Source organism: Heptranchias perlo, unplaced genomic scaffold (assembly GCF_035084215.1).
Source record: "Heptranchias perlo isolate sHepPer1 unplaced genomic scaffold, sHepPer1.hap1 HAP1_SCAFFOLD_122, whole genome shotgun sequence".
NCBI classification, from domain to species: Eukaryota; Metazoa; Chordata; class Chondrichthyes; order Hexanchiformes; family Hexanchidae; genus Heptranchias; species Heptranchias perlo.
Window position 1 is genome coordinate 113,167 of NW_027138451.1, and position 72,089 is coordinate 185,255.

At 43.2% G+C, this 72,089-nt stretch overlaps 2 non-coding genes across 2 annotated transcripts; both read left to right on the forward strand.

Annotated features, from left to right (window-relative positions):
• Nucleotides 1-17,157: 17,157 nt before the first annotated feature.
• trnar-ucg (transfer RNA arginine (anticodon UCG)) lies at nt 17,158-17,247 on the forward strand. Its single transcript is given in 2 exon segments — nt 17,158-17,194; nt 17,212-17,247. It is a non-coding gene; the product is annotated as a tRNA-Arg (tRNA).
• Nucleotides 17,248-21,599: 4,352 nt separating this feature from the next.
• On the forward strand, nt 21,600-21,672 carry trnat-ugu (transfer RNA threonine (anticodon UGU)). Its single transcript has one exon. It is a non-coding gene; the product is annotated as a tRNA-Thr (tRNA).
• The last annotated feature ends 50,417 nt before the right edge of the window (nt 21,673-72,089 follow it).

Genomic DNA, 72,089 nt, shown 5'->3' on the forward strand with positions numbered 1-72,089 from the left:
CTCTGGAACATCCTGTAAATACTGACACTCACTCAGTAACACCTGTAAATACTGACACTCACTCAGGAACATCCTGTAAATACTGACACTCACTCAGTAACACCTGTAAATACTAACACTCACTCGGGAACACCTGTAAATACTGACACTCACTCAGGAACATCCTGTCAATACTGACACTCACTCAGGAACAGCTGTAAATACTAACACTCACTCAGGAACACCTGTAAATACTAACACTCACTCAGGAACACCTGTAAATACTGACACTCACTCAGGAACATCCTGTCAATACTGATACTCACGCAGAAACAGTCAGTAAATACCAACATTCACCCAGGATCATCCTATAAATACTGACACTCATACAAGTGCATTCATTTAATACTGACACTCTCTCGGGAACAAAAAAAACCCTGTAAATTCTGACACTCACCCAGGAACAACCTGTAAATCCTGACACTCACCCTCGAACAAACTATAAATACTGACACTCACCCAGGAACATCCTGTAAATACTGACACTCACCCAGGAACATCGACTAGATACTGACACTCACCTAGGAACATCCTGTAAATACTGACACTAATTCAGGAACATCCTGTAAATACTGACACTCATTCAGGAACATCCTGTAAATACTGACACTCATTCAGGAACATCCTGTAAATACTGATACTCAAGCAGAAACATTCTGTAAATACCAACATTCACCCAGGAACATCCTGTAAATGCTGAAACTTGTACAAGTAAATTCAGTTAATACTGACACTCTCTCGGGAAATAAAAACCTGGAAATTCTGACACTCACCCAGGAACAACCTGTAAATACTGACAATAACACAGGAATGATCTGTAAATACTGACACTCACACAGGTACATCCTGTCAATACTGACAGTCACCCCGGAACATCATGTAAATACTGACACACACTCAGGAAACTCCTTCAAATCCTCACACTCACACAGCAACACTCTGTACTGTTGGCACTTACCCAGGAACATTCTCTAAATACTGATGCTCACTCAGGAACATGCTGTAAATATTGACACTCACTCAGGAATATCCTCTAAATATGGACATCCTCATAGCTACATCCTGTGAATAGTAATAATCCATACGGTACTTCCTGTAATCACTGAGACTCATGCAGCAAAATCTAGTGAATAACATGAATCGCATACCGACATGTATTAATTACTGGCACTCATGCAGGAACATTCTTCAAATACTGAACTTTACGATAGAACATCCTGTAAATACTGATACTCACTGAGAAACATCCTATAAATCCGTGAACTCGCCTGCGAACATCCTACGAATAATGTGACGCAACTCGCAACATGTTGTATACAATGACATACTGCCAGACATTGTGTATATAGTGACATATTCCCAGACCCTGTCTATATAGTGACATAATCCCAGACCCTGTGCATATACTGACATACTCCAAGACCCCGTGTATATACTGACATACTCCCAGACCCGGGCTGCATAGTGACATTCTCCTAGACCCGGTCTATATAGTGACATACTCCCAGACCCGGTCTATATAGTGACATACTCCCAGACCCGGTCTATATAGTGACATACTCCCAGACCCTGTGTATATACTGACATACTCCCAGACACTGTGTATATAGTGACATACTTCCAGACCCTGTGTATATAGTGACATACTCCCAGACCCTTTGTATATAGCGACATACTCCCAGACCCGGTGTATATAGTGACATACTCCCAGACCCGGTGTATATAGTGACATACTCCCAGACCGAGTGTATATAGTGACATACTCCCAGACCGAGTGTATATAGTGACATACTCCCTGACCCGGTGTATATAGTGACATACTTCCAGTACTATTTATTAATAATGACATTCTCCGAGGATTCTATGGCATCTCTGAGAGACTCCAAGGTTCAGAACTTGATTGTAAACATTCCCGGGGATTCCCTGTGAATCCTGTCTTACTGTACGAACCCCTGTAAACGCTCAACCACTCCCAAACATTCTGTAAATACTGACAACTAAAATTACACTTCCTGTGAATATTGACACAATACCAGGGATTATATATCAATATTGACATTCTGTCCGGGACCCACTTTAAATACGAACACTCCCCAACTGCCCGCTTAAAACAACATCACACTCAGGCTCCCGATCATACAGCTAAACTCCCAGGGACCCATGTTGCATTAAATCTCACACCCAGAAGACCTGCGGAAACACATCTCCCATCCTCGAAACCCTATATAGTAATAGAGGCGATGCAGGAGACCCTGCAATTATATCTTCCATCACGGAAAACCCCATATCGATCTAACGACTTACCAGGAGACTCCGTAATTATATCTTCCATCCCGGAAACACCATATCTCTATCGAGACTTACCAAGAGACCCTCTGATTAAAAATTCCATCCCGAAAAAACCCATATAGATTTAGAGACTTACCAGGAGATCCTGTAATTATATTTTCTATCCCGGAAACCCCATATGGGTATAAATTCTTACCGGGAGACCCCGCAATTATGTCGCCCTTCCCAGAAACCCCATATCGATATGGGGACTTACCAGGAGACCCAGTAATTTCTCTTCTATCCCAGAAACCCTATATCGATATAGAAACTTACCAGGAGACCATGTAATTACATTTACCATCCCAGAAGATCCATATAAATTACAGAGAATTAGCAGGAGTTCCCGTAATTACATCTCCCATCCAAGAAAACCCATATAGATAAAGGGACATGCCAGTAGATATCGGAATTACATCTCCCATTCTGGAACCCTACATAGATATATAGACTTAGCAGGAAACCTCCGCAATTACATCAACCATCCCAGAGACCGCTTAAAGATATAAAGACTTAAGAAGAGTGCCCGTAATTAGATCACCCATCCCGGAAACCCCACATCGATATCAAGACTTATCAGGAGACGCCTGTAATTGCATCTAACACCCCAGAAACCCCACATAGATATTCAGAATTAGCAGCAGAATCCAGTCATTTTATCTCGCATTCCAGAAACCCCATAGAGGTGCAGAGTCTTACGAGGTGACCCAAAAATTAGATCGCCCGTCCCGGAAAACCCATATTGATATAGAGACTTACGTGGAGCCCCCGTAATTACATCTCCCATCAGGGAAAACCCATACAGATATAGGGACAGACCACTAAATCCTGTAATTATAACTCCCATTCCTGATACCCCATACAGATTTAGAGACATCCAAGGAGACCTAGTTTCCATCCTGGAAACCATATACAGATATAATTTCTCAGCAGAAGACCTCCGTAATTATATCTCCCATCGGAGGAACCCCAGATAGATATCGAGACTGAAGGGGAAAGCCCAGAATTACATCTCCCATCCCGGAAAAATCATTTAGCGATGGAGACTGAGAAGGAAAACCCGTAATTACCTCACACCCTGAAACCGATATAGATATAGAGGTTTACGAGGAAACCCCGTAATTACATCTCCGATGGCGACAACCCCATCTGGATATAGAGACTTACCAGGAGAACCCGTATTACATCTCGCATCCTGGAAACACATGTAGATATAGAGACTTACCACGAGACCTCGTAATTACATCTCGCATCCTGGAAGCACATGCAGATATCGGACTTACCAAGAGACCCCGTAATTAAATCTCGCATCCTGGAAACACATGAAAAATAGAAACTGACCAGGAGACACCGTAATTACATCTCGCATCCCGGAAACACATGTAGATATCGAGACTTACCAGGAGACACCGTAATTACATCTCGCATCCTGGAAACACATGAAGATATGAAGATTTACCAGGAGACCCCGTAATTACATCTCCTTCCCAGAGATCGCATATAGATATAGAAACTTACCAGCAAACATCGTCGTTACACCTTGCGTCCCGAATCCCCAATATATATATACATGCTTAGCAGGAGCTCCAGGAGAAGTGAAGATGAGGCAGTAAATTACGAGAACAGTAATGCAGTGAAAGGTAGTTTACAAAACTAACAGCTGGACATAGAGGCTTATCAACAATAGCATCATCAGCGGGTAGTAGACAGGAAACGGCAAGAGCAGTATCACAGTGAAACACGTGTTATAGAATTAATAGATGATATGGAAGTTAACAGGGACACCAACAGCAGCGAGGAGGGGATTGTAATTTACAAGAACAGTAATACAGTGAAACATGGCTTGGAGAATTAATAAGCTGGATATTGGATATAGAGGATTACCAGGGACACCAATGGAAGCGAGGAGGGAATTATTAATGACATGAATAATAAAACAGTGAAACCTGTTTTATCGAGTTAATGGGTGAATATGGAGATTAACCAGGAACACTAACTGCAGAAAGGACGGGATGGTAACTCACAAGAAATGTAATACAGTGAAACGTGGGACATATAATTAATAGTTCGATATAGAACTCACCAGGAACACCAAAATCAGCGAATTTGAAGGAATAAATGAGAGGAACAGGCGTACAGTTAATCGTGGATTATAGAATCGATAGTTTGATATAGAGACTTACCAGGCGCAGCAACAACCGCAAGTAAGGGGAAATAAATGAGAAGAACAGTAATAAAGTTAAACATGGTTTAGGGAATTAATAATAAAGAATATTACCAGGGACACCTGCAACAGCGAGGATGGGATAGTAAATCTTTTGAATAATCCGAAGTGCCAAATATATCCGAACAGCTAATCTTAGTCTATCATAATTTGCAGAAAGATAATCAAACTCCCAGGAGAAACTCCTGCCCATTGTTGTAACATTCCAATCGATTGTAACCAGATTATGACCCATTGTTGTAACATTCCAATCTATTGTCCTCAGATTATGGCCCATTCTTGTCACTTTCCAATTTATTGTTCTCAGATTCAGACGCTTTCTCCCACTCTCTGTCGAGCCGCTGATCCCTGTTAAGGCCGGAGTTGGTCCTTTACCTGACAATATGGGATAACACATTGCAAGGAGCACCTTATTTATAGCAAAGGGAAACTCTCCAGTGAAACAATTAGGGCCCGTGGAGGCTGATTGAAGTACAGTCACTGAATAAACAGGTTCAGTTAACGCCTTTCAACCCAATACATTTTATATCACAACATATATTTATCCAAATATTTCACAGTTGTAAATCTAAAAGCTCAGCACATTATTTAAATTAACATTTGGAAGAACAGAAACTATGAGACCCGCAATCTGATAGCATCGGTGTGAAGCGAGAGCAGCTTCAATTAAAGATTGCAGATTATTTCTGAACGTGATTTATTAATTAATTTCAGTTAGTTTCTAACCATTTCTAAAGGGTTGGGTTTACACTCAGAGACAGAAACTGAATCATTTACCAGGTAGCTTGAAGACCACCCTGCCAATATTGGTGTAATCTCTGGATAACCCGTCAATATTGTTAAGTCAATGGATTATCTTGGAAATATTGGTACAGTCTCTGAGTTTACCTTTAAGTAACGGTACAATTTTTGGATTGTACTGAATATATTCGCACAGTCTATGGGTTTCCCTGCAAATATTCCTACATACAACGATAAAGGCTCTGGAAAATTCTAAAATTATTGGGCCATCTCATGATTTCCCATTATTATTGAAACATCTTTGGATGCTCCCCATGAATATTGGCACAAACTCTGCATCATTCTCCAAATACTAACAGTTTCTGGATCACATGTAAATATTACTCCAGTCTCTTCACGTCCAGTAACGTTTAGTGCAGTCTATGGATCGACTTGTAAATATTGGAATATTGTCTGGATCGCTTTGCAACCGTTGTAGTGTGTGAATCCCCTTAAATAAGAGTTTTGCCTTACCCTCTCATAAGTTAGGAGCAAGAACACGTAGCCTTTGTAAATATTGGTAGAGTTTCTAAGTTTTCTAGTGTTATATTTAAACACTAACTACTCCCGTTCTCAATATTTGTGCGTTCCCTGAGACTGACTATCACATTATAGGGACTGACCGAAAGTGTACTCTCCACGGTACATCTATACATAAGAACATAAGACGTAGGAGCAGCATGAAGCCATACGGCCCCTCGAGCCTGCTCCACCATTCAATCAGATCACGGCAAATCTTCAACCTCAACTCCACTTTCCCGCCCGATCCCCATATCACTTGATTCGCTTCGTGTCCAAAAATCTATCGACCTCAGTTTTAACTGTACTCAACGACTGAGCTTCCACAGCGCTCTGGGGTCGAGAATTCCAAAAATTCACGATCCTGTGGGTGAAGATTTTTTTTCTCATCTCAATCCTAAATGAACGACCCCGTAATCTGAGGCCATGACCACTTGTTCCAGACTCTCCAGTCTGGGGAAACCACCCCTCAGCATCTGCCCGGTCAAGCCCTCGAAGAATTTTGTTTGCGTTTCAATGAGATCACCTCTCATTCTTCATAACTCCAGAGAAAAAAGGCCCAATCAACACAATTTCTCCTCAAAGGACAACCCTCTCATCCCACTAATCAATCTAGTGAAACCTCGCTGCACTGAATCTAAAACAAGTATGTCCTTCCTTAGGTAAGGAGGCCCAAACCGCACACAGTAAAACAGGCGTGGTCGAACTGAAGAGCTTTTTAATTGCAGCAAGATATCCTTACACTTATACTCCAACCACATGCCATAAAGCATAACATATCATTTGCTTTCCTTATTGCTTGCTGTCCCTGCATTTTAACTTTCTATGATTCGTGTATAAGGACACCCATATCCCTCTGAATATCAACATTTACCAGTCTCTCAAATTTTAAAGAATATTCTGCCTTTCTATTCTTCCTACAAAGTGGATGATTTCACATTTCCTCACATTATACTTCATTTGCTGCCGATTTGCCCAATCACTTCAACTGTCTTTAACCCTTTGCATCCTCCATGTGTCAATCTCACAGCTTACTTTCCCACCTAGCTTTGTCCCGTCAGCAAACCTGGCTACATTGCACGAGGTCGCCTCATCTAAGTCATTAATATAGATTGTAAATAGAGGAGGGCCATGGACTGATCCTTGTGGCACCCCACTAGTTAAAACCGGCCAACCCGAAAATGAACCGTTTATTCTTATTCTGTGTTTTGTGTCTGTCAGCCGATCCTCAAACCATGCTAATATATTACCCACAACACCACGGGTCCTTATCTTGTATGACAACCTCAACTGATGCACCTTATCAAACGCCTTCATAAAATCCAAACATGCTGCATCCACTGGTTCCCCCTTATCTGCCCTGCTGGTTAGACCCTCGCGAACCTTTAATAGATTTGTCAAATACGATTTCCCTTTTATAAAACCGTGTTGACTCCGGCTAATCACATTATGAGTTTCTATGTGTCCTTTCATCACAGCCCAATAATAGATTCTATCATTTTCGCTGCCACTGATGTCAGGCTAACTGGCCTGTCGTTCCCTGTTTTCTCTCTCCTTCCTTTCTTGAAAAGCGGGATTACATTTGCTGCCTTTGAATCGAGGGAATTCTGGAAGATGAAAACAAATGCATCCACTATCTCTGTAGCCATCTCTTTTAAAACCCTAGGATGTAAGCCATCATATCAAGGCGATTTGTCCGCTTTTAGTCCAATTAATTTATCCAGTACCTGTTCTTTTATAATCTTAATTACTTTAAGTTCCTCACTCTCATTGGACCCTTGGTTCACCACTATTTCCGGTACCTTTTGTGCCTTCTACTGTGAAGACAGATAAAACATATTTGTTCAACGTCTCTGCAGATGAAGTTCAACGCAGAAAAGTGTGGAATGATATATTTGGTTGGAAGCACGAGGAGAGGCAATATAAACTAAAGGGTATGAACTGAAAGGGGTGCAGGTACAGAGAGATCTCGGAGTATATGTGCACAAATCGTTGAATGTGGCAGGGCAGTTTGAGAAAGCGGTTAAGAAAGCATATGGGATCCTGGGCTTGATAAAAAGAGGCACACAGTACAAAAGCAAGGGTGTTATGATGAAGTTTTGTAAAACACTGGTTCGGCCACAACTGGAGTATTGTTTCCAGTTCTGGGCACCGGACTTCAGGAAGGATGTGAAGGCCTTATGGAGGGTACAGAAGAGATTCACTGGGATGATGCCAGGGATATGAGACATCAGAGACGTGCATAGACTGGAGAAGCTGGGGTTGTTCTCCTTATAGGAGAGAAGTTTGAGAGGAGATTTGATCGAAGTGTTCCAAATCATGACGGGTCTGGACAGAGTAGATAGACAGAAAGTGTTCTAGTGGAGGAGGGGTCATGAACCAGAGGACATAGATTTAAGGTGACTGGTAAAATAACCAAAGGTGACATGAGGAAGAACTTTTTGCACAGCGAGGCTTCACATCCTTCATAAAGTGCGGTGCTGAGACCAAGGCAGAATATTCCTGTTGTGGCCGAAGCAGTGTTTTATAAAAGTTCATCAGAACTTCTTTGCATTACTACTCTATGCCTGTATTTATAAAGCCCAGGATCCCGTACGCTTTCTTAAAATATCTTTAGACAGCGAATGGTTGTGATCTGGAATGCACTGCCTGAGGGGGTGGTGGAGGCAGATTTAATAGCGCCTTTCAAAAGGGCATTGGATAAGTACGGGAATGGAAAATAATTGCAATGCTACGGGGATAGGGCGGGGGAGTGGGACGAGTTGGATTGCTCTTGCTGAGAGACGGCACTGACTCGATGCGCTGAATGGCCTCCTCCCGTGCTGTTACCATTCTATGATTGTATGCTGAAGTACTGAACATCACGACCAGAATTCGAACCCACGCAATCTGAACACATGGCCTTAGACCATGCGGCCATCCTCGCTCCCGGGTGCATCATTCAAATCCATTGATCAACCGGTAACTTTCTGTATCAGATTGCCGGAAATCCAAACATGGTTAGCGAGTCGCCGTCAAAAATGTAATATGTTTTTTTGTTTTGCCCATGTTGATTGTCATCCATTCTAATTATACAGGCGGTATTTTGGGACTTGGTTAAAAATGTTCCGTGCTTATGTCAACAGGAATCTAGAAAGAATTTAAATTCTCCACCTCACGAAACACAACGGTAACTATTGCCCCCATTCTATCTTGCAACCACACCAAGTGCCGCCTCAATTGAAAAACCTTAACTAATACGATCCCCCTCTCCGCCACTATTGTACAACCTCAGGTGTGTATAAACAAAGTGTGAGTGTGTTTGTTTGACTGTGATATTTTTGAAATAGCAGCCTCCAATCCCTCCATGTCTCTGGAAAGTTTGTTAGTGACGAAAGTCGAATCGTGCCCTGACAATACTGGAGCATCAATGTCCGGGCTCAGGCAACTCCACCGCGCTCTCGTCCAGTGTTGTCCAATGGAAAATGCTGACTAACCGCAGGTGTGACTGTGGAGACACCGTTTTATCCACATGAACGGATTTAGTGGAAACATCCCCCACACACAATACAAGGAAATGGACTTCACATGTGTGTATTTCATAACATCTTTCACCATTCAGTAACCAAGGAAGTAAAACACTCTCAACGACGAAACAACACTCGCACACTCTGCTTTTCATCTTATCGTTTTACCAACAACACAAAAAGGATAAAGTTCACATGCAAATCGCATGCGAATATGAGTATTGAGATCACAGGCCCAAAGACTGTGTTCATTACTCATTTTTCAATTTAATAATTTCAATTGTAATTAACCACATCTGAATTCCCATTTGGCCATTAGAGCCCAGTTGCAACGGTATTGAACGACACGGAGGGATTGGAGGCTACTATTACTTAAATATCACAGTCAAAAAAACACACTCACACTTTGTATATGCACACTTGAGTTTAAAAATAGTGGCAGAGAGCAGGGATGGTATTAGTTAAGGTTTTTTTTAAATTGAGGCGGCACATGGTGTGGTTGCAGGATAAATAGACACACTCACACCTTGTATATACACACTTGAGGTTGTACAATAGTGGGGGACACAAGTTAAGGTTCTTTAATGAGGCGGCACTATTTAGGGTTATATGATAGAGTGGAGCAGTAATTACCGTTGTGTTTTAGTGAGGTGGGCAATTTAACAATTCAACACATGCAAAACACAAAAACTTATTTGAGCTTTGACTGACTCGGTAAACATGTTCGGATTCCCTTCAGACTGAAGCACAAAGTTATCGGTTGATTAATGGCGAATTGAATAATTATTCATCGTCTTTGAAGAGTTTGCTGTGGTTCTCGTAATTAATACAGTAAACTGTTTTGTAAAAAGTGAATTCTCTGAAACGAGAATCGAATCCGCCTCCCGCACTGAAAACATTTGTTGACCGCTGTCCTCTTCTCAGTTGTTCCGATAGTAATTTACAGAGCTGAGTTTCCGTAGTGTAATGTTTAGCACTCTCGCCTAATGCACGAAAAGGCCCTGGTTTGAAATTGCGTTGCATTATTTTGAAAACATTCCTCATTAAAGGCGCAAAATTTCAAAAGTAAAAGAATTCATGTTGAGGTTAAATATGAATAAAATAGAATATCTCACAGCCCCGGTGTATTCTTTCTTTCTCTGCACAGTTCTACTCAGACAAACATCACACAGATACCGGCAGTGTATCTCCCTCACTCCCAATCCTTGCCCTGACGATGTCGAAAACCCCTCTCAAAGCTGCACATTCAGTTGATTTGTTAGAGATCATTAATGGAACCTGCAGCGATGCCTCTGTTAATAACAATAGGTTTTAACCGCATTTCATCAGCGGCAACAAAGCCATCAGATTTTCGCTGTTCCCCAGCTCCCGGAGTGAGTGAAGCCGCGACAAGCAGCAACATTGAGGCCGCCTGTCCGGCCCCGCTCTCTTCAATCACCCACTGCCGGTAGAAAGCAGCCAATGCAGCCTCGCATTCCTGCCCCTCCCTGGGAAACAAGATGCCACGGTCCGGTCAAACCTCCCCATGCACCGAGCACATGGGCAGGAAATTTTGGGGAGACTGTATCCCAGTCACTCAGCCTACCGGAAACATTTAACGAAGTCCGGAATGAGTGAAAATGTATTTGGGTTTTAATCTAGAAATGAGAGAATGTGACCACTGCAGCCAGGAGTCGGGAGTCTGAGGCGCTGCGTTCACGTCACGTGGAGCCGTTGGTTCCAATCCCAGTCCTGACGTTCAGTCCTTTACAAAGACGGAACTATTTTTGATGCATTCGGCTGGATGGGTTTTACGGCGTTGTTGATTTGTTCCTTCCAGAAAACGAACCTGACCAGCATTCGAATCCTAACCAGGGAAACTGCTGCAATTTTCCTTCAATCAAGCCGACCAACGCTGCCCTTCCTGCTTTTCCCTTTGAAATTTAGGTCACTTTCGCCGCAGACAAGCTGCACAAACAAAATTACATTTACTGCAAGAACACGAAAGACTTGTTCAGAGAATGAAAGCACCAAGTGCGGGGAGGCATGAACATGGAATGTACAGTGAGGGGAAATACTATCACAAGCTGCTGGTGTAACTGTGTCCATTTCAAAAACCCACCCAGCTGATCAATGCATCTCCTTGGAAAGGTGCAAGGCAACGCCGGCCTCTCAGGCCTCATTTGAAGGAAGTGACACTCACATTTTCTGCCAGTTTCACCTGCCATCTCCTTCTGTTTCTCTCTGTTATTTTCCTCCAGCTTCCTCTTTTCCTCGAGATGCCGGGGAATTAGATGTTCGAAGCAAATACTGCGGCTGAAAAATAAACCTTTACCAGGAAAGCAGGGAGAGGGGAAGAAAGATGTTGGGCATTGACAGACGATGGATTTTGCAGATGCCAGGATAAATAGACACATAGATCTCATCTCCCTGCCTCTCTCAGCTGCTGAAAATCTTAATGCTAAAGAGATGTTCTCACTGCCCCAGGCCCATTCTCCCGAGTCACACTGTACCTCCAATCCTGCACACGTTACTTAGCTTTGAAACTGTCCATCACCCCTGTGCTCGCTCATCTACATTGGCTTCCGGTCCGCCAATGCCTCGATTTTAAAATTCTCATCGTTATGTTCAGATCCCTTCGTGGCCTCGCCTCTCGCTATCGCTGTAACGTCCCACAGCCCTACAACCCTCCAAGATCACTGAGTTCCTCAAATTATGGCCTCTTGTGCATTCCTGATTTTAATCGCTCCACCATTGGCAGTCTTGCCTTCAGCTCCCTGGGCCCATATTCTGGAATACCCGACTTAAACCCCTCCGCCTCTCTCTCCTCCTTTCTGACGCTCCTTAAAACCGACCTTTTTTGACAACGTTTTCGGTCAACCTGTCCGAATATCTCCTTTTTTGGATCTGTGTCAAATTTACCTGATTACGCTCCTGTCAAGCGCCTTGGGACATTTTATTTTGTTAAAGGCGCGATATAAATGCAAGTTGTTGTTAATTGTAAGCTCTCCCACCATTTCAAGAAGTCAGGGTATGTCAGTCACCTTGGTAACTCCGAAGCATCTATTGCTGCACCTGGTTCACCGTTTCCATCACCAGCCCAGGTGCACCCTCTCGAGAGGATGTTTATCGTGAGACTGAGGGTATCTCACAGGGTGAAGCACCGAGCACCAGTGAGCAGGAGGAGCTGGAAATAATTATGATAATTATTATTACATAAACTTTGAACAGCCCATACCTTAAACAATGACCCAATATAAAACCAATCGCCAGTCCGTGAGTCGATATACTCAAGTCGTGATTTGCACACGGCCGAATGGCAGTTGGCGACATGTGTCCTCTTGGAAACCGATCTGAAAGATCATACATATCACCGGTCGGAAATGAGAGTATTTGATGGCAGCTTCAATTGTGCGCAGCTCCAGTGGCGCGCGGTACTTATATAACAGTATCAAGCTCGGGAAATGCCGAGGTTGTGAGTTCGAACCTCACCTGGAGCAGTTCAACTTTTTGCTTCATGAACATTTCCACCGGAGTTCAAGGGACAGCTGCTTTGTTCCATGAAGTATCTCCTTCTTATTGTTCTCATGTGGGCACTTCGGGTCCTCTGGCCGGCCGTATTGCAATAGCAGGTGTGAGTTTATTTGTTAATAGGCGGGAGAGGGGGCGATTGGCGACAGCATGAAATGGCAAAGGAGGCGGCACGAGATCTTCAAATCTAAAGATCCGAACACACGATTCTTCTTTTCGTGAAACAGACATTCTTCTGTTTGAAGTGTCGTGTAGGAAAATTCGGAAGGTAAATGTGTTTCCCGGTGTCACTGAGTAACGGGTGGAATTATTCCGCTTTCAGTCGTTGATCCGCTGACAGGTCGAGAGACCTTTTCCAGCTCCGGTGTGGGACAAGTTTAGCTTTTGAGCCACTGGGTAAAGTTTTTATTTAATTGGTGTTAACGAATGACAGGACATTTGGCACAAACAAGAAAAATTGTAAACTCACGAGTTTTCTCTCCATGTTTCTTACATCAGGTTCAACACAAACAAGGATTCTCCTCAAAACGTTACTGAGAATTTTATAAAACGGACCCTCACCCGAGTTCGACGTCCACAATGGAAAATTCAGAGACCGACCATGAATCTGTATGATGCAAACTCACGAATAGCGACCCTGGATAGTTCAGTCGGTAGAGCATCAGAATTTTAAGCGAAAGAGTGAACTGAGGATCGAGGATTTAAGTCCCGACTCAGGTTGTCAGTTTTACAACAGTTGGCAAGTTCTGCCTTTCCAGCGGAACAACAACTGCGGGAGAGACGATGCCTGCCATGTGTTGTCAATATGTTGACCTTTGGTGAGCATTCTCAGAAAAGGGCTTTGTTCTTCTCTGATCAACATTTTTACCAGAAACATTTGGCCAGTAGATGATCAGTTAGAAAGACCACAGATTGCCCGTTCACACCACCCGTCCCTTGTTTGTACAGATATTGCTTAATGTCTAAACTGCTTCAAGTAAGTCTCTTCCATAATTATCTGGAAATGTTTGGATTGGTGCAGTTATCTGTAGCTTGTCAATTGGATGGTGAACACTGAGTTTAGTTGGGCTGATCTGATTTCTTTGTTCCAATAAATTAGATACCTTTTAACCGCCACCCACTCCTTGCAGACACTTCCAGCATCATCTCCGTGTGCGGTAGAATGCAGAGACATTCAGCGCTACAAATCAATCCGTGCTGCCTCTTACCGAATCTCGGGAACAATGTGAACCCTTTCAGCCTCTCAGATGCCGATGTCTCCAATTTCATCTTGTGAGCCAGAACCCCTGGTGATATTACAGTCACTGAAGTTCGCTTCACTTTCCCAAAGGTTTGCTCCAAGAGAAAACAACGAAAAATAAGGAAAAAGTGAGCATTTCGTCATTGGTGGCGAAGCAACATCGCTGCTTTCATTCCTTCCAACGTTTGTCTTCCTGCGGGCTCTGAACCTTCTGCACTCCGCTATTTTTATCACATGACCAGGAAGTGAAACAAGTTGAATGTGAAAGTTGGAACAACAAACTGGATCAAGCTATAGGCGGGGCGGGATATTGGAAAACAAACAGCCAAGCAACGAAAAGCGGGTCAGCTGTTATATAAGAACATAAGAAATAGGAGCAGGAGTCGGCCTTACGGCCCCTCGAACTTGCTCCACCATTCAATAAGATCATGGCTGATCTTCGAACTCGAATCGATTTTCCCGCCCGATCCCCATATTCCGACACGACACTTCAAACAGAAGAATGTTTGTTTCACGAAGAGAAGAATTGTGTGTTCGGTTCTTTGGATTGAAAGATCTCGTGCCGCCTCCTTTGTCATTTCACGCTGTCGCCAATCGCCCCCTCTCCTGCCGATTAACATCTAAACTCACATCTGCTTTGCAATACGGCGGGCCAGAGGACACCAAGTGCACACATGAAAACACGAAGAAGGAGATGCTTCAAGGAACAGACCAGCTGTGCCTTGAACTCGGGTGGAAATATTCAGAAGCAAAAGTTCAAACTGCTCCAGTTGAGGCTCAAACTCACAACCTCGACATTTCTCAAGCCTCATACTATCATTTCAATACCGCGCGTTGACGGATTGCGCCACTGGAGCCACGTATGACAAGCAGTCTCATCAAACACTCTCATTTCCGGCCTGTGAGACTGTATGTTCTTTCCACCATGTTTCCAATTGGACAAATGCAGCCAACTGCAGTTCGACCATGGATGTTTTGGTGGTCGAATTCTTGCCTGCCACACAGGAAGCGAGCGTTCCATTACCGACCAGTGCAGGAGCATTTTCATTCTGCATTCATGACATCGCTGAATTGGGATCAATTCATATTCAGCTTCAATCTGCAAAACATCTTGAGACATTTTCTTTTCTCCAGGTGTGTTGCGTCCACGGAACCTCGGATTCTGCACGCAATGGATGGCAGACGTTTTGAACGCTCTTCTGCTGACCGTCGTTGATGCAAGCTCACTTGTGAATGTTAAATCTGAGATTAATAGATTACTGTGAACGAAGGGTATGAAGCGATATGTGGCAAAGGCGGGTATATGGAGTTAAGTCGCAGGTTCACCATGATCTAATTGAATGGCGGAACAGGCTCGACTGGCTAAATGCCACTGCCACTTGCTGATATGCGCCACCTTCTCCTGCAAGAAAACGGGACGTGTGTCTGTGTGATTTGCCTGTCATGCTTGGATAGCTGCCAGTGTGTATGACCTGCGAGATGTGGGTGGGCGGCTCACAACAGTGGTCATGTGTAAGGGTGAAAGGAAGCCTCTGGTTAGAAGAGTTGAGTACCGATGGAAAGGGTTTGTTGATATGTGGGGGATGGGGGATGTTGTGCGTGGTGCAGTTGGTAGGCGAGGCCACTTGAGAGCTCACCTCACTCGCCTTAACGACTCATGTAAGAGCATTGAACTTCTTCCCGCACTGCATCCAAGTCCATTCTCCTGTGCGCCTGGCATCGACTTCCGCTCCCGCTGCCTCCCGCTGCCTTTGGATGTATGTCTGGAGGGCCTCTTTCCCACCCCCTCCATCACCCCTCACTCTGCGGTTATTGGATGTTCCTCCATCTATCCAAATCTTGCACCATGGTCTCTCAGCGTCAACAGAGACCCTTGGCGCATGCCCTCTCCAGGCCTGGTACCAACTCAGATTCATGACCAAACAATGCATTATATTGATGTTGCTGAAGGGATAAATATTGAACTGGTCTCCGGGGAGAACGAATCACCTTTTAAGACGGAGACAAGGTGTTTGTATCAGTTCGAGTTTTGACCTTTGTAATGTTTTTCTTTCCTTATTTTTCTTTTCTTCAGATTCCAACTGATCAGAAAACTGACAACTGAACTCTCAAAGAGTTTTAGAAAAATCTGTCACTCAAAATAAACAATGTTATAAATAAAGAAATAAACCGGATTGAGACGGTTCACTTCACTTCACTGAAACGTCTAATTCCGGTTAAACCGGCGCGGCGGAGTCACAGCAGCTCATCGCTGATCTGCACCTCAACTCCATTCAACGAAATAGAAACTGGAAATCTCATGTTTCGAGACGAGTTTACTAATTCCCTGAAAAATGATTATCACGAAAACAGCAAAACATTCCCTGCCCTGATTAAACACACAGCAAGGGGATGTGTCGAATATATGGCAAGAAACGCGCGATTTTATTATTACACGGATAGAATCCCGTGCTCAATATTAACATTAACACTGAGCGCCAGGTCTGGATCTGACCCGTTTACCCCGTGGTGCGGGACCCCGTCCGCGTTTATATTTACCAAACACAGAAAATCAGAATATAATAATCGCACCCAGCAGAATTGGGGATTGTTCGTATTTTACAGGACGAGATGAGACCACTCGGCCCGTCGGGCTTGGATATTAAATTCTGTTCACATTCTCCGCTCGGTGTTGTTCTCCGTGTACATTTTTAGTTAACCGATTTGTCTTGTTATTTTATTTCCCCTCTCTCTGTTTTGCAGGCTGAGTGCGAAAGAGATTCGATTTGGAGGCTAAACACTTTGATCAAAGATTTGAACATTGTTTATTCTGATTGTAGGTTTCTCGGAGACCCAGCGGGAGTTCAGTTCTCAGTTTCCTGATTAGTCGGAAACAGTAGAGCCAACTTGCTCCAAGAAAGAAAACAATAAATGAACAACATCAACAAAGTGAAAGTCAGTGAAAGATCCAAGCAGAGTCTTAACCACCCCTGCCCCTGGTTTAAGATCTTTTGCTGAAACTTTGCAGTAGAGGCCGCGTAGCCTAATGGATAAGGCGTCTGACTTCGGTATTAATCGTCGATCTTATCAGAAGATTGCAGGTTCGAGTCCTGCCGCGGTCATTTTTACATTCCTTCCAACGTGCGCCGTTACTGTTTGACACCGGGCCGTTTCGAACAGTGACTGACCTCATTGAACGGAATCCATAAATTCCTTTGCTGACAGAAGTTGGCCCGACACATTCAACATTGTCGGTCTGGGTGCTCGGGCAGGACATAGTGTAAAAGTGACTTTGTTTCTATTGTTTGGATTCAGAAATGGTCGAATAATCCATTCTGCTCTGTCCGTGTGGGTCGGAATCCCATCCGTGTCGTTATTGTATTGAAATTTTGTTGCGGCCCTACGTAAGTTTTGTACAATTAAAATGGTCTTGAATGATATTACCATCAATTCGAAACCGGTGTTTTAAGTCTATGTCCATGGATTGTTTATATTTTGTTTAAATGGAGAGGGACAATTGGAATTTTACACCTGCTGTAATGAGATAATGGTCGAGTGGAGAGGACGGATCGGAGATCAACCTTTCTGTCCTTCCTTGCTGCCTCTGGGGTTTACAGCGAATGAAAGATTAACGGGAAAAGCAAATGAAAAGGGAGCTGGAACATAAAGGGTTAACTTTATCCATCAGGATGAAATCGAATTTCAAAACTTTTTAACAATCTTGAACCTGTCCAGTTATTAGATTTGCACCAAGTCTGTACATTTTTTCTGTTAAATTTAATTCCTCCGCCCGCTCTTCATGACGAAAAATTAAATTTGGTGGGAGGTCGGGTCCAGATTTGAGTCCACGATCTCTCTCATTGTTAAGAGTCTCCCGTTTTGAACTAGAATCCCACCCATGGCTCGGTTCCCAGTAACTGCTGCAGAGATTGAAGGACTTCGGTCCCTCCTAAATCTCCTGCATTTCACCATCTCCCGATTATTCGATCGCTATTTGGGAACATGGGAGAAAGTCTGGGTTTAAATCCCGAACATTTAAATCCCCAACAATTCTTCTGTTTAACCCATTCCACGGTGTCTTTAGTTAACAATAACCTCCCGAGCGCAATTGGAATCCAGTCCGCAGTTTGTTTCCTTCTCTGTTCCTGTTCTCCCTCGGTGTCTCCAAAAGACCATTCACTGTTTGGATCAGGAGACTGGGTTTAAATCAGCATTCTTGTAATTATCTGCTGCACCCTCTCTAAAGCCTTGATATCCTTCCGAGAGTGTGGGGCCAATAATTGAATACAATATTTCAGCTGAGGCCTAACCAGTGTTTTATAAAGGTTTAGCATAACTTCCTTTCTTTTGTACTCTATGGCTCTAAGCCAATGATCCCATATGCTGATTTAACAGCCTTCTCAACTTGTCCTGCCACATTCAAAGATTTATTTACATAGATCTCCATATCTCGATGTTCCTGCACCCGATTTAAAATTGTACCATTCGATTTATATTGTCTCTCCTCATTCTTCAGGCCAAAACTTATCACTTCACACTTCTTTGCGTTAAATTCGATCTGCCATGTGTCTGGCCATTTCATCACTCTGCCTATGTCGTCCTGAAGTCTTTACTATCCTTTAAATTGTTTATCACATTGCCGAGTTTCGTGTCATCTGCACACTTTGAAATTCTGCCCTGTCCATCCAAGTCCATGTTGAACACTATCTATTTCAAGACGACGCGATCAGGCCTTCTTTGCCAAAATCGTTTTCAATGCGTGACATTCATTATCAAGTAAGACTTTGCAGAATGTATGAGGTAAGAAACGACATTGCCGTCTGTATGTGCAACGTAATAAAGTGCTTCCTGATTTCACCGTGAAAATCCGAGCTCTGATTTTATGTCCCGCCCCATCCCCATCACCGGAGGAAATAACTTCTCTGTATCTACTCTTCCGAATCGTTTTATCGTCTGACCAAGGCTCCATGCAACTGAAGCATAACTTCCTCCTCTTTATATTCCAGTCCCCTTAAGATAAAGGTCAACATCCCTTTAACCTTTTTGATTACCTTTTTTTATTGTCAAATAGTTTTTAGTGATTTGTGTACATGGACACACAAATCCCTTTGCTCCTCCACTGTTCCTAATCTCTCGACATTGAGAACATTTTCCGATTGATTGGATCCAAAGTGAATTACCTCACACTTCCCCACATTAAACTCCATTTAACACAGTTTTGCGAGTCACTTAATCTGTCTCTGTCCCTTTGTAACTTCCTGATCCCACCCACACAGGTAACTGTGCCTCCGATCTTACTGTCATTTGCAAACTTGGATATACAACTCTCTATTCCTTCATCCAAGTCACTCAGAAATATTGGGAGCACATTCCCGAGTGTTCACTGAAATCAGGTACCTTAATATTTTGAGGAATCCTTGAAATCCCACGGTCTTTCCCCACAGGTTTCAGTTAGCGCTGCAGTAAATCTCGTCCTCGGGTCTTTATTGAAAACCGTCAGTTTTTGCTGTTCAATCAGAATTGTCTTTGCACCCCGTGCTGGCGAGTCAGGGATTAGTGTTCGAAGAATCAGGAATAGGATCTGGAACCAGATCTTGCCGACGGCGCCACTGGAGAAATATGAGTTCGATTTTTATGTTTGATCCGCTCGATCAGATTGAATTTGACCAAGAAACAGGAAGCGGTTTTGGTGAAACTGATCCGAGGGGGAAGCGCGAAGGTGGTTGAAGCGATGAGCTGCTCAGTGATTGGATCCAGCCCGTGTGGCTCAGGATCCCGGTCTGGTCTCGTTCGCCGACACTGTTTTCTCCCTGATTGTTTTCCCTCTGCTTTCAGCAATTGCCTCAGGAACTATCTTTTATATCTGGATTCAGCACCAGGCAGAGAGATAGAAACAATTGTCTGGTGTTTATTGACCTGATCGGGAGGTTAAAATCACCGACGGCTGATTCACTGAGATCTCCAGGCCTGTGCTCTGCCGCCATTTGCTTTGGTTCCCTCTTCGACGCTTGTTCTCTCCGGGTGAAGAAGACAGATTTTCTCTTTCACCAGTTTTTTACAATAGTGGACCGGTCTCATTTTCTTTGTGGATAACTGGGATAAGTGGACAGAGCAGGGACAGAGAAAGGCTGTTGGAACCCGGAGCGGAACAAGGTCTCACTGTTATCGGACCAGAATTATTTCATTATCATTCTAATCCTGCAATTGCTGGGACCTCGAGCCACAATGATGAATTCACAGCGTGCGCCATTATCGATAGGTAAATGTTGCAGAAAGTGAGATACGGGAATTTGTGATTTGCCCATAATTTCTGGAACATTTCCGCCGCTCCTCCGAAAGGCTCGATTAAACGATAAAAGTTGTTTTCGTCGCTCAGCCCACTGTTGCCGTCAACGGCGATCGCCAATTCGCTGTATTTACACCATTAATCGTGCCGCAGCCAATTACGATTGGACAATGAAGGTAAATAAATTATGAGGCAGCAAGAAGTGACTGAGAAAAGTCACAGACTTCAGCCTCTCAGCTTCTCTCCTGCCATCTACTCTCAGGCTCAGTCTTTTGTTCCTTTTCAGTCGAGTTTATTTCTGCTCCCTCCCATCTTCCTTCCTTCTATCCATCACTGCCATCTTTCTTGGAAAAAGACGTTCCTGCCGTCTGCAGCTATGAAAAAATCTGAGACGCCAATTGGTGATTTTTCACTTAAAATGGAAGCGTAGTGGGACTTAACTGGGATTCGATCTCCGGACTTCTCATTTATCAATCATTGAAAACCTCAAAGTGAAAATAAGACCCGAAGTTCACCGAAACGCTGGCAATTGACCATGCAGCAATGTAAAACTTCGCTGCCACCCACAGCCGATCAGCCATCCTTTCAGACGGTTCCTGTTCATTCAATCTCGCTTTCTATTCCGATGTACAGCATCATCGAGTTGTACACTAATTATTTCAAGTAAACAATCTCAACGTCTTTTCACCAAATTTTGAATGTCCAACTTGTCTTATCCAGTAAGACTTTCTAAAATTGAAATGATCTGAAGCAAAATTGCCGTTTGTGTGAGAATAGAGTACACCGGGTAGACTAGCGCTAACACACATTTCATAATGTAAAACAAACACACGTTAAACTATTGTGCAGCAGTTGTCGGAGGTCACCCACAGGAGGAGGTCAGGGCCGGGTGTATCACACACAGTACTCATCAACATTTCGTGGGAAGAGATCAGAAATGCAATAGGGTAAGACCAGATAGTGTGGAGAGAGTGTGGGAATAAATCAGGATGAATAGGACTAGATATAAGATGTACTGACAGGGGATAAGGAAGAGAAGGTCATGACTGATATCCATGGTTTCTCAGGCTGAGACCGTTGAACAAAAGATTGAGGTTATTACGCAGACGCACTGAAGGGGAAGACTCAACAAAGTCGCTTGACAAAGGTATCAATACCATAACGTTGGGAAAGGTTGGCACGAATGTGAGCGCCGTGGCTCAGTGGTTAAACCACCTGTCTTGTAAACAGGAGATCCCGGGTTCAAATCCCAGCGGTGCTTTAAGCTCAGGTTGTTAGCTTCTTTGCTCCCATTTTCCACCCGTTGTGCTTCAGAGAGCAGCAAGAACAATCTTTCCTTCTCCTCATTGGCAGCCTCCAGAAGGCCTTGGTTTTTGCTTCCCAGCCTCTCTGTGTTGACTGCCGAGTTAAATTAGTTCCAGAGATTCCCATCCACGGGTTTACAATTGCAACGAATCATCTCCGTGAGGTTAAAGTGCCCCCTGCTCCTTTATATTTCGATTAAATAATATCAATCAATTGCGGAATAAAAATTCAGCTGTTCGCTGATATTCTGTATTTTCCCCAATCAAGTCGACAGGAGGGAACGAATCTTTGTCTGAGGACGTTGGACAAACTGATTCTCGGGGAGAGCTAAACATTCATGGTGGAGATTAAACACAGACCAACACCGCGGGACCGCTTCTGGTCAACGACTTTAATTCTTAAACCAGAGCTGTTTTAGCGAAGGGATTGAAGAGCTGGATTCTAAATCTAAGGGGATTCAGACGCGCCGGTTTAACCGGATTTACACGGTTCACTTCACTTCAACAGGAAAACATTCGACAATTTCAAAAGTTTCATCCCCTGATTCTCGTGACCGGACAGGAAGTGAAATTTCAAATTGGTTTTTCAGTTCCAGCAACAAGATTCTTCTCAATATAAGAAAAACGGAGTGTTTCAAACTGCAGGGAGTGAATTAACCGCAGATTCGGAGCCAGCGCTCTCCAGTATGTTCTTATCTACAACACTCTTAGAATTATGGAGTCATAGAATGGTTCCAGCACAGAAAGAGTACATTCGGCCCGTCGAGTCCGTGCCGGCTCTTTGCAAGAGCAATCCAGCTAATCCCATTTCCCCGCTCTCTACTCGAAGCTCTGCAATTTTTCTCCCTTCAAGTACTGATCCAATTCGCTTTTGAAAGCCACGAGTGAATCTGCCTCCACCACCCCCACAGGCACTGCATTCCAGATCACAACCATCGCTGTGTCAAAAACTTTTTTCTCATGTCGCCTTTGGTTCATTTGCCCATGACCTTAAATCTATGCACTCTGGTACTTGACCCCTCCGTCAATGGGAACAGTTTATCTCTATCTACTCTGTCCATACCCTTCATGACGTTGAATACCTCGATCAAATCTCCTCCAAAATTTTGGCTCAATGGTGAACAACCCCAGCTTCTCCAGTCTATGCACGGAACTGAAGTCCCTCATCCCTGGAATCATTGCAGTAAATCTCTTCTGCAACCTCTGTAAGGCCTTCACATCCTTCCGAATGTGCGGTGCCCAGAACTAGAAACAATACTCTAGTTGTGGCTCAACCACTGCTTTATAAAGGTTCATCATAACCTCCTTGCTTTTGAACTCTATGCATCTATTCATGAAGCCCAGGTTCCCGTATGCTTTCTTAACCGCTTTCTCAACCTGCCCTACCATCTTCAATGATTTGTGTACATAGACCCGCAGATCTCCCTGTTCCTGCACCCCTATTAGAATTGTACCGTTTAGTTTATATAGCTTTTCCTCGTTCCATGACTCTTCCCTTCCGCCGATACTTCTCAGGACTTAAAACTCAGTTTAATTACACCGACTTATCATTTTCTAATTTATCCCGTTTCTCTCCTCCTCTGTCTGTATCGAACGTGGTTTCCTCACTTGTTGCGACCCCGCCCGCACTCCATCCGTCTCTGTGTTCAGACAAAGGAACTGGCTGAAGTGTCACATCATCCTGGGGGATTTCAGTGTGAGTGAGGCTTCCACGGACACTGGATCCCGTTCAAAGAGTTTCATCAAGAGGTGTTTCAATACGGTGAGGTGATCTTTACTGCCTGGAGATTATAATGTCCAGACGGGCAGTGAGACTGAATGGGGACTGAGTGCAGAGATTGGAATGGGAGGCCAGCAGATTCACTTTGATCTGGCCATGTTTTCATTTCTTCTCTATGAATCCCCTGAGCTGGAGATCAGCCTCCTCCTTGAGAGCGATTCGGCAATCCAGATCAGAGGGAATTAAGTATCAAGAAAGTCGAGTGGGACTGGAGCCCCTTGTTTGACAAATTTATTGGAGTTGTTTGAGGATGTAGCCAGCAGGGTAGATCAAGGGGAACCAGTGGCTGTAGTTTACATGGATTTTCAAAAGGCATTCGATAAGTTCCAACATAAAAGGTTGTTCCATTTGGTAAGGACGCATGGGGTTGGTGGTAATATATATTAGCATGGTTGAAGATTGGTTAACGGAGAGAAAGCAGAGAGCAAGGATAACGGGTCATTCTCAGGTTGGCAGTCTGTAATTAGTGAGGTGTCGCAAGGATCGGTGCTTGGGCCTAAGTTATTTACAATCTATATTAATGAATTAGATAAAGGGAACGAGTGTACTGCATCCACCTTTGCTGACGATACAAAGCTCGGCGGCAAAGCAAGTTTGGAGGAGGAGACAAAGAATCTGCAAAGGGATATAAAAAGATTTACTGAGTGGGCAAGAAGGTGGCAGATAGAGTATAACGTGGAGAAATGTGAAGTTATTCACTTTGGCAGTCAGAATAGAAGAACAGAATATTGTTTCAATGTTGAGAATCTATTAAACGTTGGTCTTCAGAGAGACTTGGGTGACCTAGGTCAAAAAAATTATTACGTGGGCACAGCAAGCAATTAGGAAAGCAAATGGCATGTTGGCCTTTATTGCAAGGGGGTTGGAGGACAAGAGTAAGGAAGTGTTATTGCAGTTGTGAGGGCTTTGGTGAGACCTCTCCTGCAGTACTGCGAACAGTTTTGCTCTCCTTATCTAAGGAAGGATATACTTGCCTTGGAGACAGTGCAACGCAGGTTGACTAGATTAATTCCTGGGATGAGAGGGTTGTCCTATAAAGAGAGGTTAAGTAGAATGGGCCTATACTCTCTGAAGTTTAGAAAAATGAGAGGTGATCTCATTGAAACATAAAAGATTATGAGGGGGTTTGACAGGTTAGGTGCTGAGAGATTGTTTCCCCTAGTTAGATGGAATAGAACCAGGGGTATAGTCGCAGGACAAGTGGTCGGTCATTCAAGACTGTGATGAGGAGGAATTTGTTCACGCAGACGGTTGTGAAATTTGGAATTCTTTACCCCAGATGGCTGTGGATGCTGATTCATTGAATAGATTCAAGGCTGAGATAGAAAGATTTTTGGACTCTAGGAGAATCAAGGGATATGGGGATTGGGCGGGAAAGTGGAGTTGAGGGAGAAGATCAGCCATGATCTGATTGAATGACGGAGCAGGCTCGAGGGGCCGTCTGACCGACTCCTGCTCCTATTTCTCATGTTCTTAAAACAGGAAGCGTCTGGGTGGCTGTTTATCTTCCATGATGGACATCAGTGAACAGCTTGGGTTTTTATTACAAGGTCCCACCCTTCAGTATCATTACTATGTATCCGTTATCTAAAATACAACGCCAGTGGGAATCGAACCCACAACCTTTAAAACCGCTTCATTTACTCACAATGATGTATCAATGCGCTATCCATTGCGTCACAGAGCTAAAAACAGCAATATTAATTTTGCTGAGTGCTGAACCGACCAGTCAAGACTTTCGGTTGATTTTCACTTCCCATAGATTTTCCATGGGGTTTTACACGGCACGTTTTTATCAGCCAAACATCGAAAAAAAGCTACAGAGCTTCGACAGCAGACTGAGAGATGGGGGTTGAGGGATATTGTGAGAAGCTTGAAAGGTGGGTTTGAGAGGCATGGAGAGAAGGACTTAGTTGGGTTTGATGTATATTGTGAGAACTGGGAAGCTGGGGTTAGATGGAGAGTAAAGCTCCCTCAACAATGTCCCTTCAAACACACCCAGGGTAGGTACAGCACCAGTTTGATTACAGAGTAAATCTCCCTCTTCACTGCCCCATCAAACATTCACAGGGCATGTACAGTACGGATTAAATACAAAGTAATGCTGCCTCTAAACTGTCCCATCAAACACTCCAAGGGCAGGGACAGCACGAGTTAGATTACAGACTAAATCTCCCTCTACACTGCCCCATGGAACAGTCACAGGGCAGGTACAGCACGGGTTAGATTACAGACTAAATCTCCCTCCACACTGCCCCATGGAACAGTCACAGGGCAGTTACAGCACGGGTTAGATTACAGACTAAATCTCCCTCTACACTGACCCATGGAACAGTCACAGGGCAGGTACAGCACGGGTTAGATTACAGAATAAATCTCCCTCTACACTGCCCCATGGAACAGTCACAGGGCAGGTACAGCACGGGTTAGATTACAGACTAAATCTCCCTCTACACTGCCCCATGGAACAGTCACAGGGCAGGTACAGCACGGGTTAGTTACAGACTAAATCTCCCCCTACACTGCCCCATGGAACAGTCACAGGGCAGGTACAGCACGGGTTAGTTACAGAGCAAAGCTGCCTCTAAACTTTCCCATCAAACACTCCGAGGGCAGGAGCCCGGAGCGCGGGGATATCACAGGATCATATTCGGTGCAGCACAGGAGGAGGCCATTCAGCCCATCGAGTCCGTTCAGCCTTTCAATTAGATCTTGGCTGATCTCTACTTAGGAACAAATGGAAGCGATTCATCTGCTCGAGCCTGTTCCATCATTCAACTAGTTCCTCGCTGATCTGTACCTCAGCTCCATTGACCCGTCTGTTCTCGACACCCTCTGATAACCTGAACCAACAAAAATCTCTCGATCTCAGTACTGATATTTTCATTTCATGGAGTGACCACAGCCTTTTCGGGGAGAGAATTCTAGATTTCATGGAAAATCAGTGCCCGTGACAAAAGCTGGTCTCGATCTACAAACCGCCTCCTCAATGTACCCGGTTTACTGGACGGGCAGAGAAATTGAGGGGCAGCAGATCCTTACAATTGTTGCGCTCAGCTCTAATACTAAACAGCAACTCCCCAATGTTAGAGAAAGAGATTTCATTCGACATTCTAAGTCCCTTGTATTTGAAATGTGCTGTTGAGAATACAGCACGTGCAGACAAAGGGACAGGCAGAAATGCAGCATTGGCAAATAACAACGCAAAATAGATCCTCACAAATTAAATACATTGTGCAAGGAAATGGGGAAAATGATAAACAGTAACGAATATAATGAAAATAACGATAATAATCCTCCTCATCATCATATTCGAATTAATCCAGAAGGAGAATTAATTGTTGGGAATGTCCGTGGAACGAGTTATATCATAGGTCAGAGCGCAGTAGATCAGCATCACCTCAAGATTTCGGCCACCTCGATGCACCGGTAGCTTCCAAAAGCCGTTTTATTTCCTTCTTTCTGAATCCAAACAGTGTGAATTAAGTGACCGGTACAAAATGTCCTGCCCGTGCACCCAGGCCGACAATGTTGAAATCGCACAGTCAGGAAGACAAGGAATGTATGTATTTACCTCAAGTCTTTTCTGGGACAGTTAGAAATGGTCGGATGTAAAACAGTTCCGGCCCATATAGAACACGTTATCAACCAGTGTACAAACCGACCACAGCAGGACTGGAACCTGCAATCTTGTGATGACATCACGATAAAGAGCGAAATCAGATGCCTTCTTTATTAGACCACGATCACAAATGATCTAAAACCCGGAACCGTGTTCATTAAAGCCTTTACTTCTTTCTGTCTCTTGCTTTCACTTTGTGGATGTTGGTCATTTAATTGATTATCTGTTCTTTTACCAAGTTGGACCTTCGGCTTCCGAAATCGAAATAAATCTTTCAGAAAACTGACAGCTGAACTTCCGCTCGGTCTCCGAGAAATTTACAATCAAAATAAACTATGTTCAAATAATTGATCGAAATGATTAGCCGCCAAACCGAACCGCTTCCACACTCAGTCCGTAAAATAGAGAGAGAGGAAAAGACAAATTGGTGAACTGAAAATCTATACTGAGAGCAACACAGAGCAGAGAGAGCGAACATAATTTAGTGCGGGACCCGAGGGGCCGAATGGTCTCTTCCTGTTCTGTACAATACGAACATTCTCTAATTCCACTGGGCGTGATTACTATTTTCTGATTTTCATTTGGTATTAAATATGAACACAGTGTATTTGTGAGAGTGTGTGAGTGTGGTGGGGGTCCCGGAACCTCGGGGTAATGGGTTCGATTCAGATCTGGCGCTCAGTGTTAATATGTGTATTCTCACTGTTAAAAATCGCGGGTTTCTTGCTGTGCACTCAACACATGCCCTGTAATGTGTGTTTAATTTCTGCAGGGAATATTTTGCGAGGTTGTTAATATTCAACTCGCGGGAAATTTAAAAAATGGGAAAGAATTATTTTTGCCAAAATGAGAGGGCACGGAATTGGAGCGAGCCATTAGACTTGGGTTCAATATTAGTTGGGATGTCGGAGGCAGAGAGTGGGGATAAAGTTTAGGTATTCTGATTGGCGGGATGTGACAGTGATGTTCCCCAGAGTTCTGTTCTGGGGCTTCAACTCTCCACCATATTTATAATGACTGCGATGAACGAATACAGGGTTGGATATCCAAGTTTGCAGATGTGACTAAGTTAGGACGGACAGTAAGTGAAAAAGGGAGCAGGAAGTTGCAAAGGCGCATAGACAGATTAAGAGAATGGACAAAACTATGGTAAATAGAGTTCAAAGTGGGCAAGTGTGAGGTCATCAACTTTGGACACATAAATCGGCGGATTTTCTGAATGGTTAGAAGCTAGGGATTGTAGAGGAGCACAGAGATTTGGGAGTCCAAGCACATAAATCTTTGAAAGGCAGGTACAGAAAGCAATTAAAAAGTCTTGTGATATGTTGGCCTTTATCTCAAGGGGGCTGGAATACAAATGTGATGCAGTGATGGTTCAATTATTTTGAGCCTTGTTCACAGCCCATTCAGCGGACTGTGTTCAGCACAACGCTTCAGAAAGGATATTTTGGCCTTGGAACGGGTGCAGTGCAGATTCACCAGAATGATACCGGAGCTGAGACGGTTAGTTTTGAGAGCTTTTTGCATAAACATAGCTTGTAATCACTTGAGTATAGGAAATCGAGTGATGGTCTGATCGAGGTGTTTAAAATGAAAAACGATTCAATCGGGTAAATGCGGAGAAATTATTTCCTTTGGTGGGGAAATCAAGAACAAGGGGACATAAACTTAAAATTAATTCGAGGCCATTCAGGAGCGAAATCAAGAAGCATTTTTTTGCACGAAGGTCAGTGGAAATTTGGAACTCTTTCTCCCAAAAGTTGTGGAGACTGGGGGTCAATTGCAGTTATCAACACTGAGATAGATAGATTTCTGTTAGTTAGGGGTATCAAGGGATAGGGAGCAAAGGTGGGAAAATGGATTTAAGGCGCAGATCAGCCATGATCTAACTGAATGTTACAACAGGCCCGACGGGTTGAATGGCCTACTCCTGTTCCTAATGTTGCTATTGTCCAAGGCGTGAGCTATTATAATACCACAGGAAACATCAAAGTGAAACTCTCTGGAATGTATAATAATTAAATGTAATGAACGGAGCAAAAACTGGAATCCCCACCGCAGCCCACAGAATCCTGGGGATGTGGATTTCAGTCGAGCTTCTGCTTCATACTTGTCACAATCTATTCCAATATTGTCCAGGTCCCGATACCTCGGGTAGCGCTCTTCAAACAGAAAGGTGTCAGTTTTGTCATCATCTGAAACCTTTAAGGATTCTTAATGTCAGTGAAACGGAGGTTATTTCAAGCCCTTGTCTATGGTTACATTACTCCACCTGAGGTGTTCGGGCAAAGCCCGATGTCTTCCCGTCCGAAATACATAAATCCCTAATTCAATTACGAGCCTGAGCGCCCACATTCAAACAGATGGAGAAATGGTGCAAGAGGGAGGACTTCAGATTCTTGGGGCATTGGGATCAGTTCTGGGGCAGGAGGGATCTGTTCAAAATGGACGGGTTGCACCTCAATAGAGCTGGGACCAATGTCCTCGCGGGAAGGCTAACTAGTGCAGCGGGGGAGCGTTTAAATTAAATTGGCAGCGGGATAAGCACCAGAAGGAAACAATAGAGAGGAGAAACAAAGTACACAGAGGACTGGGAGGGTCAAAAAACACTAGAGTAAAAGAGAGTTCAGAAATAGGAGGGATCAGACAGGGGCAAATCCAAAGCAGTCTAAGATGAGTTTGGAGTGCATATGCCTAAATGCACGTAACGTGGCAAACCAGGTTGGTGAGCTGCAGGCTCAAGTCGCCAAATGGTTCTATGATCTCGTGGTAATAACAGAAACCTTGCTCAAAGAAGGGGAGGATTGCGTGCTTAATATTCCTGGCCACATGGCATTCAGGAAAGATAGGGAAGGGAAGAAAAGAGGGGCAGTATTGATCGAATATACTATTATAGCACTGGAAAGGGATGATGTAGTAGAGAGGTCAAACACAGAATCTATTTGGTTAGAATTAAGATACAACAGAGAAGCTATTACGCAACTGGATGTATACTGTAGGCCACCAAATAGTGGGAAGGAGATAGAGGAGCAAATTTGCGGGCAAATTACAGAAAGATGCAAGAAATATAGAGTAGTGATAATGGGGGATTCAATTATCCCAATATAGAATGGGACAGTAATAGTGAAAATTGCAATGTGGGGAAGGAGTTCCTGAAATGTGTACAAGAGAACTTTATGGGACAATGTGTTTCTTGCCCAACGAGTAAGGAAACAATGCTGGGTCTAGTTCTGGGGAATGAAATTGGCCAGGCGGAGCATGTTTCAGTGGGGCACAATTTGGCGAACAGTGATCATAATATCATTAGGTTTACAATAGTTTTGGAAAAGGTCAAGGTGGAGTTGGATTCCGGTACGGAGTGGACAAATCACTGAGAGGTAGAAAGGAAGGGCATGGAAAGCCGGAGATCCCTGCATTACTAATGATACGGATACGAAAATGAAACAGAAAAAGGAGGCTTATGACAAATGGAAGGTTCATAAAACAGTTGAGAACTAGGCTGAATACAGAAAGTACAAAAAAGGGAATGAGAGGGGTAAAGAGAATGTGCGAATAGATTAGTGGCTCACATAAAAGGAAGACAAAAGTCTCTTATAATCTTATAAATAGTAAAAGAGAAGTCAAAGGAAGGGTGGGAGTGGTCAGGGACAATAAAAGGAGATGTTCTTGTGGAGACAGACGGCATGGCTGAGGCACTAAATGAATACTTTACATCTGTCACACGTCTGTTTATAAAAGGGGAAATGAAGGCAATTACAGGCCAGGCAGCCTAACGTCGGCGGTGGGGCAACTTTTAGGGACAATAATCTGGGACAAACTTAATTATCACTTGGAAAAGGTTAATAAGATAAAGTCAGCACGGATTTGTTGAAGGAAAATCGTGTTTGACTAACTTGATTAATTTCTTTCATGAAATAGTGGAGAGGGTTGATGAGGGTGGTGCAGTTGATGTTGTGTAAATGGACTTTCAAAGGGCATTTGATAAAGTAACACATAATATACTTATTACCAAAATTAAATCCCGTGGGATTAATGGGACAGTTGCAGCGTGAATACAAAATTGGCTGAGAGACAGAAAGCATAAAGTAGTGGTGAACGGTTGTTTTTCAGACTGTTGGGAAGCATACAGTGGTGTTCCCCAGGGGTCAGTATTAGGACCACAGCTCTTTTTGATATATATTAATGACCTGGTCATCGGTATGGATGTTATAATTTCAAAGTTTGCATATGACAGGGAAATCTAGCAAACAATGTGAAGGATTGCAGCAGACTTCAGGAGGACATAGACAGACTGGTGAAATGGGTAGGCAGGTGGCAGATTAAATTTAACACAGAAAAGTGTGAGGATACATTTTGGTAGGAAGAATGAGGAAAGGTAATAAAAACTCAATGGTACAATTTCAATGAGGTGTAGGGACAGACAGAGCTGGAGGTGCACATACACAAATATTTGGAAGTGGCAGGACAAGTTGAGAAGGCTATTAAAAAACATATGGGACCCTGGGCTTTATTATTAGAGGCATAGAGTACAAAAGTAAGGAAGTTATACCAAACCTTTAGAAAACTCCCGTTGTGCCTTAACTGGAATACTGTTTTCAATTCTGGGCACCTTCAATTTAGGAAGGATGTCAATTTCTTAGAGAGGGATAAGAAGAGATTTAATATATACTAGGGATGATGCATTTCAGTTCTGTGTCGAGATTTTTTTCAAATTCGTTCACGGGATGTGGGCATCGCTGGCGAGGCCAGCTTTTATTGCCCATCCCTAATTGCCCTCGAGAAGGTGGTGGTGAGCCGCCTTCTTTAACCGCTGCAATCCGTGTGGTGACGGTTCTCCCACAGTGCTGGTAGGAAGGGTTGGAACCGAAGGACACAGAGAGACAGAATTAAGGTGATCAGCAAAAGAGCCAGAGGCGACATGAGGAAACATGTTTTTACACAGCGAGTTTTAATGGTCTTAAATGCAGTGTTTGAAAGGCTGGTGGAAGCAGGTTCAATAGTAACTTTCAAAAGGGGAATTGGATGAATACTTGAAATGAAAACATAAAGAGAGGTACGGGGAAAGAGCAGGGGAATTGGAATAATTTGATTGCTCTTTCAAAAAGCCGACACAGGAACAATGGGCCGAATGGCTTCGCCCAGTGCTGCAACATACGATGATAGTATACAACGGGTTTTCATCGCGGGAAGCAGTGCAAACCCTTGAAGCATGTTTGAGAATTCTTGGTATTGAGTTGGTGCAGCGACAGGAGTGAACCGCGTCACAAAACAGAAGGGAAACTGAACCTACTTCTGTTTAACGTGTTTCAGTGATGCAGTCAGAGTCCGGCTTACAGTATATTGTTAAATAGAAATGTGAACAAAATGTTACTTCAAACTTGGGGCTATTTCATTTCAAAACACTTGCAATATCTTTTGGAATTAATTAGTGCAGCACACACGTTACAGTGAAGGGAATTGCGGGCTGCCCAAATGACTGGAAGTAATGTCAATGCTGCTGCTGTTCCCTGATCCCACGGGAGGTTTCCACGGATTATAAATAATGATTTTCTCTTAATCTCTCATATCACAGAGTCAGTTGGAGCCGTGTGTCCAGCGTGAAGAGTCACCATCACTTCTCAGACAGAATGAGAGTTCCACTCACCGCGTATCCATTTACCGTGTTACCGCCAGTAATTCAGACAGTAATGATTTACTATCCGATTATAGCAGCCATTGGAGTCCCCGGTAAGTTATTATATTCATTTCCTAAATGTATGATTCAGGATTTAACCGTATTACGGCTCTTCTCACGGTAAATGTCCTTATTTTTACTGTGTTATTTCCAAGCTATATCAAGGCAGAAATTCAGTGACTGTATTTCCTGCTCTTTCTTGTTCCTTGACTGATCATTCTATTGACATTATAATGTTATTGTTCATCTCCATCAAAAGCTGCATCTTATTTTCTTCATCAAATGTCTTTCAAACTGTTGTATTTTGAACTGCGAATCCGTGCGGTGCGTGATACAATGGATGTATTTGGATTTCAAGTTGTTTCCCGTGTTCCCAACAGACTCCCTCACCTCTCCTCCTTCCCTTGATCTAACACTCGGGTAATATCCGTTCAAAACCTGGACATATAACAGACTCCCTCTCCTCTCCTCCTTCCCCTATTCTAACACTCGGGTAATATCCGTTCAGTACCTGGACATATAACAGACTCCCTCTCCTCTCCTCCTTCCCCTAATCGGACACTCGGGTAATATCCGTTCAGTACCTGGATATATAACAGACTCCCTCACCTCTCCTCCTTCCCCATATCTGACACTCGGGTAATATCCGTTCAGCACCTGGATATATCACAGACTCCCTCTCCTCTCCTCCTTCCCCTGATCTAACACTCGGTAATATCCGTTTAATACCTGGACATATAACAGACTCCCTCACCTCTCCTCCTTCCCCATTCTAACACTCGGGTAATATCCGTTCAGTACCTGGATATATAACAGACTCCCTCACCTCTCCTCCTTCCCCTAATCTGACACTCGGGTAATATCCGTTCAGTACCTGGATATATAACAGACTCCCTCACCTCTCCTCCTTCCCCTGATCTCACACTCGTTAATATCCGTTCAAAACCTGGACATATAACAGACTGCCTCTGCTCTCCTCCTTCCCCTGATCTAACACTCGGTAATATCCATTCAATACCTGGACACATAACAGAATCCCTCTCCTCTCCTCCTTCCCCTGATCTAACACTCGGTAATATCCGTTCAATACCTGGACATATAACAGAATCCCTCTCCTCCCCTCCTTCCCCTGATCTAACACTTATTAATATCCGATTAAAACCTGCACATATAACAGTGAATCCGGACAATCAGGACTGGGAATTGTTCAGTCCCATTAATCAGAATTTTCCGACTGTTTTCGGTCTTTTCCCACCAAAGTGTTGTTATTATTCCTGGTGATCACAATCCATTCCGAGGGTGGGTTTGTGCTCCACGCGGAACACAGAGTCTCCCACTGATCTTCTCCCATGACCGTATATCAGCATGTTCTCAGCCACCTCTTGCCTCATCTGGCCGTCAGTTTGCTGCCTTTAGACGGTGGGAGGCAGCTGGTTTCTGACACAACCCTTGCTGTCACGATACAGGTGAGACTGGGAATCCAGTGCAGCTGGAGAGCGATTGAAACCGCGGAGCGGCGCTCCGTGAAACTGTCCTGGGTTTGACCTGATTTGAGAAACCGTTTCAGCTTCCAACACCCGTAATTTACCCATCGCATCCATTAGATGCCGGGTTATGGCCCCTTTATATTAACCGGATACTTTTATTGGGTCGATCACTCATTTGCAGGTTGGTACACCTGCCGCACTCTTAGCAAGTCTGTCCGCCCGGTCAAAACGCTGCTCGATAGAAATTCACCTTTAATATCACTCAGATCCTTAGAGTTAGAAGAGAGTTCTGATCACATTTACCCAACCTGTCGCCATAACCCTTCATCACTCTTCCTCCATCCACCTCTCCAATCTACTTTAAATCTTAATATAGTTTCTGCATCAACCACTAACCCAGGAACTGAATTTCACCGCCTCCCAACTCTCTTTGAAGAAGTTTCTCTAGCTCTCTGTTCTAATTTTGTTATATTTAATCTTGTATCTTTGGCGCCTTATTCTTGACACCCTCATCATTTGAAAACAATCTGCTTCGATCGACCTTCTCCCATCCTTGCATAATTTGAAACACTTCCATATTATCGCCCCGTAATCTATGTGTATGTTAGATTGTCGAATCGTATTTGCAGTTTAGTATGACAAAGTCCAGATTATGAAACCGCTGTTTTTTTTTAACTCATTCTGCACCACGGACTCAAATTTCCCGCTTCAGTTGATAAACGGAAATTTCATATTGAGTCGAATGGATTCCCATCACCGGGTGCTATTAAACCTTTCCACCTTCCACCTTTCTTTTGGAAAGAAATATAATCGGAATTATCCACCAATATTTTCGCTGTTTGATTTTAAAACTCTAGAAAGTCTATTCAATGATGTCACTCAGTAAGAACAGAGTGAAGTGAGTTGCCTGACTGTCCCACTGACTGTCACCAATCTCAGTGTCAATGCAGCCTATTGATCCCACTGGGAGATTCGCTCCTGTATTAATAAGGGTTTCTCTGAATATATCAACTCACAGGGTCAGTTGTAGCTCGGTGTCCCGCACCCAGAGTCACCATCAATTCTCAAACACAAATAAAGTTTAATTGATTGTATATCCGTTCGCCGTGTTCCAGTTCTCCAGGTGGTGTTTGGTGTGCCCGGTAACTGATTCTGAAGAATTACTTACTTTCTGAATCAGGTTTAACTGCATCACTGCTCTTGTTATGTGTCCGATAAATTGTTGTTTTGCTCTGAAGCGTTTGTGTTAGTGTTTTTCTCTCAATGTCAGAATTTCATTGAATATCAAATCTGCCTTTTCCTCCAGCTTCCTTGTGTGATATATTCATTGAGATCATAATGTACTTGTAATGTCCAGCAAAGACTCCAATCTGTTGCCTTCATTGAACGTGCTGTCAGTTGGTGTAATTTTATCTGAGAATATCTTCAGTCCAGCGTGAAAGGTTACATACACCTAACTCCAGATTCTCAAGTTGTCCGACAATGTCAATTATTTCCGTGCTTTTGATAGTTTTCGCTCAAGAGATTATGAGCAAAAATGCGAACGTCCAGAATTGGAGATAAACTTGTGACATGGGTCGGTAATTGGTTGTGAGGAAGGAGACAGAGATTCGGGGTCGATGATCGATGTTAATCGAATGTTGGCTTTTATCGCAAGGGGGTTTAATTGAAAAGTGTGGAAGTGATACTTCAGTTGTAAGGAGCCTTGGTCAGACCACTTCTGGAGTACTTTTTTTTCAGATTTAGGCACAGAATCTCAGGGATGATATATTGGCCTTGGAGGGGAAGCAGCACAGATTTACCAGAATGATACCGGGTCTTAACACTTTCAATTATGAAGCCGGGTTGCATAACATAGGAACATAGGAACAGGAGTAGGCCATTAGCCTTATTGATTATTTTCTGCACCTGTTCATGACACTTCAATGATATATGTACCTGAACCCCTAAATCCCTTTGGACAGCCACTGTTTTTAACTTTTTACCATTTATAAAGTACCCTGTTCTATCCTTTTTTGTTTCAAAGTGGATAACCTCACATTTGCCTACACTGAATTCAATTCGCCACTATTTTGCCCATTCACCTAATCCATCAATATCCCTTTGTAATTTTATGTTTTCATCTACACTGCTTACAATGCCACCAAACTTTGTGTCATCGGCAAACTTCGATATGAGATTTTCTATGCCTTCATCTAAGTCGTTAAGAAATATTATGAATAATTGAAGCCCCATGACAGATCCCCGCGGGACTCCACTCGTCACATCCTGCCAATGTGAGTACCTACCCATTATCCACTACTTTAGTCGCCTCTTCAAAAAATTCAATCAGGTTTGTCAGGCACGACCGACCTTTCACAAATGCATGCTGGCTCTTTCTGAATAACTGAAAATTCACGAGGTGTTCACTCAACCTATCCTTAATTATAGACAGCAACATTTTCCCCGCAACAGATGTTAGGCTTACTGGTCTATTATTCCCTGGTTTCCCTTACTCTCCTTACTTAAAAAGCGGAGTGACATGTGCAGTTTTCCAATCCAGAGGGACAGTTCCTGAATCTAGAGAACTTTGAAAGATTATAGTTGGGGCATCTGCAATGTGCTCACCTACTTCCTTTAAAACCATCTGGTCCTGTGGATTTGTCTCTCTTTAGTGCTACTATTTTCTTCATTACTGTTGGTTTAATTATGTTAATTTTATTGAGTCCCTGTCCCGATTCAATATTAAGCGTGGTTTTGTTCCCGTGAGTTTAAATGGTTGAAGGATGATCTAATGAAGGTGTTTAAAATGATAAAGGGATTCGATCAGTTAGATGCAGAGAAACAATTGACTATGGTGGGGTTCAGAAGAAGTGATTACATTTAACATTGCAGCTCGTCAATTTTTGACTGAAACAAGTTAACACTTTTTCACAGTAAGGATTCTGGATATCTGGGAATGAACACTGAGATCGATAGATTATTGATGGGTTAGAGTATCAGGGGATATGGAGCAAAGGAGGGTAAATGGAGTTCGTACAAATTCGCCCTGATCTAATTCAATGGCGGAACAGACCCGAAGGGCTGAATGACCTATTCCTCTTCTTAATGCGTTATATCCCGTATCGAGGACCAGGTGTCATAATTTCTGAAATGAGAGTTACATTCATCGCATGTCAATTTCCAGAGTAACTGAAACCTTTACACGTACAAATTATTTGCTGTGTTAATCATGCTGCCCTTTGAGTTCCCGGTAATTCATTGTAACCTGTTCCTGTTTGTATAAATCCGCGTCTCACTGTATCACTGCTGCTCTTGCGGGTCTGGTATCTTGCTCTGTTTGTCTGGAAGTGATTATTCTGCTCATTTCTGGTGAGTGTCAGAAATTCAGCCACTATCACCACCTCCCTTTCCTCCATCTTTCTTGTGCGCTATGATTGCTGATTTAATAATGTTCTTTTAATCTACAACTAAATATCTTGTTATTTTATACATGGAATGTTTCAGGGTAATGCGGCTCCAAGTGAGAATGTGAGCAGTATTCGCTCCGTGGGATGTTGTTTGATTATGAAGTGGTTCCAGTTAATCTGTAGCAGCGACAGGGATCTCTGGCTAATATTCCCGAGCTGACTTTCTCTGGTTACCTTCTTTTCCTAGCCTTTAACTCCAACAGATTGTAACTGTCGTTCAATAAAAGTGAACGGTTTTGAATTCACATTCAGTTATAGTGGAAGATATGTTGGGAAACGGAATTCAGAATCTGCAGATAGATAGTCAATGCTCATATTAACACTGATAGAGGGTAACTTACAAGTGTTGTATTACACTGTATTTCTGTGGAATGAAAGGAAGAGCAGCATGTGGAGTTTGTGGAGACCAGAGGGATCTCAGATAAGATGTGATAAATTAATGAAAGAATAAAAGGCAAAAGAGCAACGTAAAAAGAAGGGAAATGATAATCAGACAGTGGCAGGAACGGACAGAGCATGCAAACTTTAGAGTGCGCCAGCAGTTAAGACTAGAGGTTGTAAAAGTGGCAAAAAGGCAGCAAGAATGGCTTTGTATCTGAATGCACGTAGCATTCGTAACAAAATGGATGAATTGATGGCTCAAGTAGAAATAAATATGTACGATCGGAAAGTCATCAGAGAGACATAGCTGTAAGATGACAAAGCCAGGATCGTGAATATTCAAGGTTACATCACACTTCGGAAGGACAGGAAGCTAGGTAATGGTGGAGGGGTAGCTCAGTTAATTAAGGATGACAAGAGTACAATAGAGAGAAATGAACTCATGTCTAAAGATCAAGACGTAGATCCAGTTTGGGTAGAGATAAGAAAGAGTAAAGGCAAGAAGTCACTTGTGGGTGTAGTTTATAGACCCTTAACAGTAACTACACTGTAGGACAGGGTATACAGGAAGAAATGAACCAGATTTAGTTAACGGCTTAACTGTGCGTGAACATCTATCCAATAGCGCTCGTAACGTGATGGAGTTCAATGTAGTGCTTGAAAGGGAAAAAAGTGAATCAGCTGCTCAGATTCTCGACTTGGGTAAGGCCGACTTCAATGGGATGAGACAGAGAATGTCCACAGTAAACTGGGCAAATCTGTTAATGGGTAAAACGACTGATGATCAGTGGGAAATGTTTAAAGAAACATTTAACGTGAATCGGTTTATACCACTGAACGGCAAGAACTCTACTTGCCAAAAAAAAAACACCCATGGACAACTAAAGAGGTAAGGGAGAGTATAAGACATAAGGAAAGGGCATACAAAAAGGCAAAACCTGGCCCAGATCTTGGAGAATGGGAAACATACAAAGATCAACAAATGGTCACAAAACAGATAGTATGAGCTACAAAAAAGGAGTATGAAAATAAACTTGCAAGGGACATCAAAACCAATACGAAGAACTTTTATAGTTACATTAGGAAAAAGAGGGTGGTCAGGAGCAGTTTTGGCCCCTTAAAAACTGAAAGTGAGGATATTGTCATTGATAATGGGGAAATGGCGGACATGTTGTACAATTATTTTGTGTCAGTATTTACAGAAGAAAAAGAGGATAGCATGCCGGAAATCCCAAGGAAACTAATATTGAATCGGGGACAGGGACTTGATAAAATTAACAAAAGTAAAGCCACAGTAATGAAGAAAAAAACAGCATGAAAGAGTGACAAATCCCCAGGAGCAGATGGTTTCCAGACCAGGGTTTTAAAGGAAGTCGGTGAGCACATTGCAGATGCCCGAACTATATTCTTTCAAAGTTCTCTAGATTCAGTATCTGGTACTCTAGATTGGAAAATTGAACATATCGCTTTGCTTTTCAGATAGGAGAGAGAGGGAAACCGGGGAATTTTTTGACCAGTTAGCTTAACATCTGTTGTGGGGAAAATGCTGGAGTCTATAATTAAGGATAGGGTGACTGAACACCTCGATAATTTTCAATTAATCAAAGAGAGCCAGCATGGATTTGTGAAAGGTAGGCCGTGCCTGACAAATCTGATTGAATTTTTTGAAGAGGTGACGAAAGTAGTGGACAGGGGAATGTCAATGGACGTTATTTATATGAACTTCCAGAAGGCATTTGATAAGGTCCCACATAAGAGACTGTTAGCTAAGATAGAAGCCCACAGAATCGAGGGGAAAGTACGGACTTGGTTCGGAAGTTGGCTGAGCGAAATGCGACAAAGAGTAGGGATAATGGGTAGGTACTCACATTGGCAGGATGTGACTAGTGGAGTCCCGCTGGGATCTGTCCTGGGGCCTCAATTATTCACAATATTTATTAACGACTTAGATGAATGCATAGAAAGTCTCATATCTAAGTTTGCGATGACACAAAGATTGGTGGCATTGTAAGCAGTGCAGATGAAAACATAAAATTACAAAGCGATATTGATAGAATAGATGAATGGGCACAACTGTGGCAAATGGAATTCAATGTAGACAAATGTGAGATCATCCACTTTGGATCAAAAAAGGATCGAACAGGGTACATTCTAAATGGTGAAAAGTTAAAAACAGTGGATGTCTAAAGGGACTTCGGGGTTCAGGTACATAGATCATCGAAGTGTTATGAACAGGTGCAGAAAATATTCAAGAAGGCTAATGGAATGCTGGCCTTTATATCTAGAGGACTAGAGTACAAGGGCGCAGAAGTTATGCTGCAGCTATAAAAAAAACCCTGGTTAGACCGCACCTGGAGTATTGTGAGCAGTTCTGGGAACCACACCTTCTGAACGACATATTGGCCTTGGAGGGAGTGCAGCGTAGGTTTACTAGAATGATACCCGGCCTTCAAGGGTTAAGTTACGAGGAGAGATTACACAAATTGGGGTTGTATTCTCTAGAGTTTCGAAGGTTAAGGGGTGATCTGATCGAAGTTCATAAGATATTAAGGGGAACAGATAGGGTGGACAGAGTGAAACTATTTCCGCTGGTTGGGCATTCCAGGAGTAGGGGCACAGTCTAAAAATTAGAGCCAGACCTTTCAGGTGTGAGATTGGAAAACACTAGTCTTAGACCAACTCTTCTCTCCCTCAAACTGAATGTGAAATTCAACCATATTGTGATCACTGCGAACGAGAGGCTCCATTACAATTATGTCATTATACGAGTGAACGCTAGATCGAAATATAAAAACAGATAGCAAGAGTTTCTACAGGTAGTTAAAAAGTAAACGAGTAAGTAAAGTTAGCGTTGGTCCACCAGAGAATGAGTCTGGGGAATTAACAATGGAGAACAAGGAAATGGCGGATGAATTGAACAGACATTTTGCGTCCATCTTCACTGTGGAGGACACAAGTCTGGGTGGTAGAAGTTTGGAACTCTCTTCCACAAACGGCAGTTGATACGAGCTCAATTGCTAAATTTAAATCTGAGAACGATAGCTTTTTGGCAACCAAAGGTGTTAAGGGATATGGGCCAAAGGCAGGTATATGTATTTAGATCACAGATCAGCCATGATCTTATCAAATGGCGCAGCAGGCACGAGGGGCTAAATGGCCTACTCCTGTTCCCATGTTCCTATTTTCGTAAATAATGGGGGCTTGTGAAAATGGAACAGCGATAATCAAGGGTGATTTGAATCGAAATATGGATTGGAAGAATCTGATTTGCAAAGGTAGCCTGGAAGATATGTTCATAGCGCGCTTTCCGTACAGTTTCTTAGAGCAGCACGTTGCAGACCCAACCGGAGAGCAGGCTATTCTAGACCTGGTAATGAGTAATGATACATGATTAATTAATGACATCTTTGTAATGGAGCCTCTCGGTAGCAGTGATCACAATATGGTTGAATTTCACATTCAGTGAGAGGGAGAGAAGAGTTGGTCTAAGACTCGTGTTTTAAACTTAAATAAGGCCAATTCTGTGGGCATGAAGACAGAGCTTGCTAAAGTGAACTGGGAAATTAGGTTAAGGGATAGGTCAGTAGAGATGTCGTCCCAGACATTTAATGAGATATTTCATAACACTCAGCAAAATTACATTCCAGTGAGAAAGAAATATTCGAGGGGAAGGACGTAACATCAGTGGCCAACTACGAATGTTAAAAATAGTATCAAATTGAAGGAAAAAGCATACAATTCCGTGAAAATTACTGGCAGCTCAGAAGATTGGACAGAATATAAAAAAACAGCAAAGACAGACTCAAGGAACAATAAGGAGGGAGAAATTAGAGTACGAGTGAAAGCTAGCTTGAAATATAAAAACAGGGAGCATGAGTTTCTACAGGTATTTAGAAAGGAACCGAGTAAGTGAAGTTCGCTTTGGTCCTCCAGAGAGTGAGTCTGTGGAATTAACAATGGAGAACAAGGAAATGGAGGATGAATTGAACAGACATTTGCGTCCATCTCCACTGTGGAGGACACAAGTAAGATGCCAGAATTAATTGTGAATCGAGAGGTGAAAGGGAGGCAGGAACTTTATACATTTGTAATCACGAGGGAAAGGGTTCTGAAAAAAATATTAGAAGTGAAAGCTGATAAGTCCCCAGGTTCTGATGGACTTCATCCTAGGGTCTCAAATGAAATGGCTTCAGAGATGGTGGATGCATTTGTATTAATTTTCCAATATTCCCTGGATCCTGGAAGGGTCCCATCAGATTGGAAAATAGCGAATGTAACTCTTCAATTCAAGAAAGGAGGGAGACAGAAAGTAGGAAACCACAGGCCAGTTAGCTTAACCTCTGTCACAGGGGAAATGCTCGAATCTATTTTTTAAATTCGTTCATGGGATGTGGGCGTCGCTGGCGAGGCCAGCATTTATTGCCCATCCCTAACTGCCCTTGAGAAGGTGGTGGTGAGCCGCCTTCTTGTACCTCTGCAGTCCATGTGGTGAAGGTGCTGTTAGGTAGGGAGTTCCATGATTTTGACCCAGCGACGATGAAGGAACGGCGATATATTTCCAAGTCGGGATGGTGTGTGACTTGGAGTGGAACGTGCAGGTGGTGTTTTTCCCATGTGCCTGCTGCCCATGTCCTTCTAGGTGTTGGAAGTCGCGGATTTGGGAGGTGCTGGCAAAGAAGCCTTGGCGAGTTGCTGCAGTGCATCCTGTGGATGGTTTCGGAGATTATAGCATGGCAATTAGAAAATATCAATGCGATCAGGCAGAGTCAACACGGCTTTGTGAAAGGGAAACCTGTTTGAATAATTTAATAGAGTTCTTTGAGGAAGTAACAAGCAATGTGGATCAAGTGGATTATATGGATGTGATGTACTTGGATTTCCAGAAGGCATTTGACAAGGTGCTATATCAAAGCCTGCTACAGAAAGTTAGAGTTCATGGTGTAGGTGTTAACATATTAGCATCGATAAAGGGTTGGTTAGCTAAAAGGTAACAGAGATTAGGCATAAATGGTGCATTTTCAGTTTGGCAATATTTAATAAGTGGAGTGCCACAGGGAGCAATGCTGGGGCCTCAAGTATTTACAATCCATGCCACTGAGTTGGATAAAGGGACTGAAAATGTTTGCTAAATTTGCTGATGACGCAAAGTTAGGTAGGAAAGTAAGTTGTGAAGAGCACATAAGGAGTCTGAAAAGGGACATAGATAGGTTAAGTGAGTGGGCAGAAAATTGACAGATTGAGTATAATGTGGGAAAATGTGAACTTGTCCACTTTGGCAAGAGTAATAGAAAAGCAGTAGATTATTTAAATGGAGAGAGATTGGAGTACTCTGAGGCACAGAGGAACCTGATTGTCCTGGTACATGAATGACAAAAAAGTTACCATGCAGGTACAGCAAGTAATTAGGAATGGAAATAGAATGTTGTCATTTATTACAAGGGGAATGGAAAATAAACCTAAAGATGTTTGGCTACAGTTGTACAGGGCATTAGTGAGACCACATCTGGAATAATGTGTGCAATTTTGGTCTCCTTATTTCAGAAAGGACAGAATTGCTTCAGAGGCGGTTCAGAGAAGTTCCACTCGACTGATTCCTGGGATGAGGGGTTATCTTATGATGAAAGGTTGGACAAGTTGGCCCTGTATACATTGCAGCTTAGAAAAATGAGAGGTGATCTTATTGAAACTTATAAGATCCTGAGGGGACATGAAGGGGTAAATGCTGTGAGGATGTTTCACCTTTTGGGAGATATTGGAACGAGGGGACACTGTTCAAAAATAAGGAGTTTTTTTTTTCTCTCAGAGCATTGTGAGTCTGTGGAACTCCCTTCCCCAGAGAGCGGTAGAGGCAGGGTCATTGATTGTTTTTAAGGCTGAGTTAGATATATTCCTGGTTAACAAGGGAGTCCAATGTTATAGTAGGTAGACGGGAAAGTAGGGCTGAGGTCACAATCAGATCAGCCATGACTTTATCAAATGGCAGAGAAGCTTCGAGGGGCCGAATGGCTTACTCCTGCTCTTAATTCGTATGTTCGTATCTACTTATGTAACCACATTTGTGGTAAGTGTCTCCAGCACGAGGAACTTCGGCTCAGAGTTGTTGAGCTGGAATCCGAACTGTCGACAATGCAGTGCATCCCGGAGGGGGAGAGTTAACTGGACAATTTGATCCAGGAGGCAGTCACACCCCTTAAATTAGGTGGTAGTTTAGATTCATTCAGTGGTTAGGGAGAGGAGGCTGTGCCTGCGAGGCAGGCCGTTATGGGTATCCAGGATGTAGTGATGGAGGAGACTCAGCCCTTGACCTTGTCCAACAGATACGAGGTACTTGTTACCTGTATGGATGAGAAAAAAACCTGCAGCGAGGATGTGCAAACCGATCATGGCACTGAGGTACAGGAAGCCATTCAAGTCTGGGGACTAAAAAGGAATGTGGTAGTTGTAGGGGTAGGTGATAGTACATTCAGGGGGATAGACACTGTTCTCTGCACCCGCGACCGAGATTCCTGTTGGCTGTGTTGCCTGCCCTGTGCCAGGGTTATGGATATCTCCTCTCGGCTGGAGACGAGCTTGGGGCATAAGGGGGAGGATTCATTTGTCGTGTTCCATGTAGGAACCAACGACTTGGGTAGAACTAAGAAGGAGGTTCTGCTGAGACAGTTTGAGCAGCTAGGGTCTGAATTAACAAGCAGAATCTCAAAGGCAATAATCTCTGTATTACTACCTGAGCCACGTAAAAACTGGCATCGGGACAAACAGATCAAAAAATTAAGTGCGTGGCTCAAAGAGTTTTGTGGGAGACAGGGGTTTCAATTGATGGGACACTGGCAACAGTAGTGGGAAATGAGGGAGCTGTTCGGTTGGGACGGGCTTCACGTAAACTGGACTGGGACCAGTGTCCTGGCGAATCGACTAACGAGGGCTGCAGATAAGGCTTTAAACTGAAAAAGGAGGGGGAGAGGTCAATAGTTGGGAAATTTAGAAATCTAATGAATGTTAAGGTAACAGCAGTGTCGCGATTTGTGTAAAGATAAGCAGAGTGTGGAAGGAAGGAACAGCGAGTTTAACGGTAATAGTGCATCAGAAAATAAGGTCAAAGCAGAGAAAATTGTAAAAAGTTAAAATTAAAGGCTCTTTATCTGAATGCACGAATAATAAGATCGACACTATAGTTGCACAAATAGAGATAAATGGGTTTGACCTAATGGCCATTGCAGAGACATGGTTGAAAGGTGACCAAGGTTGGGAATTAAATATCCCAGGGAACTCGACGTTCCGAAAAGGCAGGCAGAGTCGAAAATAAGGGGATGTAGCCGTGAAAATGAAGGATGGCATAAGGAGAGTGGAGAGAGATGACCTTGGCTCAGAAGAACAGGAAATAGAATCAGTATGGATGGAAATAAGAAATATCAAGCAGCAGAAAACACTGGTAGGTTTAAATTATAGGCCTCCTCATTGTAGCTTTACCGTTGGACAGTGTATCAATCAACAAATAATAGGAGCTTGTAACAAAGGTAATGCAAAAATCGTGGGGGACTTTAATCTACATTTAGACTGGACAAATCATATTGGCAAAGGTAGTCTGGAGGACGAGTTCATGGAATGCATTCGAGACAGTTTCCTCGAACAATACGTCATGGAACCAACCAGGGAACAGACTATTTTAGATCTTCTACTGTGTAATGTGACAGGGTTAATTAGTAATCTCATAGAAAATGATCCCTTGGGGACGAGTGATCGGAATAGGCAACAAACTCACATTGAGTTTGAGAGTGAGGTACTTGAGTCAGAAACGAGAGTCTTAAACTTAACTAAAACCAATTACATCGGTCTCGGAGCGAGTTGGCAAAGGTAGACTTGGAAATTAGATTAATGGGAATGATGGTAGATAAACAATGGCAAACATTGAAAAAAATATTTCAACATTCCAAACGAAAATACGTTCCATTGAGAAATAAAAACTCCACGGGAAAAGTGATTCATCCGTGGCTAACTAAAGAAGTTAAGGATAGTATTAGATTCAAAAAGATGCCTATGGTGTTGCGAAGAAGTGTAGTAAGCCTGGGGATTGGGAGAGTTTTAGAAACCTGCTTAAGATGACCAAAAAATTGATAAAAAGGGAGAAAATAGAATATCAAATTCAAATAGCAAGACATATAAAAACGGACGACAAGAGCTTCTATAAGTATGTACTGGAGAATCTCATGGGACTAAAAACCGATAAATTCCCTGGACCTGATGGCTTACATCCCAGCGTTCTACAAGAGGTGTCTGCAGAGATAGCAGATGGATTGGCTGTGATCTTCCAAAATTCCCTAGATTCTGGAACGATCTCAGCGGATTGGATGGCAGCAAATATAACCCCGCTTTTCAAGAATGGAGGGAGAGAGAAAACATTGAACTATAAGGCAGTTAGCCTGACATCAGTCGTTTGGGAAAATGCTGTAATCTATTATTAAGGTAGTGGTAACAGGGCATTTATAAAATAATAAAATCGTGAGGCAGAGTCAACATGATATTATGAAAGGGAAATCGTGATTGACATATTTATTAGTGCTTTTTTTTAGGATGTAACTAGCAGGGTAGATAAAGGGAAACCACTGGATGTCATACATTTTGATTTCCAAAAGGCATTCGATAGGGTGCCATATCAAAGGTTGTTACACAAGGTAAGGGCTCATGGGTTGGGGGTGATATATTAACATAGCTAGAGGTTCGGTTAACGCAGAAAACTGAGAGTGAGGATAAACGGGTCATTTAAAGGTTGGCAGGCTGTAACTAGTGCGGTGCCCTAACGATCTGTGCTTGGGCCTCAGCTATTTACAATCTATATTAATGACTTAGATGAAGGCACCGAGTGTAATGTATCCAAGTTTGCTGATGATGCGAAGCTAGGTGGGAAAGTAAGCTGTGAGGAAACCAAGAATCTGCAAAGGGATAGAGACAGGCTAATGATTGGGCAAGAAGGTGGCAGATGGAGTATAATGAAGGGAAATGTGAAGTTATTCACTTTGGTAGGATGAATAGAAAAACATATTTAAATGATGAGAATTTATGAAATGTTCGTGTTCAGAAAGCTTTGGATGTGCTCGTACAAGAAACATAAAAAGTTAACATGCTGGCACAGCAACCAATCGGGAAGGAGAATGGCAGGTTGGCCTTTATTGCAAGAGGTTTGGAGTGCAATAGTAAGTAAGCCTTACTAGAATTGTACAGGGCTTTAGTGAGACGTCAACTGGAACAATGTGTACAGTTTTGGTCTCCTTATTTAAGGGAGGATATTCTTGAAGGTGTTACCCTCTGAGGATAAATTGAGTTGAATGGGCCGATTCTCTCTGGAGTTTAGAAGCATGAGAGGTGGTCTAATTGAAAAATATAAGATTCTGATGGCGCTTGACAAAGTAAATTCTGAGAGGTTTTATCCCATGGCTGGAGAGTCCAGAACTAGGTGGCATAGTCCCAGGATAAGGGGTCGGTCATTTAGGACTGAGATGAGGAGGAATTTCTTCAATCAGAGGGTTGTAAATGTTTATCATTCTCTACCTCAGAGGGCTGTGGATGTTGAGTTGTTGAGTACATTCAAGGTTGAGTTCGAAGAATTTGTAGAATTCTGGAGGGATCAAGCGATATGGGTATCGGTAGGAAAGTGGAGTTGAGGTAGAAGATCAGTCATGATCTGATTGAATGGTGGAGGAGATTCGAGGGGCAGAATGGCCTACTCCTATCCCTATTTCTTATGTTCGTTCTTTCCTTTGTTGGAAGTGCAGCCTCTCTTGTCGCTTGCACTGGCCTATAGTGCGATCAGGGGATCGGGTTGAACTGCAGCCTCTATTATCAATGCACTGGTCCAGGCTGCGATCCGGGGACCGGGTTGAACTGCAGCCTCTATTATCACTGCACTGATTTATTCTGCGATCTCGGGATCGGGTTGAACTGCAGCCTCTATTATCACTGCACTGATTTATTCTGCGATCTCGGGATCGGGTTGAACTGCAGCCTCTATTATCACTTGCACTGGTCCATTCTGCGATCTCGGGATCGCTGCCATCACCTCCCTCTGAGGTCGGGAGTGTGCCTTTTGTTGCATTATATACTTTGCAAGGTACATTTGTTCTTTGGGATAATAGAGCAAGATAAAGTTGTCTGTTTCTATTCATTTCTCACCCTTTGCCACCTCTGGTCATTATTGGAGTTTCCCCAGATGGTGTTGGACTGTTGAAGTTGTCTATGACAAGACATGGGTTTTGCAGCGAGTGAAAGTCTGTTGACCACGTGAACGGTTCACCTGGCGGGTTGTAAAACGAAATTGATGCAACTTGGTCCAGTTCAAACCTAACAAGTCCCCTTGTATGATGGTGTTTGGCCGCTGAGTTTTGCTGCAATCTTTTGTCACAACCTCCAGTCTGAGAATAAAATCTGACAACTCCGAGCCATTTCCGACCACCACCTGGTCCACTCCCCTCTCCTGCTCACGGGTCCAAACCCAGCCCGTTGAGCTCACCCTTGGTGGTCCCCATTTTGTATTGACCCCATTTCGGGCTGGCTTCATTTTCATTGCTCCGCACAGATCGATCATCTCCCAATTTATAGTTGACTATTTATTACTTATCTGCAATCTATATTCTTACGTTATCTTTCCATTATATCATTTGCTCTGCCGAATTACAACTGAACCGAATTATTTATAACAAATGCTATCGCTTTGTTTTGGCTAATGTTCATCAATGGCATCAACAATCCTTGGTGCTGCGCCGGGTTTACACTGCTCCTCTGGGGAAACTACGGCGTCAGAGCGGGAGTAGTTCCGAGTAAATTCACAGAGAATGTCTTTGATTCATTCCTTCCTCTATACTGGGAATATTTATTTGTCATTATTTACTCAGCACTCTCATATTCTCTAATAAACTGTATGTTTCACTCAAAATTCTGTGAAATTTACTCTTTTGTTGTAATCTGAAGCGTGATTCACTGTTTCTGTGTGTTTCCTTTTTACAGCTAACGTGACGACGATTGTAATCCTGTCCCGAAGAAAGTGCGGTCTCTCTAAATGTGTCACTCGCTACCTGGTGGCCATGGCAGTGGCGGATCTATTGGTCATTATCAATGACGTGGTAATGTTTCGGATTAAGGATTATTATTTCCCGACTAACTTCCTGTTCCTCACCCCTGTGTGCTCTTTGCAAACTGCCCTTAACCATGCTGTCTCAGACATCTCTGTCTGGTTAACAGTCGCTTTCACTTTTGATCGTTTTGTAACCATTTGTTACCAGAAGCTGAGGACTAAATATTGCACCGAGAAAACTGCAGCCGCGGTTATAGGAACGTTGTGTCCGCTGTTCTGTTTAAAAAACATCCCCTGGTACTTTGCATTTGAACCGTCCATTATATTGGAGAACGTACCCTGGGACTGTGGTGTAAAACCAGACTTTTATACTTCAGCTGCATGGGTAGCATTTACATGGATTCACCGCTGTTTGACCCCACTGCTCCCAATACTACTCGTACTGCTGCTCAATTCTATGACTGTCGCAAACATTGTAGCAGCCAATGGAGCCCGCAGGAGGCTTAGGGGCAGCAAGCGTGATGCGAATCAAAATGATCCAGAGATGAAGAACCGAAGAAAATCCATCATCATACTGTTTGCGATATCCGGCAATTTCATACTGCTATGGATGACGTATGTCTTACTTTTCCTATCATTGCAAATTACAAACCGTTATTATTCCACAGGTTTCAATGACCCGACATTTATCGCGGATCAAACCAGCTACATGCTCCTGCTTTTGAGCTGCTGCACAAACACGTGTATTTATGCAGTGACCCAGACTAAATTCAGAGAGGAGCTGAAGAATGGGGTGAAATATCCTCTCAAACTAATATTTAAATCAGTTAAACGAGGACAATAGCGGCAGAATTCCCAGTATTAGAACTGTATTCCGTCCCATATCCCATCATGTGCTCCTCGATTGGTTTAGCGGGTCCAAGCAGGCGGGCTCTCCTTCCCGACGTTTGCCAAACACAACACTGGGAAATATGTGACAAAGACCGCATGTTCTATACATAGGGACATATGAACAGGAACAGGTCATTCAGTCCCTCGAGCCTGTTCCGCCATTCAATGAGATCAGTGCTGATCTGTGTCCTAACTCCATTTACCCGCCTTTGCTCCATTTCCCTTAATACCCTTTGCTGCCAAAATCTATCGATCTCAGGTTTAAAGTTATTAATTAAGCGAGTAACTACTGCTTTTCGTGCGAGATATTTCCACACTTCGACCACCCCTTTCTTAACTTCTCCACTGAATGACCTGACTCTGATTCTAAGGTTATGCCCCCTTGTCATAGACCCTCCACCAGCGAAAAATGTTTCTCTCGATCTATTACATCAATATCTTTCAAAATCCGAAAAAACTCTTTCAAATCACCACTTAACCTTCTGCGCCTGCGTGAGAGCTCAAAGTGGATCTGCCATCTGCCAACATCTCGCCTGTGCGAGAGTCCCAGTTCCCCCTCCCTATATAAACGCTCTGATGTTGCTTTACTCTGTGTGCACAACCTCCCTTTATTCAATGCTCCGAATAACGCTTGCTGCGTTCCTTTACGTTGATCACTTATCTTCTTTTTGTCTCCATACAAAATGCAAAGGTGCATTCTGTTTTTTCATGAATCGCATTTTGTTCCATTTTGTCACCCAGTAACATTGATCATTTTAGCATGTTATTAGCTCAGTCCTCTCTGTTTATTCAGTGATCTCTTGGTTTGCAATACCCAATTGTTTCCTATTGGGTTAAGTTGTACCTCACTCATGTCTTATTGAACCTTTACCAATCTGTCTGTACATTTATCTCCTGAAAATGCCACCCCAGAGTTTATAACCATTTCTTTAATCTTATTTTGTTACAACCTCCCTATTTATCCCTGGAGCATCTGTCAGTGATGTGACCCATTCAGCCTTGAGCCTATTCTTTATCCATCTGGTATTTAGCCGGCCCCACAGCTGGTCCCGTTCAATTTGCCTTCATTCCAGCGATTAAATTGGGTCAGTTCCACTTTCAGGCGGGTCATTTCCTGTTCATTCTCATTGTCTTCAAATCCCCCTTTCTTTGCAAAGAATGATGGGACCATTGGGTATTACAGGATACTTTAACCAGCAAATCTCCGCCGCTGTGTTTCTCTCAATCCGCTGTCTATTGTAGTCCTGTGTTTCTCTCAATCCGCTGTCTATTGTAGTCCTGTTCTCCCGTTCGCTCCTTTTAACATTTATACCTTTAAAGTGTCAGCCTTGGCTCAGCGGTTGAATTCTCGATCCTGAGCCAGACGATTATTGTGTCAAACCGCTATCCAGAGATTCGAGCAGATAATCGAGGCTGACACTTCAGTTCAGTGCTGAGGGTGTGCTGCATTGTCGGAAGTGTCACACTCCAGGGTCACTTCTGTGAAAGATTTTGCTGGGAAAGTTGGGCGCATTCGAAAAGTCTTATTCAGCAGACTGTCTGGCAGGTTAAAGGTAAGACAGCTGAGAGGATTTGAAAATCTGTGAGAAGCTGTTGTAAACTGCAGATGCTGTAATAAACCATGCGAAAGTACCAGAAGCCTGTTTTGCACCAGCGAGACGGATAAAAACCAACTATTTTAGTAATTTCGAAGTAATTTGTTTGGGAAGATTCAATGAGGGAAATTAGGAAGCTCCTCCATGAGATTAGTTATTTTGAAACAAAGAACAGTTTCGCGTGTCAATACTACTTTTTATCGGTGAAAGACAAACGGAGGAGGAGGATTGTGTCGAACAGAAGTGATGTTGTTGAATGAAGAAGCGAATCAATCTCTCTAATTTTCAGTTATTCCATATTGTTCTGGACTTCCCCACCAGAGGAAATAGTTTCTCTCTATCAACGTATCAACTCCCTCAATCACCTTAAACACCTCAATTAGATTATCCCTTAATTTTCTATAATCATGGGAATACAAGCAGAAACAATCTGCACGGAAACCACTTTTGGCGTTTACCTGCCCGTGTACCCAGATACTCAATGATGTAATTGCACAGTCAGCTTCTGTAAACAAAAGGAATTTGCGTTTGGGACTGTTACAAACGAACAGGTGTTACACTGTTCTGGCCGCTGTCTGACACGTTCTCACCCAGTGTGTCAAATAACCAGACCATGGCTCGAATCTTCAGCACATCAAGGTTAACACCGAAATCAGGTGTTTTAGCCGTTGTGACACACGGCCTCTGACGGCTTTGCCCTTTTCCGTGTCCATGTTTTTATTGTATGTTTTCTTGTTTCATTGAAAAGGTTGCCTTGCCAGCGAAGCCATATCTCAAGAATGAATAACAAAAAAGCCACTGACCCACTGTTCCTTTTAACACAGTAGAGTCATAGAGCGCTCTCCTGATCATCAGCGGCCCCACTGTCCCATTGAATACATACTGAAAATCTAATCCCCAGCATTGACAACCGCATTATGCCATCAGTCAGTAAAATCCAAATGTTATTGTTCCAATGGCGAAATTATTCTCAATGATCTTTCCCACTCACAAGTGATGAACCAAGATGCGCTTTGTTAAATATCCGCAGTGGCCTTTAACAAGATCTTGAGTGCGAAGCTTATCCACCATCATATTATGGAAATATAGGAGAGGGCGAGAGAGAACCTGTATCGCTATATGAGCTTTGCTGGCGGTTGTTACATCACGTGCTGCCTCCATATCTTCTCGTTGCCTTTGCTGAATCATTGACCAAATCTCGGGCCTCACGCAGAACTAATGCAGAAACTCTTCTGCTGCCTGTTGCACTGATACATTACCGTACTAACAAATTATTAACTGCTTTTAAGGCGGGTCGAGAAGAGAAAGTCACAGCTGTCTCGATCCCTGCTGATCAAGAATCGATAAAGAATGGTTTGATTATGGCTACCTCTTGAGTGTGTTTGAGTCCACCAGCGGGCCTCTGAATCAGAGACGGGAGTTCTAACACTGAACCACAGCTAGTCTGAACCCAACACTGTTCCTGTGTTGTTGCTTTTTAAAATTGTTCTATTTATTTCTGTTCCAACGTCTGCTTGAGAAAGTTCTGACCTTCAAATAAAATAATAACAAATCTTCTACCTCCGAAATCCGAGAGTTTCTCAGTTTCTCCACACGTGTAGATTAGCTCATGTGTAGCATATCACCGGCATGGACAAGTTGGGCCGGATGATCTGTTTCTGTGATGTAAATTATATGTAATAAAGCCACTTAACCAAAATAGTGATCGAAATGCCATAAAAATACAATCTGGTTGGTGGTCGCTGTGATTTAGTGAATTGAACGTTCTATTGTGGCGCGTTCGGTTATTAACTGAAATGGTTGATGATTTCAAGCCCATTCATGTGCGGGAGCTTTGAGATCATTCATTTCTCAATAAGATTCTCAGTCTGATATTTACAATTTACAACATATTTAAGAGCGCAGGGTTTAAATTTGAAGTTCCTCTGAATTTTCTCTCGCGGACTCCGAACATGTGTGAGGTTCCCTGTTTCAAAATTCTCAGCAAGATGTCGAGGAGAATCCGTGTTTGTGTCGAATATGATGTAGAAACACCGACAGGAAACCCACAAGTTTACAAATAATCTCGTTTCCCCCAAATGCATTGTCACCGCATCTTACTCCTCCAACCAAGCAATTCTAAACATGTATTTTAAACTCTCACCTAGTGTTGTAACACAGTAGGTCAGACGAATCTAAGTGGCCACAGGGTAACACGGAGAAGTAGAAGGATTTTTGAACACAATAGTTACACATTTAACTCCGCTCGAAATGTTCACAAGCAGAAGCAGTATCTATTCTAGGAAAAACTCGAACTTACAACCTCGGCATATTTCGGGCCTCTACTGTCATATATGAACAGCACACTGACCCATTGCTTCGCCCAGTCGAGTCACTGTGATCAACTATCTCACTCTGCTGGAAAGAATCATATGGTGCCAGCCCTTGCCTGTGGAAACCTCTCCGGTCCCCCTGATGAAACTAATATCAGCACTTTTACTTTCAACAAATTTCGTCTCCTCTGCTTCATTTCACCGCACTCGGGTTTTAATAAAATATTAGAAACGTCGTGCTGTTCTGCAGCCAGAGTCTGAATAACAAACCGTAAACTATATAACGGGAAGAGGGGACTTCAAATATCACCCTCTGATTCTGAATAACAAACTCTGCCCACAATATAATGGGAAGAGGGGACTTCAAGTATCACCCTCTGAGTCTGAATAACAAACTCTGCCCACAATATAATGGGAAGAGCGGACTTCAAATATCACCCTCTGAGTCTGAATAACAAACTCTGCCCACAATATAATGGGAAGAGCGGACTTCAAATATCACCCTCTGAGTCTGAATAACAAACTCTGCCCACAATATAATGGGAAGAGCGGACTTCAAATATCACCCTCTGCACACACACAAGATTCCAGTGTGTGAGGAAGACAAACCAACAGGCTTCTAATCGCTCGCTAAAGAAAAAAATTATCTGGGAAAGGACAGAAATCAAACTGATTTTATTGCGTTATATTTAATATTATAGTTGCGGCTTTAATTTTGAAAAGCGCCCTCCGCTTAACTGTGAGTGCGACAGAAAACTCGGTCGGTCAAGTAAACGATCAGTAAACACAGTTGGTGTCGAGAACACATGAAAAAGAAGCAAAATAGAATCTGAAAGATGATAGTCATTTACGGCACAGAACGAGGCCATTCGGCTCATCGTGTCTGTGCCGGCCGAAAAAGCGCTATCCAGCCGAATCCCACTTTCCAGCATTTGGTTCTTAGCCTTATAAGTTAAGGCACTTGAAGTGCATATCCACGTACTTTTTAAATGCGATGAGGGTTTCTGCCTCCAACAACTTTAAAGGCAGTGATTCCAGATCCCCACCACCCACTGAAAAATATTCTCCTCATCTCCCCTGTAATATTTCTACAAGAGGATGGAGCTTGCACGAGTGAAACTCTGTGCTGTTATCTCTGAACATCAACCTCACCGTGTCCCTAAACTGCTGTATGTTGGAGAGCTCAGACCCCCAATAGAGAGAGGGTTGTTTTTACCAGTTGTGATTCACCATCTTTTTCAGTGATTTTCCCGATAGCTGATAATGAAATGAGCTGAAATGAGCAGGTCTAACGAGCCGGTTTGGAGCACAGGCCAGTGACTGAGTGCAGCATGTTTCTCAGTCAGTCGGCTCCGTAACAGCCGCTCCTGTCAGTAACGAACAAAGTTAAACTGTAAATCTGGAACTAAAAGAGATAATTTGCCACACTTCATATCATCCCACACTTTTCTGTTTCACAGTTTGTCAAAGGCAAAACAGCATCTGACTGAGAATTTGAATGGTTATCGGGAACGTCACTAAGTATCGGAACCCGCTGAGCTTTCCGGGCTGATACTGGTTTATTTCTATCAGTTAGTAGCCCATTTTACACAAGGTGAAGGTCCAATTCTCAGCACGGAGTCTGGGACACTCTGCTATGTCCCGTCTCCGTTTTGGGAAATTATAAACCCCTCTGGTCCTGTCATTTCTGGGTAATGAGTCCGAAACTTCGGGACACTCGGTCGTAATATCTGTTTCCTCACAGCTAAAGGATAATATTCCTGGTTTCCTTATCAATCATTGCAAATTATTTTACTGACTGTTGAGGAACCAATGGAATGGAGCCACTGATATTCAGTCTGTGAATGATGCTATGTTCCCCCAGAGTTATAGTTCAGATCAGGGCTCCATAATAATGATGCTGTGTTCCCCCAGAGTTATATTTCAGAACAGGCCTCAATAATAATGATGCTGTGTTCCCCCAGAGTTATATTTCAGAACAGGCCTCCATAATAATGATGCTGTGTTCCCCCAGAGTTATATTTCAGATCAAGGCTCCATAATAATGATGCTGTGTTCCCCCAGAGTTATATTTCAGAACAGGCCTCCATAATAATGATGCTGTGTTCCCCCAGAGTTATATTCCAGATCAAGGCTCCATAATAATGATGCTGTGTTCCCCCAGAGTTATATTTCAGAACAGGCCTCCATAATAATGATGCTGTGTTCCCCCAGAGTTATATTCCAAATCAAGGCTGCATAATAATGATACTGTGTTCCCCCAGAGTTATATTTTAGAGCAGGACTCCATAATAATGATGCTGTGTTCCACCAGAGTTATATTTCAGATCAGAGCTCCATAATAATGACACTGTGTTCCCCCAGAGTTATATTTCAGATCACGGCTCCATAATAATGATGCTGTGTTCCCCCAGAGTTATATTTCAGATCAGGGCTCCATAATAATGAAGCTGTGTTCCCCCAGAGTTATATTTCAGATCAGGGCTCCATAATAATGATGCTGTGGGTGAAACAAAAATCCAAGTTGATGTTCGTGAAAGGCAACAGCCGCCCCGACACTTCCTGTGCTGCGAGTGGCGCCGGTCCACCCCAACTTCCGCAATACTGAATTTCCTTTGATCTGGATCGACGAACCGCTCTCAAGAAGGAGGCTGATCGCCTGCTCAGGAGATTCACAGAGAAGTAATTAAGGTCAGACCAAAGTGAATCTGCTGGGCTCCCATTCCAATCTCTGCACTCAGTTCCCATTCAGTCTCACTGCCCGCCTGGATATTAAAATCAATAGGATTTTTTTTTTATCCGGTCATGGGATGTGGGTGTCGCTGGCGAGACCAGCATTTATTGCCCATCCCTAATTGCCCTTGAGAAGGTGGTGGTGAGCCGCCTTCTTGAACCGCTGCAGTCCGTGTGGTGAAGGTTCTCCCACAGTGCTGCTAGGAAGGGAGTTCCAGGATTTTGACCCAGCGATGATGAAGGAACGGCGATATATTTCCAAGTCGGGATGGTGTGTGACTTGGAGGGGAACGTGCAATAGGTGTTGTTCCCATCTGCCTGCTGCTCTTGTTCTTCTAGGTGGTTGAGGTTTGGGAGGTGCTGTCGAAGAAGCCTTGGCGAGTTGTTGCAGTGCGCCGGTGGTGAAAGGAGTGAATGTTTACGGTGTTGGATGGGATGCCAATCAAGCGGGCTGCTTTGTTCTGGATGGTGTCGAGCTTCTTGAGTGTTGTTGGAGCTGCACTCATCCAGGCAAGTGGACAGTATTCCATCACACTCCTGACTTGAGCCTTGTAGATGGTTTAAAGGCTACGGGGAGTCATGAGGTGAGTCACTCGCCGCAGAATACCAAGCCTCTGACCTGCTCTTTTAGCCACAGTATTTTTCTGGCCGGTCCAGTTAAGATTCTGGTCAATGGTGACCCTCAGGATGTTGATGGTGGGGGATTCGGCGATGGTAATTCCGTTGAATGTCAAGGGGAATTGGTTAGATTCACTCTTGTTGGAGATGGTCAATGCCTGGCACTTGACTGGCGCGAATGTTACTTGCCACTTATGAGCCCAAGCCTGGATGTTGTCCAGGTCTTGTTGCATGCGGGCACGGACTGCTTCATTATCTGAGTGGTTGCGAATGGAACTGAACACTGTGCAATCATCAGCGAACAACCCCATTTCTGAACTTATGATGGATGGAAGGTCATTGATGAAGCAACTAAAGATGGTTGGGCCTAGGACACTGCCCTGAGGAGCTCCTGCAGCAATGCCCTTGGGCTAAGATGATTGGCCTCCAACAACCACGACCATCTTCCTTTGATTCGGTATGACTCCAGCCACTGTAGAGCTTTCCCCCTGATTCGCGTTGACTTCAATTTTAATAGGGCTCCTTGGTGCCACATTCGGTCAAATTCTGCCTTAATGTCAAGTGCAGTCACTCTCACCTCATCTCTGCAATTCAGCTCTTTTGTCCATGTTTGGACCAAGGCTGTAATGAGGTCTGGAGCCGAGTGGCCCTGACGGAACCCAAACTGAGAATTGGTGACCAGGTTATTGGTGAGTAAGTGCTGCTTGATAGCACAGTCGATGACACCTTCCATCACTTTGCTGATGATTGAGAGTAGGCTGATGGGGCGGTAATTGGCCGGATTGGATTTGTCCTGTTTTTTGTGGACAGGACCATACCTGGGCAATTGTCCACATTGTCGGGTAGATGACAGTGTTGTAGCTGTACTGGAACATCTTGGCTAGAGTCGCAGCTAGTTCTGGAGCTCAAGTCTTCAGCACTACAGCCGGGATGTTGTCGGTGCCCATAGCCTTTGCTGTATCCAGTGCACTCAGCCGTTTCTTGATATCACGTGGAGTGAATCGAATTGGCTGAAGACTGGCTGCTGTGATGGTGGGGATATCGGGAGGAGGCAGAGATGGATCATCCACTTGGCACTTCTGGCTGAAGATGGTTGCAAACGCTTCAGCCTTGTCTTTTGCACTCAAGTGCTGGACTCTGCCATCATTGAGGATGGGGATGATTACAGAGCCTCCTCCTCCCGTTAGTTGTTTAATTGTCCACCACCATTCACGACTGGATGTGGCAGGACCACACGGACTGCAGCGGTTCAAGTAGGCGGCTCACCACCACCTTCTCGAGGGTAATTAGGAATGGGCAATAAATGCCGGCCTTGCCAGCGACGCCCACATCCCGTGAACGAATAAAAAAAAAAGGTGAGCACTTTGGTGACAGTGACCATAAATCGGTGAGATTTAAGGTGGTCATGGAAAAGGACAGGGAGGGGCCGGAAATAAAGGTTCTAAATTGGGGGAAGGCCGATTTTAATAGGATAAGGCAGGATCTGGCCAAAATGGACTGGGATCAGCTGCTTGTCGGAAAATCCGCATCGGAGCAATGCGAGTCTTTCAGAAGGGAGATTGGGACCATACAACGGCAACATGTTCCCGTTAAGGTCAAGGGTGGTTCCAAGAACTCCAGGGAACCTTGGATTTCAGGGGATATACGAGAATGGATTAGGTAAAAAGGGAGGGCTTTTGGCAGATACAAAAGGCTAAAGACTGAGGAAGCCCGAGAGGAGTACAAAAAGTGCAGGGGCATACTTAAAAAAGAAATTAGGAGATCAAGGAGGGGCCATGAAATAACACTGGCGAGCAAAATAAAGGAAAATCCTAAGTTGTTTTATAAGTATATTAAGGGTAAGAGGATGACTAGTGAAAAAATAGGGCCCATTAGGGATAAAAATGGCAATCTGTGTGTGGAGCCGGCAGATGTAGGAGGGGTTCTAAATGAATTTTTTGCATCTGTTTTCACTATGGAGAAGGACGATGTAGACAAAGAAATACGGCAGGGGGACTGTGATATACTCGAACATACTAACATCGAGTGGGAGGAGGTATTGGCGGTTTTAGCAGGCCTAAAAATGGATAAATCGCCAGGCCCGGACGAAATGTATCCCAGGCTACTGTGTGAGGCAAAGGAGGAGATTGCAGGGGCTCTGACACATATATTCAGAACCTCTCTGGCCACAGGGGATGTGCCAGAGGACTGGAGAACCACTAATGTAATACCATTATTCAAGAAGGGGAGTAGGGAAAAACCGGGGAACTACAGGCCAGTGAGCCTAACATCAGTGGTAGGAAAATTATTGGAAAACATTCTGAAGGACAAAATTAGTTTCCACTTGGAGAAGCAAGGATTAATCAGGGATAGTCAACATGGCTTTGTCAAGGGAAGATCATGTCTGACTAATTTGATTGAATTTTTTGAGGGGGTGACTAGGCGTGTGGATGAGGGTAACGCAGTGGATGTGGTATACATGGATTTCAGTAAGGCCTTCGGTAAAGTCCCCCACAGGAGACTGGTCAAGAAGGTACGAGCCCATGGAATCCAGGGCGCCTTGGCACTCTGGATACAAAACTGGCTTAGTGGCAGAAGGCAGAGGTTGATGGTCGAAGGTTGTTTGTGTGACTGGAAGCCTGTGGCCAGTGGGGTACCACAGGGATCGGTGCTGCGTCCCTTGCTGTTTGTGGTCTACATTAATGACTTGGATATGAATGTAAAAGGTATGATCAGTAAGTTCGCTGATGATACAAAAATTGGTAGGGTGGTAAATAGCGAGGAAGATAGCCTCAGTCTGCAGGACGATATAGATGGGTTGGTCAGATGGGTGGAACAGTGGCAAATGGAATTTAACCCGGAAAAGTGCGAGGTGATGCACTTTGGAGGGACTAACAAGGCAAGGGAATACACAATGAATGGGAGGACCCTAGGCAAGACAGAGGGTCAGAGGGATCTTGGTGTGCATGTTCACAGATCCATGAAGGCGGCGGAACAACAACAATAATAACAACAACAACAACAGCCAATGAAAGCTGCGGGGACACAGCAGGGGGGAAATGGGACTAATTGGTTAGCTGCTTCAAAAAGCCGGCACAGGCGTAATGGGCCGAATGGCCTTCTCCTGTGCTGTACCTACTACGATACGATGAACAACATCTTCAACGCCATGAACCTGAAAAAATGGCCGCCATTAAGGTAGCCACCTTACTGAGGAGCAAGGTGGGCATCTTAAACAAAATGGCCACCAGTGACCCAGTGGTCCCACCGTGCTCTCGTGATCTACAGTGATCTCACAATTTCCCAGTGCTCGCACAGTGTCCCAGTGATCCCACAGTGCTCCAAGTTATCCCACATTGCTCCCAATGATCCCGCAGTGATACCACAGTGCTCCCATTGATCTCATAGTGGCCCAGTAATCCACAGTGTGCCAGAGATTTCACAGTGATCACAGTGATCGACTGTGACCCAGCGTTCCCATAGTAACTCAAACATAACTCACGTGAGACCCATTGGGTGAAGCCTGTGGTGAAGGCCTAGATCAGGCCCCAATGGAGAGACAGCTTCTTGTCCGAGGATACCTCCTCCTAAAATGTCTCTTCTCACATCTTCATGTCAGAGCATTTTCACAAAAAAAATCCTCGAGCTACAGAGTGTAGAAAAGGAATTGATTAAAAACAATGTCAGAGATTAGAAAGGCACAGCAAGAGCCCAGAGCTCACACGACTTACTCACTCCTACACAGGCAATCTCTCAGCAATCACCACTGAGAAACAAAATCCTCAGTTACAAAGCGGAGAATCCAAAGAGAAGAGTGAAAATTTGGTAGTGAGCGAAATAGGAAGACACTCAGGACGGACTGGAAAGCTCATGTTGCTTCTCTCTCTAATACAAGTTAAAGAATATTTTCTCCTGCATTTCCACTCACTCCCCCTAAAAGGTGCAGGTGTGTCTGTCTCTCCTGGTTTGTTGTTTGCTGCAGGGTCCCATTCGACTCTTTGTTCATTTTCCTTTCTGTTCCTGGAGCAGGGGACAAAAAGCCTGTCGTTTGTTGCTACTTCACCCCTTTTTGTTGCAGTTGGCGAAGGTTGAACGAACTTTACCTTCTCTTGTTTTAATTGCAGTGGGGAAAAAAAGCCAATAGTTTATGGTCAAAATACAACTTGTGGCTTTTTCCAATTAGCCGAAGAGATAAAACAAATTCATGACATTTAGAAGAGCGAAAGCAAAGAACTTAATAAAATAAACAGCAAGATCCCTTACTCAGTTATGGGGACAATCTCTCGGTAACTTTAATTTACACAGAAACAACGCCAAGTTGGTAAAGCAGATGAATTTAACGAGTAAAAGTTTCAGAGAAAATCTTTCTAGACAACAACAATTTGAATATAATATATATATTTATATATATTTATACATTACATAGATACAGCAGGGCACAGCAAAGAAACAGGCCATTCGTTCCATCAGGGTAGGGAAGTTACTCCTGAATTCCTTATTTTACTACAACGAAAGCTTGTATATATATTATAACATATACATTTATCTATATATATTTATATATCCTTCTAGATTACAACAAATGCTACAAAGCCATCATAACGGCTGTGGGTAACGAGCAGAGCGGGGAATGGGACTAATTGGATAGGTCTTTCAAAGAGCTAGTGCAGGCATGATGGGTCGAATGGCCTCCTCCTGCGATACTATGATAGTACAAAAAACAACGTAAACGCCATGAACCTGGAAAATGATTGATCGCCCTGAACCTGAAATAGAATGACCGCCATCAACCTAAAATTAAACGGCCGCTCTATTACAAAGTGGCCTCCAGTCAGGCAGCCATCTCACGGAGGAGCAAGTCGGCCGTCTCACTGAGCGGCAAGGTGGCAATCTTAAACAAAATGGCCGCCAAGAAGTTTAATCAAAATGGCCACCTTGAACCTGAAATAAATGGCCAACAGTATGACAGCTATCTTACTGAGAGGCATGGCAGCCATCCTTTGAAGGACAAGACGGAGTTTGTTATGGTGAAAGACACGGAGAGGGTTCATTTGCTGTGCTTGTTAAATCACTGTTGCACAAAGTTAAGGATACAAATTGGGTGGGAAGGCCACTCGCTGGTGTTTAACACAAAGACATCGGTGAAGTGAGGGAATTCAGCACCAAAACGTGAATTTCTACAAAAAATGGATTAACATTTGGTTATTTCAACGCAATGCTTGCGGAGAAGCAGAGACCAGACTTTCAGAGGAAAGGAAAAAGCAGCCATTTTGTGTAGAGCTTGCAATTCTCGCTTGTATTCAATAAATCAGAATAAAATTAGACTCAATCTGGAAGGAGTTATGATCTGGAATTTAATTTATTTATCCATTATTCATATTTATATATAATCTGAAACAATAACAGTATTTGTAACAGTGACAGAGCAAGAGAGTGCTGGGGGACCCTATCAGTTTAGTAACACAGCAGAAGGGATAGGAGTACATTGTGATTTATTACAGAATACAGCAGCTCACTGGGAAAGTTACACATGATACAGATGTGTGAGCAAAAAGGTGCAAAGTGATTTTACACTTTAATTCAGGGCAAAGCATTTTTATCTCGACAAGGTTTAATTTTATATTTAACTTAATGGGCTCTTTTTCCTCAGGAAACTTCAGGCAAAAATCATGCCTTTATAAAGAAAACAATGATATTATTATTAATACCCTAGAAAAATTGAGATTAGAATTTAAACAACACCTTGGGTTTATGCCCGATTTAGAACAGTTTTAACAACAATAAAACAACACATTCTAAATTCACAAAACGCATAAACGTTTGGAAAACAAATGACTATCTTAGACTAACCACGTAACGAAAATTATATATTGAATTGACTCAAGTTTGCCGTGAAGATTCCAAGTATGTGGATGCATACCTTTGAAGTGTACCGTGGCTTTCTCTTGTAATCAGGTGATCTGCTTCACAGGCATCAACCGACATCTTCCTGACTGCTCGCAACCGCATCAAGTTGTGAGGTAGCGAGCAGTCAGGACGATGTGAGTTGATGCTGCCAGGCATCGAAAGGCGAGGTTGGAGCAGTCGTGATGGATGTGTGATTCTCCCCACTCAACTTCTGCGCAGCTTTTAAAGAACTTTTGAACAGAACTACACCTCTGGGACGGTGACTTGTCAGCAATAGGTTCCTATAAATACAACCCACGATTGATTGACACTTCACTTGTTTTTTCTAAGTGTCCACAATGTAACCAAGTTAAGTCTGCAAGTGTTCAAATGACCTCTAGCACTCCTGGGATTGTTCTTGTTGCCATTGTGATCTATTCTCTGCTGTGTGGTATTTTACAAAGTGTCATTAACAAGCCTTTCAACAGTCCTTCCACCTTTTGAAAGTCCGTTTCCTTCAGACATGGTGAAGCCGATTTAACAGCAGGCTTTCGTTTATCAGATGGATGTTTACTACACAGAGCAGCTGCGAAAGTCCTGCATTAAACAATGGGCCGGGTCAGGTACAAACGACTGAGTAACTTTATTGTGTCAAAATTAACTCCACAAAAGTGTTATCCCAGAACAAACATGAACCGTCTGGTCCGCTTCATCTGCTGCTGTTCTGCTGGTCAGCAATCTCACACGCTCCAGGCTGATTGCACAGTTTATTTGGTTATTTAATGCTTTCTGTTCTCTCTTCTCAATCCTGCCTCTACTCTCTTGCCACTTTATATATTTATCCGTCATTCATTCTGTCTGTTTCCTGTTTATATGGTTTATTACTCTCTATTTTCTGTGTGTTCTTCCGTCTTGTTATTTCCATCTCGACTTTAATTTCTGTCTCCTGTCGCTGTTCATGTTTCTATCTTTTTTCTATCTGTTATTCGTGGCTTCTTTATATGCGCCTCTCTCTCTGTCTGTATACCGCTGCCTGTCTTTTCTCTCTGCTTCCCTGTTCCTCTCGCTTGTAGTCTCGTTCGCTCTGACGTCATCCATCCTTTTGTCTTTCCACCTCTGACTCCATGTCCTTCTCTCTCAACCTGTTTGTTTCTGACTGTCACTGTCTTTGCTTCTCTCTGTGGATTAATTTTCCCTTTTCTTTCTCTCTTTCTTTTTCTTCCTCCTTCCCTTTTCATCTGTCTTTGTTTCTTTCTCTTTTTTTCCCAATCTCTCCAACTCTGTTTCTGTCTACTTCATTCTCCCTGTTGCGAGTTAACTTTTGAATCTGTTCTTTGCATCTTTTTCTGAATTTATTTCCATTTATTTCAATCTCTGTTTTATTCTTTGTATTTCTCCCCCTCTCTCCTGTTTTATATTATTCACCTTGTTTTCTATTTCCCTTTCTCACTTTCTCTTACTGTCATTTTATGTCTGAAACTCCCCTGCACTGCCTCTCTCTCGGTCCCGAGTTATTTGAATCGATTTCTTCTGTGTTTACCACTCTGCTTCTTTTACTTTGTAATTCTTTGTCGCCGTCTTTTACTCGTTCCATCCATGTCTGCTTTCACTCTATCACTCTCTTTATCTCTATGTGTATGTATATATATATATATATATATATAAACTGATATATCTGCTGTCTTTCTTTCTTTATTTTTCTCTCCTGTGTTAAAAACTCTATTTATTTTGCTCCATCTCCCGGTAACTCTGCCCTGCCCGTCTTTATTTACATCTCTCTCACACGTTCTCCCTCCCTTTTATGTGAATCTGTCTTAATTCTCAGCGCATTTTTAATCGTTAGATTTCTTCTTTCCCTGTTTTCGCTCTCCATCTCTCTCTCTCTCTCGCGCTCTCTTCCCCTCTTTCTCTCTCTCTCGGTCTCTCTCTCTGTCTCCCCCTGTCTCACTTTCTCTGTCTTTCTATCTCTGTGTGTCTCTCTCAGTCTGTCTCTATCTGCCTCTCTCTCTGTCTCTCCCTCTATCTCTCCCTCTGTCGCTCTCTCTGTGCCTTCCTCTCTCTTTGTCTCGCTCTCCCTCTGTCTCTCTCTCACTATCTCTCCCCTCCCGCTGTCCGTCCCTCTCTCTCTACCTCTCTGTCTCCCCATTGTCTGCCTCTCTTTCTGTCTCTGTCTGTCTCTAGCTCCAGCCATCTCTTTGTCTGTCTGTCAGTCTCCCCCTCCCTCTGCCTGTCTTTCGCTGTCACTCTTAGCCTCTCGCTCTCTGAAAGTCTCTCTCTCTGTCTTCCCCTGTGTCTATCTGCATCTCTATCTCCCTCTGTCAACCTGTCTTTCACACCGACTCTTTCTCCATGTCTCTCTCTCTGTCTCTCTCTCCCCCTGTATTTCTCTCTCTCTCTCTCTCTCTCAGTCTTTCCCTCTCTCTCTCTTTCTCTCACTCTTTATCTGTCTCTTCCTATCTGCCTCTCCCTCTCTCTCCAACTCTCGCTGTCTCTCTGTCTGCCTCTCCCACTATTGCTTTCTCTCCCTCACTCTCTGGGTATCTTTCTCTCTTTAGCACCCCTCTCTCTCTGTGTGCATCTCTCCCTCTCACTCTCCCTCTCAGTCTCGATTTAAGTGGAGTGCTCCTATTCTGATCAGGCCCACCACAGCTACCTTGATTGCCAGGTTTGCCCATTTTGCATGGCGATCATTTAGTTGAAGTCCAGCAGAGATCTTTAGTGCCGCCATTTTGAGCAACAATTCACACTTCTCGCCTGGAGACCAAATCCCGCCTCAATAGGTCAGATTATCAATAAAATGCAACATCCGAATCAGATTGAAGATCATTTCATGGCCCCATGCTGCTCATTTAAAATGGACTTTGTGTCCTCTGGGAAGTGCAGAGGATGGAGTATGAAATGGCATTTAGTTCCAGTGCTTAAAACCCTTCAGCTCTTCCTATGATTTCACTAATTGAACGATTAGATTGAGTGGGTATTTCACCGCGTTCTTCAGCTCCTCTCTGAACTTAGTTTGGGTCAGGACAGAAATACACGTGTTTGTGCAAGAACTGAGAAGCTGCAACATCTTTGCTGTGAGTTCTGTGATATAACCAGGGTCAGTATAGGAGTAATGAAACTGAATGTCTGTAATTCGCAGATCAATGTAAAATATAACCTGTGTTACCCATGACAATATAAAACTGCCCGATATACTGAAGAGTAAAATGATGGATTTCTTTCGGTTTTCCATGTCTTCGTCCTTGTGATTCTCTCCATTGCTGCGAATCCGGAGTCTCCTGCGGACTCGACTGGACACTAAAATACGTCTGACCGTCAGAACATTGGAAAGCAATATCAGGCAGAACGGGATTAAGGGGGTTAAGATTAGGTGAAACATCTCAAATGCAGCCCATGCGGTGGATTCACGGAAGCTCTGTTTAATCTCACAAAACCAGGGAACATTATCAATTACATATCGAGGTTTAAGTGTAAAGTACCAGGGGAGACTCTCTAAACAGCCCAGCACACTCACTGTTCCCAGAACCACAGCCGTCGTTTTCTCAGTACAATATTTAGTTTTCAGATTCTCACAACAAATGGCCACAAATCGATCAAAGGTGAAAGCAACTGTGAACCAAACAGAAACCACCGTGGCTGCATTACTCAAGAAGATAAGTAAAGTACACACGGGAGTCATGTCCAGGAATGACCATGGGAGATGAAGCGCATTAATCCGATTCAATATTGGATCAGCAATAACGACCAGGAAATCGGCGACTGCCATTCCCACCAGGTAATGACTGATACATTTGGAGAGACCGCACTTTCCTCGGGACAGGATCACAATCGCCACCAAATTAACTGGAAAGAGAGAAAGGGAAGCAGAGAAATTACTGATCAGAACTGGAGCAAAACAACAGTTTAAGAGGGTCTGGGGTGAAATTTCCAACTTTGTTGCTGCATCAAACTGTGGAAAGTGATTCATTGACAGGGGCTGGCACTAAACGGGAAAGGCATCTGGAGACCGAGCCAGTGAGTGAGATTGGGAGAGAGACAAGGAAAAGGACATGTAGGAGCTGGAAGGGCGTCAGGAGCGGATGGTTTGGCAAAGCGGATCAACTGAAGCAATGGATGAGGAGACAGAGGATTCAATGCATTGGGAGGAGAGGCTGGAATTCACAGGGAGAGACTGCAGCAGAGTGTTGGAGGAAATCTAATCTATAGGTCCCAATAACACAATCCAAATAATGCGTTCAACAATTCATTTTTGTGGATATTGGTGTCAGGGAACATGTGTTGGATATAAAAAGTGTTCAATAAATTTACCTTGTACAATCAATTAAAATTACATTTAACAGCATTAATTAAATCCACATCCTTGTTTATTGAATGCAGCTGAGCTTTAAAAATATAATGTCCTGCTAATTAATGATGATCAAGAAATTACTGATTCCATTTTTCAAGTAAATTTTAGTTATGTTTCGTGTTAAGTTGGAAAACAGGGAACATTCATAAAAACAGAGTGAGGACCCGAAAGGGTCTATACATGAGGGGCGAGTCGCACAATAAAAACTCACCCAATCTGACCACATCATAATAACACCTTAAAGACACATTTTCTAAATTTAATTATTCTGGAAGTTTCTGCAGTTTATTCACACTGCACCTCTTGCTTTCCTCTCAGCCGCCGTCTCTATCACTCTACTCCCAAGTCCAATTTCATATCCGATTAGATCCTATCATCCTGCCCCTGCATTTTGTTCACCAGCCCCACCGACCCTATACTCAGTGACACTTTGTTCAATAGTGAAGTCACTGTGGAATAGTTCAATGTTTCCAGAGATCATCCAGATCTCCGCCTGTTCACCTACGCCAATCACTTCATCTGCAAATCATGGAATAAACAGAATCAAATGCCTCTTCCAGACAGATCTCACAATGATTGAGATTCCTTCTCCTGTACTTGTTAAGTAAAGTGTTAGATGGTGGGATTGTTCAATTAACAAAACGCCAATATCATACTTATAACCTACAGATAAATAGAAGGGCGCCAGATTCCACCTGATACAGTGCAAACTGATACAACATAACCTCAAAACATTTCATTTTACAATGAAGTCCAGTGACAGTCAGTGAATTTATCCACATTGAAGCTGAAAAGGAGATGTGAAAGAATCAGCAGCAAACTCAGTTCAGTAACCAGGCATCTGAAACGGCGTCAGATACACACATAATGAAATAATATTTCTTAACAGTGATAACTAATAAGTAGATTGAAATTCCAGTTAAACTGAAGCATGTTACTGGGGAGGGAGGACATTGTGCTGACTCCTTGTAACACTGATACCGTGAGCTGTCACATTATCAATCACTGACAGCAGATTGATGAAAAAGTATTCCATGACAGGTGAGCTCCACAACATTAAATTGTTAACAGATTCTGACAGTCTGATACCAGCTCTTAGCCCAGTCACCTGATCCCCATACATTCATTCGAAAGAACAATCCAGTAACAATGCCAATATTGGATAAACAATGCCCATTTCCGATATGATGTATCTTCTACAAGACCAAACGTTTAGAATTTAAGGAGACACCATCATTCAATAATACATTAAGTACAGAGAATAATCCAGTAACAATACGAGGATTGGGAAAAACTACATTACAGTTATAATGCAGCTCCCACAAGACCGAAAGAGCAGAGACTTTACAAATTACATCATTCAACCGTTAAAACAGAACAGAACAGGCGACCGTGTAAAACATGCAGGGAGAAAAAAAAATAATGCACCAACAGCAGCAGAGTTAACACCTGATTCCAATATCTTCAATAAAGATAAGTAACAATGCCAAAATTGGATACACAGAGGTCACTAGAAATAGAATGTAACTCCCATAAGACCGAATGTTTAGAAGCTAAGGACATACCATTATTCAACAAAACATTTCGTACAGAGAATAATCCAGTACCAATGCCAGGGTTGGACACTGAAAGAGAATATTACAGATATGATGCAGCTCCTACAAGACCGAAAGAGCAGAAATTTAACAAATTTAATCATTCAGCCGATGGAACAGAACAGGCGACTGCGTAAAACATGCAGCACAAAAAAATCCAGGTACAGCAGCAGAGTTAACATCGATTTACACCATTAACAGCTGGGATAACGGCGTACCCAGAACTCCAACGGCTGCAAGAACAGGATAATAAATGCGTTGTATCTGATGGATTACTGGATATCCCATTTCTTTGAGAAACACTGGCTTTTGTTGTCATGGAAACTACAGCTCAGGCAGGCACTCTGATCTGATCCAATCAAACCAGCCCTGATTTAGATAGGAGATAAATGTCCACTGACATGGTTATACTCCTGACTATTGCTATTAGTTACAATTAAAAGGCAGGTTGAGGATTGCAGTCTAGAAATGACTGTGGGTGAAATTAGGGGACGGACACTGAACGTGTCCCAATCACATTCCTCTCTCCGTTATTTTACCCGTTTATTCTACATTGGTTAAATGCTCCAGTAAATTTGGTCCCGTGCAAAACGGAGCTGAGCTCATGACCTGATTTGACGTCCATCACAAACGCCACGTGATTCACTCACCCGCCTCCATTCCTTCCTCGACACATTGCCATTGAAACCCTCATCAATTCCTCTGTACCCTCCAGACTCCATTCATCCAATGCACTCCTGACCGCCACACAAACTTCACCTTCCTTAAACGTGAACTCGTCCAAATCTCTGTCGTCTGTGTTTAACCAGCACCAGGTCCTGCTCGGCCTCACTGGCCCTCACTGGCTCCCAGTTCCATATCACTTAGATTTAAAATTCTCATCCTTTCGTTTAAATTCATCCATGGACCACCCCTCCGCATCCCACTCCCCTTCTCCACACAAAAAAAATCATAAGAACACAAGAAATAGGTCGGGAGCAGGCCATCTGCTCCCTCGAACCTGCTCCACCATTCAACAAGATCACGGCTGATCTTCTACCTCACACCATTTTCCTGCACCATCTCCATATCCCTTTATGCCTTAAATATCTAGAAATCTATCTATCTCTGTTTTGAATGTACCCAAGGGCTGAGCAACAACAGCCCTCCGGGGTAGAGAATTTCAAAGATTCACTACCCTCTGAGTGAAAAAAAATTCTCCTCATCACAGTCCTAAATGGCCTACCCCTTATTCTGAAACTGTGATCCCTGGTTCTCGACTCCATAGGCAGGGGAAACATCCTCTTTGCATCGACACGATAAGAATTGAGTATGTTTCAATGAGATCAACTCTCATTCTTCGAAACTCCAGAAAATACAGGCCCATTCGACTCAATCTCTGCTCATATGACAATCCCGCCATCCCTAGAATCAATCAAGTGAACCTTCGTTGCACTCCTCGAAGGCGATTACATCCTCTCTTAGGTAAGGAGAACGAAATTGTTCACAATACCCTAGGTGCGATCTCACCAAGGCCCTAGATAATTGCAGTAAGACATCCTTACTACTGTATTCAAATCCCATTGAAATAAAGGCCAACATATCATCTGCCTTACTAATTGCTTGCTGCACCTGCATGTTAGCTTTCAGTGACTCATGCACAAGGACATCAACATTTCCCAATCTCTCAACATTTAAAAAATAATCTGTATTTCTGTTTTTGCGAACGAAGTGGATAACTTCACATTGGTTTCACTTTATATTGCATCTGCCAGGTTCTTTCCCACTCACTTAGCCTGTCTATATCCCATTGAAGCCTCTTTGCATGCTCCTCATAACTCGCATTCCCACCTAGTTTTGCGTCATCAGCAAACGTGGAAATATTACATTTGGTCCCCTCATCTCAATCATTGATCAAAATTGGAAATAGTTGTGGCACCACGAGTCACACTCTGCCAACATGTAAAAGACCCGTTTATTCCTACTCTCTGTTTTCTGTCTGTTATCATAGAATCATAGAAGTTACATCATGGAAACAGGCCCTTCGGCCCAACATGTCCATGTCGCCCAATTTATACCACTAAGCTAGTCCCAATTGCCTCCACTTGGCTCATATCCCTCCAAACCCATCTTACCCATGTAACTGTCCAAATGCTTTTTAAAAGACGAAATTGTACCCGCCTCTACTACTGCCTCTGGCAGCTCGTTCCAGACACTCACCACCCTTTGAGTGAAAAAATTGCCCCTCTGGACACTTTTGTATCTCTCCCCTCTCACCTTAAATCTATGTCCCCTCGATATAGACTCCCCTACATTTTGGAAAAGATTTTGACTATCGACCTTATCTATGCCCCTCATTATTTTATAGACTTCTATAAGATCACCCCTAAACCTCCCACTCTCCAGGGAAAAAAGTCCTAGTCTATCTAACCTCTCCCTATAAGTCAATCCATCAAGTCCCGGTAGCATCCTAGTAAATCTTTTCTGCACTCTTTCTAGTTTAATAATATCCTTTCTATAAAAAGGGTGACCAGAACTGTACACAGTATTCCAAGTGTGGCCTTACTAATGTCTTGCACAACTTCACCAAGACATCCCAACTCCTGCATTCAATGTTCTGACCAATGAAACCAAGCATGCTGAATGCCTTCTTCACCACCCTATCCACCTGTGACTCCACTTTCAAGGAGCTATGAATCTGTACTCCTAGATCTCTTTGTTCTATAACTCTCCCCAACGCCCTACCATTAACGGAGTAGGTCCTGGCCCGATTCGATCTACCAAAATGCATCACCTCACATTTATCTAAATTAAACTCCATCTGCCATTCATCGGCCCAATTTATCAAGATCCCGTAGCAATCCTAGATAACCTTCTTCACTGTCCACAATTCAACCAATCTTGGTGCCATCTGCAAACTTACTAACCATGCCTCCTAAATTCTCATCCAAATCATTAATATAAATAACAAATAACAGCGGAC